Source organism: Natrix helvetica, assembly GCF_964273705.1.
Source record: "Natrix helvetica genome assembly, chromosome: 6".
Classification (NCBI taxonomy): domain Eukaryota; kingdom Metazoa; phylum Chordata; class Lepidosauria; order Squamata; family Natricidae; genus Natrix; species Natrix helvetica.
The window spans coordinates 85239945-85301282 of NC_138553.1; the positions used below are offsets into that span (position 1 = coordinate 85239945).

Consider the following 61338-nt stretch of genomic DNA (forward strand, 5'->3'; position numbering starts at 1 on the left):
AGGTCTATTTTTAGACAAGAAATAATACTGTTGCCATTTTCAATGCAATAATAAAATAAATTAGAAACATAAATGAAATAGCTGGCAGTCTCACTAATCCAGACTATTAATCAGCTATTGATTATGTGTTATATTTTTCAGGCAGATAACAAAGGCTGCCCCAGTCTTGGGTAGACGCATATGAGGAATGACATCATCTGGCTGATTATATGAAATTTCTTAGTGAGCATTTATTGACTATGGAGTCTGTTAACAGTTGATGCTTTTGTTTAATGATCAAATATTGCTTTTATCATTCCTGTGCTTTCCTTTTTTGATGGCTGTGGTAATGCTGGCATTTTAATGAAAAGAAAACACTCTTAGTGAGGGTTGAACAGCTTGAGAATATATACAATCATGTAGCTTTTGAAAACTCCCTGAATGACTGGCAATGTTGTTCCACCAGCTCAAGGTCTCCCTGTAGAGCTGGCAGAAAGTAAGATTCGGTCTTCTCACCACTAAACCCAATGGAGAAGATGAAGTTGGCTCTCCTTTCTATGCAAGGATGGGCCATGGTTGTATCTGGATGGGTTATTATGGTTGGGTTGCTCCAAACAGCTCAGGGGGCCCAGAGGACGGTGTTCATGTGATCTTGGGGAATTTTGCGAAATTGTAAAACTGGGGCTTATGAGATCATATTGGCTTCACGGATTTCACCATTCTGCTTCATTCAGTTAAATCAGTGGTTCTCAACCTGTGGGTCGAATGACCCTTTCACAGGGGTCCCCTAAGACCATCGCAAAACACATATTTTCAAAAAATATATAGAAAACATAAAAACTAATTTTTGGTTGGGAGTGACCACAACATGAGGAACTGTATTAAAGGGTCGCGGCATTAGGAAGGTTGAGACCCACTGAGTTAAATGAAAAGAAGTGGAAGAGATGAAATGGATGTTGCATTAAGTGCAAGGATAAATGGGTGTTATTCATATTGCAGATTGAAGGGATGATCTGAATAGAGATTTGTACCAACACATTGGCCAGAATTGGAGAAAGATCTCACATCACATTATGCAACATAGAACAGAATAGGAGAGTTGGAAGGGACCTTGGAGGTCTTCTAGTCCAACCCTCTGCACAAGGAGGAGACCCAATATCATTTCAGAGAAATGGCTGCACAGTCCCTTCTTAAAAGCCTCCAGTGTTGGAGCACCCACAACCTCTTGAAAGCAAGAGATTGGTTGATTAATTTGGGATTATAGAATAACAGAGCTGGAAGGGACCTCAGAGGCCTTCTAGTCCAACCTCCTTTGCTCAAGCAGGAGACCCTGCACCATTTCAGACAAGTGTCTGTCCAGTCCCTTCTTAAAAACCTCCAATGTTGGAGCACCCACAACTTCTGGAGGCAACTTCTGTTCCACTGATTGATTATTCCCATTGGAAGAAAATTACAACTGACAACAAGATGGATGGATGGATATTTTTAGTTCTAGAATAGTTAATTTTATATGTTTCTGAGATTACTATAGAAATGAAAGTTTTCATGTCTGGTTTCTCTTTTGTGTGTTGTACTTTGCAATATGGTAATACAATGGTTGAAGGCGAAAAAGGAATCAGACTGGTTTTTCATGTTGTGATAACAAGGAAACAAGAAACCCACTTAGAGAGCAGAGATCTCCAACCTTGGCAGCTAAAGTCCACAAGTCTTAAAGTTGCCAAGGTTGGAGACCCCCTGAGTGTGGGGATGTGTTTGGCAGGCTAGAGGAAGGGAAGACAGCGTCCTTATCAATGACCAAAAGGGGACACTTCCTTTCGTTTTATTCTTTCAGCAACATGTCTCATTGGGTCAACTCATTAATGGTCCTTTGATCAAGGAGGAGAATTTATCCCTGAATAAACAAAGAACCGTCCCAGGTTACATGTCTAGCTGTAAATTGTTTCACTTCTTCCATCCAGAATTTTGAAACCATAAATAAATATGGAGAGAAACCAGAATTAAAAGGTTATTCTGTCGCAATAATCTTTCTCCCATCCAACGTTTCTCAAGCTAGCAAACTCTGAGTGGTTTACCCCCACCCCCACCCCAAAAAAAGGTCTCAGATCTAAATATTTACTCCAACATGACAACATTGTACGTTAGCCCCAGAAGTCTTTCCTTTGCTTGGAATTAGTTGGAGAAACAAAGAGGACCAAGAGAGGCATAAATTCCTGGTTTTGCTGATCTGTGAGGTTTCATTGTCTTAAAGTTTTCTTTGCTTTCCTTCAACATTAATTTTGTCAGCAAGCAGCAGAAATTGCTTTTTTTTTTCATTGCTACCAGATAAATTTTACTATTCTCTTTTGTGAAGGAAAAAAAATCACTTTTTTTCCCTCAATAGGACTTGGCTGAACTCAGTAAATGATGCAGCACCAGGAAAGAAGCTGTTAGGATCCATCCTATAAAACTGACGTGTGGCATGGTATGTTGTATCCTTCTGTTCTTTTACAGAACAATAATTGGCTGTAAACTAAGGCAATGACAGGCGTACAAGAAGGCTGAATTTCATCTAATCGGGGTTTACATAAAACTTCCTTCTTGTCTCCAGTTTTCTATAATTTCTGCACCAAAATATTAGTGAAACCAGAATCTGTTGCAATATTCATATGTCCACAAGATGGTAGCAAAGGGATAGAGCTGCTCTTTGCTGCCATCTCTGTATTCTTGCAGTTCTGATCTTGTTTTCTTAAGAGATACATTAGAAAAGGGATGATTATTCCTTTTTCATTGTAGACAATGATCATCATTTCAGAGCTAGTCTGACAGGATAACAACACTGACAGAGTGTTTGTTATATTACTCTATGCCCATTGCTTTAACCACCACTATTTTCAGTCAACTCAAGACAGGGGGAAAATAGTTCCTTGTGATTTATGTCTTAAATGGCCCAGAAATGAGAAAATAGACTGTCCCAATGTCTCTTCTGAACATGTTACGGAATTACAGTGTAAGGCTTTGGAATTTATCTTCCCAGATGTTGCAGATCTACTACAGCTGTAATGCAATTGTGTACAATCCATAACTACTATCCAGTGTTAAGTTCATTAGGAAAAGAAATTGATAGAATCATAGAAGTGTAGAGTTAGGAAGGGCTCCAAGGATCATCTAGTCCACCCTCTGCAAAGTGAAGTAAAAGCATTTATACCATCCATGAGAGAAAGTTCAGATTTTTATTTAAAACCTTTAAGAGAGAGAGCTGGTCAAACCTTCCGATTTTGTGGTGTCCATAAATTTGATGAGCACCCAGTCAGTTTTATTGTCTGAGTCATTAATTTAAAAAAAGATTAAATGATATTGTCCCCAAGGCCAATTCCTATGGGGGCTCTGTTGCCTACTGCCTCTCACTTCATTAATTCTGGATTTTTGGGTGGCTACTAGCCAGTTGGGGGCCCTCTTAAACCACACTTTAATAGCTTGTTAATGAGAATGTCAGGTGAAGCACTGTGAAAAGCGTTGCTGAAATTCAGGGAGAGAGGGGGAGAGAGACAGAGAGAGAGAGATGCAGGGAGGGAGGGAGAGGGAGGGAGAAGGGTTAGATTAGGTAGAAGGAGAGCCAATTTGGGTAGTGGTTGAGGGATCAGGGTAGAAACTGGGAGGCTGGGAAGTCATTCCAGAGATTAACTATTCATCATTTATGGCAATCCTCTCTCCCCACCCCTTTCTCGAAAAGAGGAGAATGGGATACGTAACAAGATAATGCCATACCTTATAAAAACTAAATAAAAAGAAATTAAATTTCCCATGTGACTGGGTGGTGGTGGTGGTGGTGGTGGTGGAAATGTCTTATCATCAGGGCAAGAGATATGATGATCATAGACATTTTATCTTGAAAATCTAGTCCGCCTTCTCTCATTGAGTTTGATCCTAGGTAGAGGCAGAGGTAGGGCCTCCTGCTTGGGCAGGGGGTTGGACTGGATCAACTGCAAGGCCCCTTCCAACTCCGTTAGTCTAATCTGTTACTTCATTGCACCTATGGTAGCTGGTCAATACTAAGCTTTGGGCCATTGCAATGTTATATCAGGATTGCTTCGATGGTGTCCACTAATGGCAATTATAATGATGATTCAGAACTGGAACTTTAGAGAGAGAAGGGAATCTCAGGCACCTGTCGGTGAAAAGCTGGAGGCAAAGCCTTCTCCTGAAGAAGCAGCCGGAGGTGAAGATCTGCTATACGTTCAGAGCATTCTCCTTCCCACCCCCCCCTCCATCGTCGTAGACAGCAGAGATTACAGAGGGAGACGTTTGATGAGATGCAGCAAGGAAGTCGCCAAGATTGAGCTCGTAAGAGCAAGACTGCTCAGGTTAGTAACATCTTGAGACCATCTGGCAGAATTAATCAAATTCATTCTAATTGTTGCTTGCAGCTGAAGACATGATAAGTATACTGTAAATAATCTGTGACTCTGGAATGCCACGTCTCGAAATCTTGGTCCATCTCCAATTCTCTCTCTCCCTCCCTCCCCCCTCTCTCCCCTCCCCCAAAGTTTCCCCTGTCTTGGATCCCACCTGCATGAAGAGCAAAATTATCCTTACTAAAATTTCTAGGAAGAAAAGATGGTAAATTACAGGCATCTGATTTGTTTTCTTTTTTTCACATTCAGTTTGAAAAGGTAGTCATTTCCCAAGCCCTTCCTTGTGCTTCTCAGAGTATTTGGGAAGGAAGTCCTTTTCTTAACTGATAGCAATGGAATGTGTCACAAAATCTAAAGCCCAGAATGAGCTGAGGCTTGCAAAATATAACAACAGCAACATGTTAGAAATGAAATGAAAGCCAAGGATGGTATAGGCCCCTCTAGGGGGAAAATTATTTAATAATGGTTAATGGTGATGAGGAGGAGAGGAGGAGAAAAAGGAGGAGGAGGAGGAGGAGGAAGAGGAGGAGAAGGAGGAGAAGGAGGAGGAGGAGGAGGAGGAGGAGGAGGAGGAGGAGGAGGAGGAGGAGGAGGAGAACCAGAAGAAGAACCAGAAGAAGAGAAGGAGGAGGAGGAGGAGGAGGAGAGGAAAAAGAAGGAGAAGAAGAGGATGACTGTAGTTTAGAAGAGACAGGCAGAGGATAACTTGACTTATTTAAAGACATTTTCATGCCAGGTTTTCTGACAGTCAAGAAAAGAGGGCAATTTTTGATGGGTGATCTGAGTTCACCGGAAGCTTCCACCTTAAGGCCCTTAGGGGACCTTTTCCCAGGAGGAAGACCCTTTCAAAGCAGAAATTCAGAGAGGCCGGGTTGAGGCAGGCAGCAAATTGGACACTGCCATTTGATGCAATAGGAGTAATGACAACTGTTAACATCACAAATGAGCCCCTCAAAAACATTCAGCATCCATCAGAGGAGTCAAAAAAGGTAAGATGGCTGCTGTACAGGGAGTCCTCAACTTACAACAGTTGCTTAATGACCATTTGAGGCTACAACGGCACTGAAAACAGTGACTTATGACCATTTTTCACACTTATAGCAGCATCCCTATGGTCACGTGATCAAAATTCAGATGCTTGGCAACTGACTCGTATTTATGGCGGTCGCTGTGTCCCTTGGTGATCCCCTTTTATGACCCCCTTCTGACAAGCAAACCAGGTTCGCTTAACGTCCATGTTACTCACTTCACAACTACGCTGGTTCACTTAACAACTGGGCAAGAAATAGCAGCAAAATGGGGAAAAACTCACTGAACAAACTTCTTCCTTAGCAACCTACAATAGGGGCTCAGTTGTGGTCGTGCATCATTGTATGGTCAAAGCCCCATGTTCAAAGTCACAGGGACATGTCATAGGACCGTTCTGACTTTATTTGCTACTCTTTTTAGAGCCCTCTATCAGGTGCTAAGTTTTTAGACATTCCCCCCTTCCGTTAAAACAATTCATAACAATTCAATTCTGGAATTCATTTCCCCCCCCCCCTTCTTTCGATGTTCTTTAAAATCTCCAAGCATTCAGAAAAGAACAAAATGAGGGAAACCTCTAACACAGGGGTGTCCAAACTTGGGAACTTTAAGACTTGTGGACTTCAACTTGAAGTTCACATGTCTTAAAGTTCCCAAGTCTGGACACCCCGGCTCTAACACAACAGCTCTTCTAGTGTGACTAGAGTTTAATAGGGGACGTTTGCAATGCTAATTAACCTTTGGCCACAATTGGCAGCATGCATAATTGTTTATACTGGGCTGGGTGGAGGGAGAACTGGGGCAGGGGAAAAGTTTAATTAATACTGTCAGGCTGAAACCTCTGCAGCATCTGGAAGAGACTTTGTGGACTCCAGTGTCAAAGGGTGTCAAAAGAACAGGCGGGAAGTGTCACTTAGCTACTCTGGACTTACTCTCCGTTGGGAGATTTGCACTAAGCTGATTATGACTGGAAGCAGAAGACCGATCCCAGCATCCCATCAAGCCGCCTGAGGACTTGCCTGTTCGCTGGAGTTTTGGGTCCAGATGGGTGTCCTGCTTCCATGCAACCAGCTCCCAGTTTGACACTTAATCAGGAAAAAAAAAAGGAATATGAACTTTCTGGCAGAGAACATTTTAGTCCTACAGATAAAATAGTTTATTTTAAAGTTGAATGGTGGCTAAAGGAGCCCTGGTGGTGCAGTGGTTAGAATGCAGTATTGCAGGCTGACTCTGCCGACTGTCAGCAGTTCGATTCTGACTGACTCAAGGCTGACTCAGCCTTCCATCCTCCCGAGATAGGTAAAACGAGGACCCAGATGGTTGGGGCAATAGACTGACTCTGTAAACTGCTTAGAGAGCACTATGAAGCAGTGTAGAAGTCTAAATGCTATTGCGAATAGTTCCCCTTGGGAGTTGTTTTTAAAAACAGGTATTTGCATTTATTTGAACTTTGCTTGGCATAAAATTGGGGAAATCCTTAGCTTCTGGCATTTAATTATATCAGAATTTAAAATATTTATTGTAACGGAGACCCCTGGATGATGAAAATGATTAAATATTCCTTAGCTGGCCTTTCATCTTTAGCTTACCTATTGTCTTCCAGCTGTTTTAAATTCCACTGTTCATTTGATGTTTGATATAATAAATTGTTTTTTTTTAAAAAAAAGAATTTTATTGGTTTTTAAACATTTATGGGAAAAGGTAAAGGGGTGGATAGAAAATTTTGGCAGCTCCCACACTAGTGGTAGAGATCCCTCCAAATCTCACAATTTTTACAATATTAAAAGCAAGACATAAAAGATAAGCTTCGGGCTGTCCGCTCTTTCGCCGAATGGGCTCCGGGAGGACGGAGTTTATCCAAGGAAGAGCGGCTGAATGCTGGTGGTGGGGGAGCCACTCTGATCTCCTTAATCGTCATTAAAGGATAAGCAGCAGACTACTGTAAATTCAACTTATTTGAAACTGAATATTAGAGGGGGGTGTTTCTTCTCTTTACCCCCCCCCCTCGGATTAAGCAGCATTTGAACTATCTCTTTCTATATTGGAATGGAGAGAGAACAAAGGCTGACTCATCACTTGAACTAACTATGTGAGAAAGATCGCTATCACAATTTCAAGAGATGATTGCTGAGCTGTCTTTTTTTAAAAAACCTTATGGAAACCTCCGTTCTTCTCCCTGTGAAAGGAGGAGCTAAGATGGCTCCCTTCCGTCTTTGTTTTTGCACTTACAAATGAAGTCTGCCTTTTGAAACTACCTTCAAAAAAAAAACCCTCTGGTATTGTTTTATTACCATCTCTGAGGGAGACCGGGACCTCTCCTGTTACGTGGTCTACCTGGACTACCGGTGAGAGAGAATTAACTCTTTGCTTTTGGATTTTCCTGCCTCCTTGGACCGGCACAGCTGCACAATCCGCTGACGCCATTTTCTTTGTAAAAGACTTATATACATCTCTGAACTTAGACGAATGGGGCCTAAGAAACCACCAACGGGCAAGTCATTTTCAGCTCCTCCGTCTGTCACCTCCAGTCCAAGCATGCAGCAAATGAAAATTACCTCATTGTTACAACAAGAAGGGTCTGGAGAGAGCCCGAAAGAGCTATCTGTTACCCAAATGTTTCAAGAAATTATGAGGGGTCAAAATGAGTTGAAAAAAGTGGTGACAGATCTTAAAGATGAACTCAGAGGTGTTCAACATCATATTTCAGAAAACAAACAGAGAATTATGGTGTTGGAGAAGGGGACGGCTGGGCTAGGGGAGGAGGTTAAAGCAGTCTGGAAGGGAAATGTAGAATTGGAAAACTTCATGGCAAAAATAGAATTTGAAAGAATGTCCTTTTTTCTCAGATTCCAGAACCTACCAGAGACAGAAAATGAAGATCTTAAGGATATTACGAGTACAATTTTAGCAGAATATATTAAGAAAGACAAAGAACAGTTGTGGTGGGATATGGACCTGGTTTGTAGGATTAATTCAGCATATGCTAGAAGTTATAATGTTCCAAGGGAGGTACATGCTAAATTTCTCAGGAGGACCACAAGGGATGAGGTGCTTGGGGCCCAAAGGGAGGGACCACTAAAATATAAAGATGAAGAAATCACCATTCTTAAACAGATTCCAAAAAAGATAAGAGAAAGAAGGAGGAAGTATTCCTCCTTATCAAAGAAATTATACAATAAAGGAGTTTGGTTTAGATGATTATTGCCAGAGGGAATGTTGATCCTTTGGGAGGGAAATAGGATTAGAATTAATACAGTGCAGGAGCCTGAAGCCTTCATTAAAAAACATTTCTCTCTCCTAGAGGACAAACACAGGGAAGGTAGTGAAAAGGGTAGCAAGGTAAAAGATATGAAGGGGGGGGGGCTGTGGCTCCACCTGGGGACAGCGAGGAAGGAGCAATATCGAAAAGGCTCAGGTCACAAAAATAAAAGTATTTGAAATATTCGTAATTGTTGATATACTAGAAAGTGACAAAGGAAAAATCATTGAACACATGGTTGGTACAATGTAGAATAAGATTCTGTTTTTTGCTTATCTTTGATATAATAAATTGTTAATAATAATTAGTTGATTGTCTAAAGATGAATTATTTTACTCCATAGTAGGGTGTTGAAGGATGGAATCAAAAAGTCAAGGTGAAGGCCCCAACAACCATGTGCTCAGAGCTACTCTCTGGTTATTGTCTTCCTTCTGTGCTGACTCCCAGTGCCAGAATGTCTTCACTGCTGTGTCTCCACCGGCTTTTTCCTTGCTGTTTTTGGTAGTCTTTGTTTAATCAGAAACAAACCTCTAATTTAACGCTTTTCGGCTGATTTTTTTTAATGCTAGATTTAGCTTCTTTTTTCTTTTATATACTTAACAATGGAACATCTTTCTATTCAGCAACAAACTTTTCCTTTCTTGTTGCATTGTTCTCTATTTTTAAATTATAAGCCCTGGATTTGATAGAAATGCAGATTTCAGTAAAATGTAGGTTAGAAAGGAGCTTTCTGCATCTTTGTTGTGAATGTGGGTATTTACACACATACCACACAACAAACCAGATGGGACTTAAAACGAAATCAAGGCTTAGTTATGGATGACCCATAAGGTTCTCTTCAATTGAGACCAATTAAGTCCAATTAATCACTCAAGCTCCATTTTAAATTAGATAAAATTAGGATCAGCATGGTTCAGTGCACTTTCAATTATGTCCCTTGTAGCTACTCGCTAGTGAACAGAGTGACAACGTAGCTTCATTGTTATTGTCAGTATTTGCTTTGGGTGCAATCTTAAACAATTTGATACCGATTCCACTTTCTTATACACTTCCCTAGTTTGTACACAATGTCTACTATGGAACCAAAGAGTTGGGAACACAGGGCCATTTTTCTGATGCAAAATGTTGTGTAGGTATTGTGGTCACCATGCAAAGGACCTTCATGAATCCACACTTCTTTTGCTTCTAAGTGTACTTTTCTTGCAACTGCTGATACTTTTCAATAAAATCGGAAAAGGTGCCATCGGATTCCTTCTGTTGATTGTTTTTGTTGCAACTGTAAATTAACACTGGACGTTTCTAAGAAGATATTGGATAACCTTTTGTCTGAAGTTTTGTAGGGTTTCCTGCCTAGGCAGGGGGTTGGACTAGAAGACCTCCAAGGTCCCTTCCAACTCTGTTATTCTATTCTATTCTATTCTATTCTATTCTAATTCTACTCTATTCTATTCTGTTCTGTCTCTCCTCCTATAAAACATGTCCAGTTTCTCAAGTGCCAATCTTGCTTTTTTCTTTACAACATTTGGGCTGATGCCGACATGTCTTCTGTCGCATTTGATTTTGATTTTTATTATTATTATTATTACAGCTAGTCCTTGACTTACAACAATTTGCTTAGTGGCCGTTCAAAGTTACAACAGCACTGAAAAAAGTGACTTATGACCGTTTTTCACACTTATGACCACTGCAGCATCCCTGTAAGTCATGTGATCATAATTTGGATGCTTGGCAACTGACTCATACTTATGACGGTCATGGAGTCCCCAGGGTTGTGTGATTCCCCCTCTGCGACCTTCTGACAAGCCATTTTGTCAATTGTAGTCATAAGTCAAGGACTACCTATGTTCTTAAATAGTAAGGGCTTTTATGAAGAATTAACCCATATCTAATAGATCTTAGAGTAGGGATAACCACAGCTCTCTTCAGTTGGGCTATTACTCATGGGGAGATATTTCCTCATGGCAACAATTTTAACCAGGTTTCAGTTGCCTGATCTGATGGAGCCCAACAGGCAGGTCCAAGGTGTAGGAAGCAATATTCTTGGGGGGGAAAAAACTACAATTTGTTCTACAACAAGGTCATGGTACAAATTGTACATTTGGGATGGATGATAGATGAAATAATAATAATCGAAGTAGAACGACCGTAGCAAAAGAAAGCAAGGATAGTCCCAATAGTCACAGGCGCCTTGGGGGCAATCCCAAAACATCTGGAGCACCACTGGAACACCATCGACATTGACAAACTCACCATCAGTCAATTGCAAAAGGCAAGGTTACTTGGAACAGCTGATATTTTGTGACCATCTCTGTAACCCCATTCAACAACAACAATTCAAGGTCGTCAGGAAGGACTCGATAGGTTGATAAAAACGCCAAATCCATGTGGTTGCTATGAAACCAACCATGATCATAGTAATAATTCCACCATAACTGAACAATTTTGGCTTTAAATTGTTCTACTTGCTATTTTACAAAATTACAGTCCTCAGTTTCCACCTTCTCTTTCTTTCACCAGTGTGGTTAAAATGCATCCTGTGCTTGTTGCATTGATGCTCGGATGCCGTCTGAGAAAATTATGTGTTAAGGGTTGTGGAAGTGTAGCTGCAACTAAGGAAACGATGTTTTGCGGGAGAGCCACAAAATAAAGAATTAGCCTGCAAGTCTGCAGATGCGTTAAAAGCCTCCAGTTCCATTTTCAGTTCAGCAATGGGCTTTGTATATCTCTCTCTTTCTCTCTCTGGTCTTGTGTCCCAGCCAGGATTCCTGTTTACTGACCCCCTCCTGGGAGATTCCCTTCACTGTCTCTCTGCTGCTGGTTCCTCCCTGTCTGAGCCCAAAATGCTGTAATTAAAGGCTCACATTCCTCTCCACTGTTTTTAGTTTGTTGACAATAAACTGTAAGCGGACCAGGTCCAGAATTCTGGGGAGCCTATATTTTAAAAAACCCAGCGGAAGGAAGGGACCCAGCTGATAAGAATTGCTGGCCTGCCGTTGCTATTCTTATGGTCAGGGAAGAATGCAACTTACTGACCTTTCAAAATGAAATTGAATTATCTGTCCTTTTCCAAACACAGCGGGGATGACATGGATATTGCAAAGTTATTGTGTTGTACCACCGCAACTAATCTGCCTTGCAGGCACTCTGTGTTGGACGATGAGCTCACCAGGCACCGTGCGCCTCTGAGAGAACGAGTGCGGTTGGGCTGAACCAGCCACAATGTTCTCTTTTGCTGATCCTGTTAAGATGCGAGAGGTGCGTCCTGCAGAGTTTCTCAATTGTTGGTTTTTGCACAGCTCCCATCATTCGTGCACTGTGTTTACTTCTAAACCCACACTTGGCTTCCAAGCCTCTGCTGGATCAGGGCAAGAGCCATACAATGCAAAATTTGGTTTGCCTGACTTTAACTGAAACCTCTAAACAGCAAGCAAAGGTTCTTTCCTCACCAGAATTGTGTTTAGAAGAAAAATTAAGTCATCTTTGCAATTGCTTAAATGAGTATTTTTCAAGCCATCTTGAAGACTTTGATTGCCAGAGTTCTCCAACCAGCATACACTTCACACATCTCACAATTGCAGTAGCCATGGTCCTAATCCACATGCAAACTAAACAGGTTCTGGTAAGGCTCAATGTTGCCCTCAATTCTCTGGCAACCGTGCGTACGCAGGGCAGAATACGAATTTTGTTTATCTGCAAATACAAGTCACTAGTAGCTCTTTTGTGCGGTGTTGAGGTGACATTGAAGGCCACTGCTCAAAAAGAAGGTGAGGCTTGTTAGAAATCAGGGTACAAACTGATGGAACGGCAGCTGAACCAATGGGAATATTGATGTGGTTCAGTTAGGGCAAATCTCTCCCAAAGGTGCTTTTTTCAGGAGGCAGCTGGGCTGTCTTATTTTTTCTTTGAAGAGGTTTCGCTTCTCATCCAAGAAGCTTCTTCAGCTCTGACAGGATGGTGGGGAATGGAAGGGCTGAAAAAGCTTCTTGGATGAGAAGTGAAATGTCTTGAAAAGAAAAAAAAAATCAAGAAAGTCCAGTTGCCCCCCTGAAAAAAGCACCTTTGGGACAACCATGACCTGGATGGCGGAGAATCTCTACAGACTTTCAGCTATATGAATATATGAAACCTCCTACTTCCTGCCTAAAATGCCAAGCACATGGAGAAGAAAAGGGGCGGTTAGGGAGGCCTCATTCTAATTCCTCTCGACAGTTTTCGCCATGTCCCTCTCCTTTTTCTTTCAGATGGGCCTTTCAAGGGATTAAGTTTCAGGAGCTGTGCTCCTCTAATTCTTATTATTGTCCTTTCCTTCCTTATAACTTTCTTGGTTCCTTTGGACATTGCCAGTGGAGTCCACAGGGAGAAGAGGGTCAAAAAAATTCAAGATGGCCACCATAACCATTCAGTCGAAGCTCCGCCCCATGTGATGCATGTAATAAGGGGCGGGGTTACAGTCACATGGTTCTGGCAGCCATATTAGCTTTTTTGACCCCTGCTCTGAGCTCACTGTTGGATGTTACCATCATCCATATTTGGTAGGATGAATTAAATTCCTGCAAGGCATGTGGAAGGGTGAGGGGAAGTATACACTTTTTAAAAAATGTACATGTGACAAACTGCTTTCATATCACTGCCAAGAAAACAGCATGAGTTCAAGTCAATGAAAGCTGTACTTTGCCCCCCATTCTGTTTATTTTTTACATATTGATGTGTTGTTTATTTGCATTCTTCAAAAGAATGCCCTTTGGGGTCAAAAATCCCATTTTCTTTATTATTATTTTGTAAATTATTTATCTGCAAGGAAAACAAAACCAATATTTTCACTCTTTTGCTGTCAACCTTTCTTAAGTTCACACACTGGTTACTATTAACTTTGTTTTCTTTTTCACATTTCAAATTTTTTGTCTCATGAGCTTTTTAAAAAGACTTTCTAAGTAAGCTAAGAACATCCACCTATCTTAAATTGTTAGTCTTTAAGCCTCCTGTTTTCATTCATTTTCTGTCTGTCTTGCTATCGATGGCATAGGTAGCTAATGACAATGAGGTTAAAATCTGATCACGATGCTATTTGTACCAGTGATGCAATCCTAAAGATTGGCACAAGGATGAAAGTGGCATTATTTGTATAATGATGATGTCATCATAACAGAATAACAGAGTTGGAAGGGACCTTGGAGGTCATCTAGCCCAACCCTCTGCTCAAGCAGGAAACCCTATGTCATTCCAGACAAACAGTTGCCCAATCTCTTCATGAAAACCTCCAGTATTGGAGCAGCCAAATTTCTCGAGGCAAGCAGTTCCACTGGTTGATTGTTCTCACGGTTAGCATAAGCCACGCATAGGTCACTACTGATTCTGCCAGAGGCTCATGCTGTCATAGTACATGAACTACTGCAGTGAAATTGTTAGGATGACATTCTTCCCTCCCTTCTCCTTTTTAAAGACTTTTAGCAAATGTTTCCTTCCATAAAGAATTACAGAAACGGTTCAATAATCTCTGACGCATAGACGCATAGACACATAGGCATATATCTAGCTTCTAGATACCAGTGGGCTGCCAGACTCCTGAATGCAATGTAATGTTATGGTTATGTTATGCACATGTATGTATGCAGGTTCGTGTGTCTGTTAGGATGATTTATTGGGTTAGGGGTTTTATTTCTTTGCTTATGAGTTATTGAGATGTATTTTATGTTTGTGGGGGATGCACTAAGAGTGGCTCATCCAATCTCATTGTACACAGGCGGTGCATTGACAAGAAAGGCTTGAACTGAATTGAATCAAATTGGATCTATGGCTTTCTGGTCAGAATCTTAGATTTCTCAAGTTCTATTTAAAAGTACAATAGCCAAAAATGCCAAAGATGTGTAAGGCTAAAATATATTTACTAAAAGTCAAAGAGCACAACTGAAAAATAAAACGAGACCAGCATTACATATAAAGAAAATCTGAGGGAAATAGTTAGAATGGGCATGCCACTGTTTGTGAAGATGTCAAAGTGATGGGCAGAGTCTGCCTTTCAGTGTCTTGCTATCTTTCCATTATATCCACAAGTCCCATAAAAGCCACATTTTCCTTTGCAGATGTGCTGTATAAATGAACAGTAACTTTGTCATGAAGAATTTCTCACCATGGGGTTGTGGCTTTTTTCTCTCCAGTGCACACAGCCACAAACAGATTGGTTTCCAACATGTTTCATATTTTATGACAATAGTGAGATATATTTTCAATGCTTTGCATTTATTTAATGTGGGGGTTGCCTAACTTTCCCAGGCTTCCTTTAAGTTTCAGTCTGCATTCGGTGGTGCACAACTGGAGACTTTGCAGTTTAAATATATGACACAGCTACGAACATTTAAGCACAGCTAAGAGAATACTTATTGAATTAGTTATTGCTACTTATTTATGGATTACTCACCTATTGCTAGCATATCAGTCATACTGTAACCGAGCTGTATCTCAATCCTATGGGAAATCAGGTAGAAATAATTCAGTATGTCAAAATTCATGAGGCTGCAATGGAGCAGTTTAAATATTGCTCAGATTGCTACATTTTTAACTTTCCCATATTTTTCCTTGAAATTGCTATATTCTTAACTTCATAAATATTTTTTTCCTGAAATTGCTATATTCTTACCTTTCCCATATTTTTCCTTAAAATTGCTATTTTCTTAACTTTTCCACATTTTTCCTTGAAATTGCTACATTCTTAACTTTGCCATAAATATTTGTTTCTTTTGCAGGAAACTTTTTTAAAAAGTAACTAAATTCATTTAAAAGAATGGATGCTTTATGGAGCAAAGCCAGCTGCTCCCCTCCCTGTCTCCATGGCAACTTCCTAGGGAATGAGTCATGCGCCCTTCTCGCTCACAGCGTTGCCAGACCTGCCTCTCCATCTCCACCCACTGCTGAAAGCCTGGACTCTGATTGGCTGCCTGCAAACTGAAGAAGCACTCAGATTGGCTGAGCGATTTCCCTCCTTTTCCAAAAGGGCGGGAAAGCTTAAAATCCCACCTGAGGGGAAAAAGCGGGCGGTGCCTTTTTGCCCGTTGAAGATGGTGGAAGAGTAAAAAGACTCACCCTCGTGGTGTCACCCTATAGCCCCATTGGCCCACTTAGCCTTAGGCAGCGTGGTGGCCTCTTGCTCTCTGGGGTCATTGTTCTCCTTAGACCTAGTAGGGTGAGGAGCCGGTCCTTAGTCCCAAAGGTGCTTTTTCAGGGACTTCCTTGTCTTTTTTTTTCTTTGAAGACTCTCCCAAGAAGCTTCTACAGCTTTGTCCGAATTTAAATCCTTCCATTCCCCACCATCCAGTCAGAGCATCGGCAGGTAGGATGGTCACAATATCCAAGAGCGCGATAAATGATTGTGATTGATACTAAAACTGTATACGGAGATATTGAATAATGGAAGCATGAAGGATGGAACTTTGATTTAACTAAGGAAATACGAACAACAAAATAGGCTGAAAACACGTCTTTGAATATTATAGCGATATGAAGGGGGGGGGGAGTTAAAATAGGGATAGAAAATAGTGGTCCCCCCCCCCACTATTCATATAATTATATATGAATATGTTAAGATATACAAAAGGATAGAAAGATGGATCAGAAAAGAAAGGGTGATAATAAAAGACATGTATGAATAATATGAAATAATGGAAATGAAATGTAATATTTAGGAATAATAAGACTATGTTTATATGTATTGAAATGTATGTTACCCAGTAACCACACCAGTCACACATTGATATGTATAAAGAATATAAAAAATAAAAAATTGATTGAAAAAAAATACCCAAGAACGCAGGTGCCATAATAAAAAGGTGCCTCCCACCTTGTGCAAATAAACACAACAACACACAAAGGAAGCGGGTAGCAACATAAACACAAAATCAAGATGTGCTCTGGTCCAACCTATAGGCAATGATTTGCTGGCCTGGGAGAGCTTTTGAGCCCTCATGCAGGAGGACTTTCTCCCTTTCATCTCTTCCTGGACCATCCTTACCCATCATCCTGGGTTCCTGGCTGCAGAGCAGCATTGGCACCACTACAAGCAGCCCACAACCCCAGCTGCTCTGCAACCTCAGGAAACCAGGTTTTTCTCCCATGTCCTGCTGCAAACACCCTTTCGCAGGCAAGACAAGTTCCAATATTTTTTCTCCTTTCTTTTGTTTTGTTTCCGTTGGAGAAGCCGAGACCTGCTTCCCAGTTTTCAGCTTCACTCAGCCAGCAGAAAATTCCTACCTCGCTCTTTATCTTATTCTGTGATTTTATTTTTGGACTGCATGTCGTTAAATCTTGTCATGCAAGGTTTTTTGGTGTTAACCTGTGGTTGGGACTGTGCATTTTAATGGCAAACTGCACAGAGGCTTCCTTTAATGGGAAGCTGCAGAGAAATGTTCCCAATCAATAAAATAAAATAAAATTATAAAAGGCAGCAGGTGCCTGAAATCAGTTGTGATCACCTGGTGGCAAAACAGAGAGGAAGCTGCCTGGTTCATGACGTGTTAGGAACGATTTGCAACTTGAAGGACGTGTGATAGAAAAGGGCCCATGCAAGGTTAAGGAAGAAGAAAAAAACCTCTTGAAGTCCCAGGTCTTAAAGAATGGATATATTTAGCATAAAGGGTTTTCTTTGCTCTAGAATTTCTTGGTGATGAAGTGAAACCACTTATAGGTTCAAGTTCTTAATCTTGAATATGATAGTAAGGGAAGAAATGGAGAAAAATTGGGGGGAAATTTTGATACTGACTGGTGAGTAAAGAGCTGGCTTGATAATAGGATTATAATTCTGACGATCTGAATTATGGACACGTGTGTGTTAATTTTATTACAACAATAAAAATTGTTGATAAATAATTAAAAATATTTGGGGGTTTGTATGATTGCAGACTAAACTGACATTTTCCCCTCTGAATTAATCTAATCTTTCCCCCCTCATGTTCCAAGCCATTAATAATACTCTTTTGGAGAACTGCATAGGGCTGAAAAATTGTGATTTCATGCCAATAATTTGTTTTGATCGCAGGAACAAGCTGCAGTCTTATGAACCAAACACAGCAGGACGGATATAGTAAATATTTATGAAGCATACTATATTTCATATAAGCAGCATTATCCAGCACACATTCTATTGATGACTAATGTCATGTTTATATTATTAAAGAAAAACTCTTTGCCATGAGTTTGAAGCGGAAGGAAGTGCTGGTTTTAACGGCAAAGGAAGGATGCAGAAAGGAAAAATGCCATGATTTCAGTCCATCAAATCCAACATAGCAGAGATTGGTGTATAAATGCCCTGAATCTGGGAATCGAAATTCAAAAAACATCTTAATGTTGCCAAGTTTTAAAACTCATAGGTTCATCTGTACCTCTCAAAAGGACACAGACATTTCCAGGGTCCCTGGAAACAATCCTATGGCGGAGCTGCATGGACAGTTACTCCGTAGTGCAATCCTTTTATGTGCCTAATAGCAGCAGAGTAGAGATGGAAAGTGGCATTCCAGGTGACTTTCTTCTACTCTGAACCATATTTTGATGAATGGGGAAGATTTATTTCACAACCAGCATGTGTTTGTGCTGAGCAAGGCCAAAGAGGTTGCATTAGGCAGTACCACACTTGTGAGTCTGCGCTCTGTGTGTGTGCGTGTGTGTGTGTGTCATGGCGTGGTCCAACACTTGCCAGCTCACCACTGATAGGATCCTTAGTGACAGAGGAAACTGACAGTCCAAGCTGGAGAAGTGGGCTTAAAATAGGGAAGGGAATAAGAAAAGATCCCTCAACCAATCTTCATTACCCAGTGTGCATTTAACAAGATCGGCAATATTTAAAGAGGTGGCCTCCCTTATCAAACTTAGGAGTCAAAATGAGTTTCAGTTATGCAGAAGGCACCACTTTGTTAGCCGAAGGGAAAGGATCGAAAGAGAACCTGTGGGATATAAAGCTGGGAAGTGGATCATCAGAAAGTTAAATATTAAGAAGGGAAAGGTAATGCCCAGCTGCATCATTGATATTGACACAGGTACCCATGAAGAAATGAAGGTGAGCAATCCAGTGGAAGAGAGAGAAAGAGAGAGAGAGACAGACAGACACTTTGGAGGAAGGGCAACGTTAAGTGCAGGATAACTAAGGCTAAGGATATGACCACAAATATAGTGGAAATAATGCAGTCTCTTGCTCTAAGCATTAAAAAAGAGCCAGAAAAGGAAGACAACTGCTTTCAAATTACTGATGAATCTACAAGGCAACACACAATGGCATCGTCATGTGCCATTTTCTTTCCTTACTTAATGCTAAACACTTAAGTAGCCCTGATCTACTTAATGGCCATTTTGTAGAGGGAGAGAGAAATCACCTTTTTCCTCCAAGCTTTTTGCTTTAATAATAAAACCGTTCTCCCTACACAGTTATGGGATAAAGGAAAATAAGAAACTTTTACCAGTATGAATGGATGAGTTTAAAGGGATGAGAGGAAAGTGATTTAAAAACAACAGCAATAGGAAAGCTAAGGAAAAAATGAGTTTTTCTCTTCCCCGTGTGAAGTGGTTTCAGTCCAGATGGGACCAGCATGTTTACAATTAAGTAAATATATAATCAAAACTTGCATTTGTAGAACGGCAGACAATTTACAAGTGCCTAGTTAATCTCAGAATGATATACAAAGAATTTATGATAATGAATTTATTTCTTTAGTGTCCCACATGGAGGATGCAATATGCCTTTATTTCAAAATTGAAAAGCTAGAGAGAAGGGGAAAGGGCTGACTGTCAACATCTGACACAGGGACAAAATTGCATTTTAAAAAAAGTTTAAAAGGGGACTCCTGTGAGCAAGTTTGAAATACATTTGTCCCCCTTTCGCAAAAATCCCCCAGCCTACAATTCAGATATCTCGAAAAAATAACTGGGGGAATTTTGAGCTGGGTCCCTTGTAAAGCCTCCCCTGCTATGTCGCTATTTTATCCTTCTTGTGCACCAAAGACTATTTTGCAATATTTTGCATACTCCTCCCAAATAGCCTGAGCACAAATGTTGTGTGGAGTCCAGAGAGGAATGTGTTGTTTTTAAAATTAAATTTGCTGGAAAGTTCCTCAAGAAAAAGCAGTAGTGACTTTTGGCTATTCCGAGAAAACTGGGGGAGTAGATTTACGAACCTCACTTCCCAGGGCAACTGATTGGTACGATTGCTGCCTTTGGACAAGGCTGCATATAAGTGTTGACCTATAAGACTTACAGCTTATCATTGTAATCAGATTTGGGTGTGTGTTTGTTTTTTGCACAGTATGCAAACACAGGAGAAGAAAGCACAACCAGACTGATGCAATTAAAGTCCTTCCCAGTAATTGTCCAAGTAGTTTATTCATCTGGAAAGTCCACAATAACTTGGATGATGTACAATGTTTGCTTATTTTCAGTCAGGTGAAATAGTGCAGCTTGTTTTATTAAGGTCTCAATTCATGCCAAAGGGGTGAGATACTCCGAAAAGCTACATGCTAATTGCAGCCCTCATCAACGTCAAGTAATCCAATGGTTTCGGAGTCCCTTACTCATCAACTACAGGGTGAGTTGTTTATAGGAGAAGAAGGAGAAAGAGAAAGAAGGGGGAGGAGGAAAAAAGAAAAGAAAGAAAAGGAGAAAATTGACAAGGAGGAGAAGATAGGCAAAGAGAATAAGAAAGAAAAGGAGAAGAAAAACGAAGAAGAAAGAGGAGGAAGAGGAGGAGATATTTTTAGAAATCTGTATGGTGGCTGTTTCCTGAAACACACTGGAGAAATCCTGAAAGAGTTATTTGGTAGTGGAAAAAAAAGAGAGAAAAGCCAGGATCCTCATTTAATTCAGAGTCAGAATTTTAAGACCAGAAAAAGATAAATGTGAATTTTCTTACCTTGAATTCACTGGCAGTAAAATGTCCAATGGTGTTTTTTCCACAAACTTGATTGCAAAATCGGCCCCATCTCTAATAAGGACACCTACCAAATGAAGATGTTCTTGATATAATTTGAGATGTCCAGGGCCTTGAAACATTCTAAGCCAGTTTAGACCTGGTTAATTCATGGATGAAAGACCACCATGAAATTGAGGGCTGTAGCCTAGGTGGAGATATCATCCCAGTCTTGAAATATATGATAAATTCCATAATTTGAACAAACTTTTGGAGAACTGATCTTTGGAGAGGGAGTTGCTGATATTTCGTTAGGTCTTTGGATGCAATTTCTAGTTAAGCTTGTTGCCAAGTGCGGGAAACCAGGAATCCAGGCAATTCAAATGAATTGATGTACAGATTTATTGTATGCTGCTCTCTACAAGAATCCGAGCTACTAATGTTGGTAGATAAGAGTCAACGGAGTTCATGATAGACTGGAGTTAGGTCTCTTGTGGGACTTGAGGCTGATGGTGCATTTGACCCCTCCCTCAGACTCAACCTGGGCCTCTCCTTGCTTTCAGCTGAAATTACTTAGCAAACCACCAAGGATACAACTTTATGATACAGTATATTTGCAGATGGTCATTATCTTTTCCACGTTGCTCTTCATATTGTTTCGTCGCCACTGTCAGTGTATAAAAGGAGTGCCTGTGCCACTTTTATCACAACCATTGGTCAAGGGTCAGCGCTCCATCATTGCCATCCCTGGTGAATGCCAAGAGAATTGCCAGATTTTGTAGCTGCAGAACAAACCTGAGAATTAAGCCAGAGTTTGCAAGAGGCACCAGCTGCCATTTCCCTTCCTTCTGGCGGGTGTAATCAAGCAAATGCTATTTTTACAGAAATACCCACTTGCAAAATTCCAGCCAGTTTAATCCTCTCCTGGAAAAACAAGTCTCCCATCTTGAATGTGTCTTAGGTGTAGAGAGTTTAAGCTGGAAAAAGAGCAATTCGCTGCCCCAGAAACCGAGGTATGTCGATGAAATATTAAGCAGAAATATTAAGGTAATTCTGCTTTTCATTGCAAGGGTAACACCAACTGCGATCCATTTTTTCCCCTGATGCATTCTTGCTTATTTTTTTATCACTCTGAGGGGAAAAAAGAAAGAAGTGTAGACAGTTTGCAGTTCCACCCTTCCTCAAATATTTTCCAGCTCTGGCAGTTGTTACTGAGCAGAGCCATTTATGAAAAACAGATAAGTCAGTAGACTCCATCAAGCGTTGAATTCCACCGTTTTCCGTGGAGCAGCCCCGTCCCAGAGCTTCCAGCGGAGCTGATTCGAATGAGGTTTGATGCAATCTTTGTTCAGGTTGTCAGCCAGAGCTGGGCTGAATTTACAATTACAAAACTTCTCCCTGCCAAAACTCCTTCACCGGTGCTGGGAGAATTAGCAACTCCCACTTATCTCATTCTGATGCCCTTCTGATACCACACTGGTAGTCCTCAACTTACAAATCATTCACTGAGTGACCATTCAAAGCATCCCCGGTGGCGCAGTGGTTAGAGTGCAGTACTGCAGGTCCTTCTGCCGACAGCCGGCTGCCTGCAATTTGGCAGTTTGAATCTCACCAGGCTCAAGGTTGACTCAGCCTTCCATCCTTCGGAGGTGGGTAAAATGAGGAACCAGATTGTTGGGGAGCAATGTGATGACTCTGTGAACCACTTAGAGAGGGCTGAAAAGAACTGTGAAGCAGTATATAAGTCTAAAAGCTATTGCTATTATTCAATTTTTCCTTCCTTCCTTCCTTCCTTCCTTCCTTCCTTCCTTCCTTCCTTCCTTCCTTCCTTCCTTTCCTCCTTCCTTCCATGGTGCACAGTGGTTAGAAGGTAGTATTGCAGGCTAATTCTGCCCACTGCCAGGAGTTCGATTCTGACCATCTCAAGGTTGACTCAGCCTTCCATGCTTCCGAGGATCCGGATTATCGGGGCAAGAGGCTGACTTTGTAAACTGCTTAGAGGGCTGTAAAGCACTGTGAAGCAGTAGATAAGTGCCGGTAGATTAGCCATCCTTAGAAGGACGGAACTGAGGAATTAGCCTTGGAGCGACGTCTTGTCGCCTGTGACTTGAGGCAGCTCTTATTAGTGACTTTGCTTTTCCTTTACCTCAGTCCTGATCCCACCTTCGTCGCCAGTGTTCTGCAGGGAGAACGAGGCAGGCAGGAACTGAGGCAAGGCAGGTTGAAGCTAACACAACCTTCATTAACAGTTTAACACGGCAAAATGCAAGGCAAACCTCGACCCGGGAAACAGCAGCATTTGACAGCTGTCAGCCCTTTTCATACTAGAGCTGAACCAATAGAAAGGCTGCATTCTCCCGCCAGATGGCTGCTTGCGTCTCAACCAATCAGGGGCCGGCAATGATAGTCAATGGCGTCGTAGCCTCGAGGACATAACAGATATGGTTAGCTTAAGGTTAGGGTTAGGGTGTCACATGAATAAAAAAAACCTGTCTTCAGCATGTAATCCACGGTTCTATTGACTGTTAGCATGTTGTGCAAATATAATTACTGTCCTGGCATCATGAAGCCACAGCCGTCCCAGCTATCCATGTGAACTTTGGGTCGAGAGTCGTTCAGCCAGCGTGAAATTTGCTGAAAATGTTGTGGGCCGCACTTCTGAGGAACAGTGAGGTTTGGGAGGGCCAAGTTTCTGCAGTTGTTAAAGACACTAGTTAGAAACCAAGAGATTCTGAACTTTAGTATTGTTTTAGATTGGGTGACCCTGACCCTGCAATTCTCTCCTGGGCTTTAGGAAGAAAAGAAGGCAAGCCACTTCCCAAAATGTCAGGGAGTAGTCCAGATGGAGGAGGGAGGGAGGGAGGGAGGGAGGGAGGGAGGAAGGAAGGAAGGAGGGAGGGAGGGAGGGAGGGAGGGAGGGAAGGAAGGAAGGAAGGAAGGAAGGAAGGAAGGAAGGAAGGAAGGAAGGAAGGAAGGATAGGACTAACTTCCTGTTCAATTAAAAGGCAATAGTCTCTGTTTCAACCGTCCCATTGGCTGGCTTTGTAATCAGAGCCAACATTTGTATGGATGGTCCCTATCCATATTTCATTTCTTTCATCTGATTTCCACCTGGCCCGGGTGCTCTGAGGTGGCGGTGGCCTCCTTAAGCAGGTCCTGGCAGCTGAAATAAGGGTGCAAAGCTTCAGTCGGGTGTTTTTTCTCAACTCTTCTTCAAGGGAAGCAGCTTTCAAAGCTGTTTCAGAAAGCAGCATGGCAGCCGACTTCAAAACCCCCAACACTCAGCATTGTTTCCAAAGCCTCGTCTGACTGATGTGGAGGCTTCTGTTAGGCATAAGCAGAGTTCTTCCTCCTTGCAACTCTGATCAAGGCTTCAAAGGGATGCAGTTTGACAAAGAGAATCCATCCGCCTCCACGGGATTATTTGAATTTTGTCACTCAGACCTGCTAGTTCATCACCCTTGATATCCAGCCAGGATATGAAGAAATTCCCTGGGCTCCTGATAAGAAGATGTGGCCATTTGGAAGCAGGCCCATGGCAGGAACAAATTCCATTCAGACGGATCTTTCCTGCAAATAAATAAATGTAGACCTGCTTTTTTTAAAAAGTGAGATGGCTGGAGTTCTTAGCCTTTTCTTTATTTAATAGCAAAAATGTGACATTGAAGGCTACACATTTCTTTCTTCAGAGTCTTATTAACTCATGAAAGCTAAAACGAGAAGAAGAGCTCAAAACCAATCGCTGTCAAAATTGATCTCTGCTAGAAATGGAGACTTATTTATTTTTTAAGACGGTGTGCCAAATCCTTCCATCCGTTGCTTGAAGGGGATGGCCAGATAAAGAATTAGGTGTAATTCAAAAGCTGCACTCTTTTAGGTCACTAAAAGGTTTTTTAGGGACCCATTTAAAAATCCTTTCAATGATTCTGGCAAGTAGTTTGGACTGAAAAATAGAAGAATATTTTACTGGCACTGGATAAGGCTGGCGACAGATGCTCCAGTTTGACATTATTGAATTAAATTCCACATTCTAATAGATTAGAAGACTCATGGAACAAGCATGCAAATGATCAAAGCAGATAATGTTACCCACTTCTTCCCCCTCTTTTTCAATATATGAAATCAATGGGCTTTGTGTGTCATGGTGGTAATATGCATAAATAAACACACTCTCTTTAGCTTAATGAGACTTTCTGCAAAGTCATCTGGTTATAAGAATAACTGTGGGATCATTTCCATAACTTAACCATGAAAAATCAGTCTATGCACCCTGTACATGAAACATTAGTGTCTTCTAAGATATTTCAATAGATATGGAAGATTCATATTATTTTGCCTGACAATAAAACTCATAACACATGGGCTGACATTAGCTACAGTATATTCCCGGTGCTTTAAGTACCATGTAGCTTTTCCATGGGTGCATATGTAGGATTGAGATATCTAGAAATACCTTCTTTTTTTCTTCCCAGGAAAAAAAAAACAATTTATTAACGCTCTTTTAATTTAGGAGGGAATTTATTTTTCTGAAAATAAAAGTCTTGTTATCTTTAGCTTTCTCTTAGTGATAGCATCCTAATCTGATTGGTTGCCCTGCATTATGATATCATTGTGTTCTCTGTGTGATCCCTGATGCGCACCTTAGTGGAACATCTGGAAAGGAAGCAGAAGCGCATAGAAATCAGAAAGAAAAATGGGAAAACAGCTGCATGGAGAAAGAACGGAAGATTCAAACCCTGTTTTGCAAAGAATGTCCCCAGTCAATCTAAATCACACTTGCAGCTCAGATATGACTCCTGGGTCATATAATATTTCTGCACCTCCACTGAAAGGTTTGCATTTAAGAAAAATCTATTGGCAGTCGTGTTAAGCATGCCAGTAACGTCCAACGTCTAGGACTTAAAGTTTTCTCATCTAGGGCCATGTGTTTTCCCCATGTCCTAAATGAAGAGCCGAAGTGTAACGTAAACATCGCTTTGCAGAAACAACAGCTTTAATGCAATCTGACATAGGAGCATTTTTATTGCAGATGTTAGTCATATTTAATTTCAAATGCTTTTTCACTGGGTATATCTAGCATCATGCTAGAAAAGGCTGCCATTCATTATGTGGACAGAATGAAAAATAGTCTGCCTTTATACTAATCAAGAGAGACTTGACAACGTGCAAAAAATTATCACTTTACTGCAGCATTCTTATATACTGTTGTCATTGGGCCTTTGTGAGGAGCTGAGCCAATAGTTGTGCAAATAGAATGTAAGATGGATGGAGATTTCATTCAACAGGCCAAGCTTCTTATAGGTTTTATGGGCGAGATCTTTGATTTCTCCTAGGAGGGTATCTACTAGGCTGCTATCCTTGCTTGAGGATAGCTTTATCCTCTCCTATTTCCCCCAATAACACTTTTCTGTTTTCAATATGGGAGATTCTATTCTATCCCCTTCAATGAGCATACATGTATCTACAGAGCTGAAGAGCTAGACGACCTGCTAACTCATATATTATTTGATTGCTGTCTATATAAAGGGGTAAGAGATAAGTTCCTTGATTCATACATTAAATGTATGGCCCAGTGGGAGGCCCATAATAAAACAAAATATACCTCATGTGTGGCCAGAATCTGAAAACAACATTGAATACAGCATAATTTCTGAACTAAAAATGGTCCAACTGAGATCGGCATACGTGGACCTGATTGGGGTAGATTGCAAGAGTGGTACAGAAATATAACTTTATGTTATTTTATTCTATTTTGCATATTTATGTATTAAACTATTATATTTTACCCCATAATTATTGTATTTTACCCTATTCTTATTTTAAATTGTTTTATAGGATTTATTGGTAATACGTGTTGAACCTTGTACCTTGATTTGGCCTATAGGCTAATCATTAAAGCTAAGCTAATCCATTTCCCCACAATAACATTTTTCTGTTTTGAAGGATGTTGTTCAAACAGCTGCATCTGGGATGTGTATGCATGGCTCAATTTCTCAGTAGGGAGAGCTGCCTCTTCTTGGAATGGAAATCTTTCAATCCAGAAGAAGTGTTGGAGAAGTGAATACTTTTCAAAATTTTGGGGGTTAAATAACTGTTTAATGAAGAAAGAGGAGACTTTAGGCCCTCTGTCAACATTAGAGAGTTGGTCCCCATGACCAAGGAAACCTTTAATCGTGTCAAGAGTAGCCACCATCTCAAGTCAGACTAAGAAATACAAGGTGATAAAAGACCTCCTAGATTTGGTGACAGCAAATCCAGGTGGACATCACCTTTGTAATTTGGGAGTTTGTGGGAATCTGCCATCCAGTGTTCCAGGAAGAAAACCCTGAAAAGATCAGTCTGCAACTGTGAGGACGATAAGGCACATATTTTGTAGGAGTGGGGTGCCATGTTCCTCAATTCACTTCCTGGAAAAGATGAACTATTTCAATAGAAATAGCAACAGCTCTCTATTTCCACTGACTATATGGGTGGTCTAATTAATTCTTGGCCTTCTCCAACTCCACATTTAGCAGAAACATAGGAGGCAGAATAATTAAGCACAATTTCCTCACCATGTAAATCCACAGATTTAAATTTAAGCTTTATAATTTAAAACAAATTAGCCCAGTCAGAGCCAGGCTGATATTTAGTCACAGATTGCCAAATCTTGGCCATTCTCCTGAGGACATTGTCATAAACTGAGTCCTCAAAAGAGAAGGCTTCATTTTCCCATTGGATACAACATTGGAATTTTAGCAGTTGGGCATTGAGGATTCTGGGATGAATGCTATTTAATAGCAGCTGAACCTAGTGGGATTATAAAGTGGAGATCTGCAATAACAGAGGCCATATTGGAAGTGTAATCTTCAAGAGTCTTGGGAAACGATGCCTAAATGTTTGAATCATTAGATCATTAGATAACCGCTTTGATGTTATCTATCCGCCAGTTATGGATTTCAGCCAGGTGGGCTGCATTCCTTCCACTCCGAGTCCTATGAGCGGGAGGGGAGGAAGACTGAAGGAATTGCCAAACCAGGTAGTCCAGGCAGGAAATACAACCAGTTAAACTCATTCTATTTTATTGTAAGACCACATTAACAGAATCTTGGAAGTCTGAAGGTCTGTCATATCCTGACTCTTGAGCTCCTCACCGCTCTCACTATCCAGCTGCAGCCTCTCCTCCCTCTTATCTGATGTTCCCTAGGCAGGTTCTCCCTCATTCAGGTCATGGTTGTCCCAAAGGTGCTTTTTCAAAAGGCCACTGGACTTTCTTTCTTCTTTCCCTGAAGATCTTTCGCTTCTCATCCAAGAAGCTTCTTCAGAACTGTAGTGTCTCCCAAGGTCATTGCAACACACCATTAAACTAATTCCAAAATTACTTCCCGGCTTTCCCTCCCATAGGAATTGAGGATTTTCTTTCCAATTTCTTTTCTTTGCAACCTTTGACGGAATCCAGCACATTTTGAATCCACTCTTTCTTTTGTTGGCTGGTCCTTCCCACCACCAAATTTGGTCCCACTCTGCTTAGCAACATGCTGATGATCGGACCTGACAGGATCCCAAGCTCCTTCCCTCAATTTCCTTCAAATCTCTGGTTTGGTTGGAAAGAATTGTTAAAATTCTGGGAAAAGAGAAGGGTTTCCATGATTGTTTCCGAAGGAACAATGCATGGGTGTAGCCATGAAGTCATCAAGAATCAAGCTTGGCTCAAGCACATGGAAGAGACTGAATGTTTTGAAATTACTCTATTAAAATGATATATTGGATTTGCTTGGGACGAGCTATGGATTAGCCTGTAAAAATTGGTATAGGCTACGCATTTACTGGGCTGGAGGGGGGGCACCCCTTCCCCAAGCAATTAATTGCTTAATGAATGTCAATTGTGAAGAGCAGCAAATAAACCACGTTGGCAACGCACATGAGATTTTGTTCCTGCTTTTGGAACTCTTATGCTGTAAAATAGGGAACAAATCATCCGTTCTAGTTGAACAATTTGGATGTATATAAACAACATAAACTGGAGAGAGTCTTTGGCTCTGGACTAAAATGCAGCTTTTCAACTTTTATTTTGGACTGAAATTCTGAAGATTTGTCCGTAATAAACAAAGTTGACATGGATGGAATTTTTGTCGTGTAAAACCAAACTCCTGAAGGGTTTACGTGGTGTCAACTCACAGATGAGGCCTTTGCTAGCTGGAAAATTAGAGCGAAATATTTCTTATCAATATAGGCAAATCGATGTTATTGGCCTGCCATCCTCTTCATATTAGACGCCAACGATTCATTTGCACAAAAGAAATAGAAAGCAGGATTTTAAAGAGGAAATTTCTGGAGATGATGCAAAGTAGGCAGGTGGCAGGAAAATTTGAGGTATTTTTAAGGAAACCCTATGTATTCCTCTGCCTCAAAACAAAGGTATGTATATATCAGGGTGAAGCACTGAAGATTTTAATCTTTCATAAATTTCCAGTGAACTAAAGAGTACAAAAGGTAAGAGTAGAATACATCTATGGTTTGAAGGAAAACATCATATTTATATCTACTTAAATAGCTGCATTGTCGTAGATAATATATATCGTATGTATGTATGTATGTATGTATGTATGTATGTATGTATGTATGTATATGTGTATATGTTTATCCATGAAGTCGCAGTCAGAAAACAATATCTATATCTCTCTATATGTCTGTGTATATATGTATTATGTTTATACAGACATTTAGAGAGATATACAGATTGTTTTCTTACTGCTACTTCATGGATAAACTATGCTAGTCTTCTACCTGTCTGTTCTACATAGTGGTCATTATAAACCTTACCTTGTATATGGCAGAGAACTCTTCTTTCCTATTTAAATATATAAAATATTTCCTCTTTTCATAAAGCTCCCTTTATTTTCCTCTCCTCTCACTGCTTCTTTCAATGCCAGCAGTTGTGCTTTCAAGCAGCTCATTCTATACTCCCTAACATATCTATACTTTATGCTGTCAATTATCCACCTGCAAGTGTTGACATTTTTCTTATATCTATGATATTTGCAACTTCAGCATATCTCATTCTGTGGACCCACAGAATTGGGTCTCTGAACAGACAACAGAAAGTAGGAAGCTGACACTTTTTAGGAAAGAAAAATAAGCTTTAGCTGCATACAGAAGACTTGAAGGCTAAACAGAGAACTTTGGAGATGGGGAAGAAGTGACATGGAATTCCATTATATAATATCAATTTCTGAGCTGTATTAAACAGTTACAGGATAACAGACTTGGGAGGGACCTTTGAGGTCTTCTAATCTAACCCCCTGCTGAGGCAGGAAACCCTACACCATTTCAGGAAAATGGCCCCCCAACCTCTTCTTAAAAGCCTCCAGGGATGAAGAACCCTCAACGTCTGGAGGCAAGTTGTTCCACTGTTTAACTGCTCTAATCATCAGGGAATTTCTCCTTAGTTCCAGGTTGCTTCTCTCCATGATGAGTTGCCACCCGTTCCATTCCTTCTTCTCTTGCCTTCAGGTGCTTTGGAAAATAAGTTGACTCCCTCTTCTTAGGGGCAGCCCCTCAGATACTGGAACACTGCTATCATTCCCCTCCCCATCCCCCCATCCTTCTTTTCATTAAATTAAAGCCCTATTCAATTCCTGATTTATTTTCATGTTAACAGAATCTTGCACCTTCTTCCTTTGTTTAACCTCCCATCCCAGTTAGAGAATGCCTGGTCCTACCATGGATCAGGTAGCCAATGCTTCCTTGGGCATCTTCAGTTAAATGAGCTTTCTTTCTTCTTTTGAACCTGTCTGATGCTTAATGCTCCTCGTAGGTGATTAAGCAAGAAAACAACTCAAGTTGAAACTGAATGGGGTTTGATTGGATAGTCCAAGAAGAGGAGAGCTTGCTGAAGGAATACAATAAAATAAAATAAAATAAAAACCCAAGAATCTTGAGTTGTCATTTGCTCATTCCATCATGATACAATAGGTGGGGAAAAAATTTGGGAGCATTGCAAACGTTTTACAAGCTCTCCCTCTTCCTCCCATTCCCCCCTCCTTTTTTTAAAAAAAGCACAATTTCATAATTCATAGCTCTCCTGGGTGAACCTTGCACGATGTCCCCCCTTGCCTTTGCTCTGCTTGCTTGTGGAAGCCAACACAAAGGGCTGGTTGAAGCTTGGAAAAATGACCCTCGCTTGGTTGAACAAGAGCCCACAGAAGTCTGATCCACGCATGGTGTGCAGAGAAGTGACCCATCTCAGAGGTTACTCAAATGTTTGGAATTTGGGTAATGCCTTCTTTTTCTCCCCCATTCCGTAATTCGGTGGTCTGATTTCCTCATTGCAGAAAGGGGAGCCGTTTAGTAGATTTAAGCCGTATCAGCTGGAGAAGCCCTGAAGTCATCACCTGCTAATTGCTCTCCATGTGGAAACCATTGGAACTGAACAGGGTGCTGCTTTGCTCCTCTCCAAAGGCGAGTTGTGGAACAGAAATCGCACAATGGGCTGCTTGTGGTTCTTAAGCGAGGTGTTTGCAGCCCAGTTCAAACAGGGAATCTCTGTTCGGAAGTGTTCGGGACCCCCAAATTAGAGCGGCAAAGATAAACAACCCTCGTGCACTTCTTCATCAGTGCCTGTCATTCGGCTGTTTCAGGCTGGGAAATATATAAATGTTAGCTCAAGCCTAAATGGGCAGCAAATATTTACACTCCTTTGACGGCCTTGTGCGTTTATGGGATATAATTTCGTATCAAATCTCAATGATCTGCATGACGGGGACTTTACTGGCTGTAACCCTCCCCCCCCCAAAGAACCCCATTTAGCTCCAAATGTGTTGCATTCCGGCTACTAAGCCATATATTGTCCTATGATCCCAATGGGAGCTTCAGCAGGTTGCAATACCAGTTAGACTTAGCTGGTCCTGGAAATTAGGCAGGGCCGTTCTGAGGTTGGAAATGGAAACCACTGAGAATTCACAGACTGTTAGCTAATTGGAAAGTCTTTTAAAAAAAAGATGAAAGAAATGGCAAACCACTTTCTTAGTGCTGGTGGGAAAACTAAACCATGAGTTGAGCTGGTGAGTTTGCTGAACACAGAGTCCCTAAATCCTTTGCCAACTGGATTTTCAGCAGAATTCACAATTGTAAACATATCATATCATAATCATTTGGAATAGGTTTGTCTAAAGCTATGAACCTCAACCAACGCTGGAATGCCACCCTGAGAATCCATCGGAGAAAGGAAATAAGCAAGGGCAACAATGGAAAGGAGGGGAAGGAAAGGAAGGGCAAAGCAGAGGAAGTAAGGGAGGGGAAGTAAGAGTAGGAGAGAGAAGACGGAAGGAGTACGGATGCTGCAAAACAAGATTCAGGTATGGGGTGGGAAGAAAGTGTGTTGTCTATATATGCAAGAAGATAGTGATAAATGTTAATAGTTAATAGATAAATGTTAATAATACTTATAAGAATGTATTTGAAAGGCAAACATTAAAAACTTTATACAAAAAAACCAACCCTCAACCAATTCCCAGGGCCAGGGCACTATACAATACAATACAATAATAGAGTTGGAAGGGACCTTGGAGGTCTTCTAGTCCAACCCCCTGCCTAGGCAGGAAACTCTATACCATTTCAGACAAATAGCTATCCAACATCTTCTTAAAGACTTCCAGTGTTGGGGCATTCGCAACTTCTGGAGGCAACTTCTGTTCCACTGATTAATTGCTCTAACTGTCAGGAAGTTTCTCCTCAGTTCTAAGTTGCTTCTCTCCTTCATTAGTTTCCACCCATTGCTTTGTTCTACACTCAGGTACCTTGGAGAATAGTTTGACTCCCTCTTCTTTGTGACAACTCCTGACATATTGGAAGACTGCTATCATGTCTCCCCCTAGTCCTTCTTTTCATTAAACTAGACATACCCAGTTCCTGCAACCATTCTTCATATGTTTTAGTCTCCAGTCCCCTAATCCTCTTTGTTGCTCTTCTCTGCACTCTTTCTAGAGTCTCCACATCTTTTCTACATTGTGGTGACCAGAACTGAATGCAGTATTCCAAGTGTGGCCTTCCCAAGGCATTATAAATGGTATTAACCCTTCACGTGATCTTGATTCTATCCCTCTATTTATGCAGCCTAGAACTGTGTTGGCTTTTTTGGCAGCTGCTGCACACGGCTGGCTCCTATTTATATGGTTTAATTTAATTTAATTTTAATTTAATTTAATGCTTCTAGACCGCCCCCTCTCCCGAAAGGGACTCGGGGCGGTGTACAGTTCATACAAAATATATCAGATACAATAAAATTAAGTATGTACAATTGACACTAGGACTCCAAGGTCCCTTTCACAGTTAGTAGTACTGAGTTACTAACACTGATGGTGTTACCTAGCGTGATAATGAAACGTCTACAAACACACAGCCAAACCCAAGTCCTTTTTTTAATATCCCACTTTGAAGTGATTCACAATTTGTAGAATTTTTCAGGTTGACATGGAAATGAATTGTTGTGAAAGCAACTGCAGTGGGAGCCTTTTTGCAACCCCAGGCACATCGTGGCTATTTATTAGCAAGAGAGTTGTAGATCTTCAGTCAGCAGAGCATTCATAAAGTAGTAATTGAATCAAAAAGGTTGATGAGCTGGTTAAGTTAAAAATGATCCCAATTCATGATCGAAACTCTGCACTACCACAAATCAATTCCAGAAACAGAGATCAGACGGAAGAAGTCCTACCACACAGGGTTGAGCAATTTACAATATTTGCCTAATCAAAAAATACCGCACTCTATTTATAAGGCACAGATGCCAAGTTTCAGCTGCGGCTCCTTCTAAACTAGCGATTATGATGGATTCATGGGTGATGAATGTGGTCGGTTTCTCTTTTAATGGGATAGCCCTTAAACCAGTCCAACTGCGTATGTTTGTGGAGTACGTTTTGAGAAATAATGGCGTTTAGGATTTTCAAAAGATATCAGATTTGGTTTCTCAAACTTAATAATTTACACAGCAACAGGCCGTTGAATCATACAATGGCATGCCAAATTGTCTCCAGAATTTGAAATTACATACTTGAAAAAGGGGAACCATCTAAATGTAATCCAAGTTTCTCCTTGGGAACGGTAACTGAAGGGGTAGCAGGTGGCCATTCTGCAGCCACCCCATTGGGTGAAATGTAAGTCAAGATTAAAGATGTCAATTGCAGGATCTGAATTGACGGAACTATTTTTACGGGGATTCCAGCAAGTTGCCTCAGCTCAAAGGAGAAATGATGGGTCACCAACCATTTCAGGAGCCCCTTTTCACTCATTTTGCTAAGAACAAGGAATTTGGTGGGGTTTTTGTTGCTCTCTGAGCTTGGCTATTTTCTTGCAGACATTTCATTACCCAGCTAAGTAACATCATCAGTGCTGGAAGGGAATGGGGTTTACTCTCTATTCATATACAGTGGCTTGCCTGTCAGTTGTGATAGCTGCATTCTTGATGCTTCCTTGATTAGGCTGCTGTTGGCTGTTTGGTCGTTTGTCTCACTTGGGAGTTCTTTGATTGGGGTATTCTTTACTACTTGATAGTTGGTCTGGGCTACTAACCTTGGTGTTCATCTCCAGTTATCTGGGTGCTGATTGATGGAGAGGTAGTGTGGTCTTTTGGCTTTCTGACTGTTTATCTATTTGTTTGTCTGTCTGTTTGTCTGTTTGATTGATTTTCTAGACCACCCATCTCCCTCAAGGAGGGGTGGTGGGCTGTACATAGTGTAAGGGAGTATATTTATCTCTATGTGACTGATGATGCCCGATTTGTGTGAGTACCCAGCTTCCAGGAATTCTCCAGCAATTTTTGGACTCAGCTTGGTTTAGGATGCTCGTCGTTGCCCAGTTGAAACTATGGTGAAGTCTGCCCATGAGTTGTGCAAAGAAGGCGTTTTCATTGTGTCTTCTGACTGCTAATTGGTGCTTGTGAATGCGCTCTGTGAATCTTAGAGGCTGGTGCAGTCTTTATACTATAAGTGGTAGATCAGAGGTCCCCACCAGCAGGCCATGAAAGCAGTGAGTGAACGCACACAACTCCATTTGTGTGAGTGCAGAGAGCATGAGTCACCCCCCCCCCCGCCTGCTAGTCTGCAAAGGCAGACAGTTTGGAGACCACTGTTGTAGATGACAATGAATTCTGGAGCGGTGTCTATGTTTATGATGAGCAGGAGGCTCTCCTGGGGTGAGAAAATCACACCCAGTAGTCCATGGCATGGACTCTCAAATGAAAAGGAGTAGGGCTGCTCATGTCAGGTGTGTAAGTAAGCACTTGCCCACATGCTGCCTTCACCTGGAAGCAGACAAGATCACCTCTGGGTCTTAAGAGCATTGAGAAGATGCCTTCCTGGTGAACTTGGAAAGGTTTTGCAACTATTCTCAGAACACCGCTAAGAAAAGGTCAATGGAAAGGGAGTTTATCTTCCTGGAAGCAAAATCCATGCTGCTAGGCAGGCAGTGCACGATGGTCTCAAAGTCTTCTGATGTTACCTGTGCAAAGGAGATCGAATCCTACATCAGGAAGGTCATAAGAAACTCCACTTTGATCAATAAAACTCACTTCGAGTTGAATTCACTTAAAGAGCAAGTTCTCGGAGCGTTTGACCTGTGAATCTGAGCAGGAGATTAAAAGCCACAGTGGAAATGAAATCTCTGCTAGCAAAGGATTAAAAGGCAACCCCCCCCCAAAAAAGCAGGTTTACTGTAAATGTGGTTCAGCTTTTGTTCCTGGATGCCCTCTGACCTTCTGCAGCGCCCAGAGGGGAAAGGTCAGTACGACGCCCTCCCTCTGAAATTGTATCATGGTGCTCTTAACGTCCACTTTAATGGGCACTGAAAAGATCAAACTGGGGACTGGGAATTACCTCCTTACTCATGTGACACCTCTCACCAGGTTTTTGACCCTGGCTTTATAGCTTTCATCAAGGCCTTCAATCCACTGAAATAGAATCCTTTTTAAAATCTTCCCCTCTCTTATCTCCCCAGACAGCTTCCTGATGAGCTTTGGGTCTCGGTTAGATCACACGCGCCCCTCTCCTCCCAATGGACCCCCATAACAGCCTCCGAAATCCACAATGTCCGCAACGTCCCGCTCTTCCAATGGATGCAATTTTGCTCGCTTTGGGTGATACTCGCTTGCTCACAGAGCAACAAGAGCTAAGGAATGCAGCTCTGTCGGGCAGCCAGGGTGAGGCACCTTGCAGGAAGTTACTAACAGCTTACGAGGAGAGCAAAGCAAACAGTCTTCGTGAATATTTCTTCTTAATTTCTCTTTCGTGTTTTCAAAGTGGAGGGCAAGCATGGACGAGGAATCGGGGGGAAGAAGTACAGTTTGTAGAAGGACAAAAAGAAAGACAACTAAGAGGGAAAATCGGGAGTGGGGGAATCAGACTGATTGTTTTCTGATGGGGTGTCTAGAAAACTCCACACAAGAGGAAATGGAGAAGAATTGGGATGGAATTGAGGATTGGTCTACAGGATAGAAGCTCAGTGTATTCCCAATATTAGTTGCAGACACCACTTGCCCTTTCTTTGATTGCCTGAAAGCATTTTCAGAGAAGCTGTAAATAATTTGATTAAGTGGCACTCCAGTGGATGGGTGTCATTTAACAGGGCCTGTTGACTTTGATACTTAAGCTCTAAAGATCACAAAACCAGGCAAGGAATATCTTTATTAGGCTAATTCTCGTAAGTGAATTAGCGAACACTTTTAGGGAAGATTTAACGGTTTATCAGGCAGCTCAATCGGCTTCTGCCAATGCTGAAGGCAGGAGGAGAATCGGTTGGAATCAAGCAGCAGCAAAACTGAAAAATAAATAAATAAGAATTATTCCAAGGGTAGTTTTATCTTAGGCTGGAATTCTAGAGATTGTAATCTCGCACACATTGTTGAATGATGATAAGCTTTGAATGGCAGAATCAGGATGACTTGGAATCATGGTTTAATTTTGTCTTGCTTGAGAGCCAGGCTTCTAGACTGAGTGGGAGACTTGGGTTCAAATCCTTTCTTCCCCACTAAAGTCCTTTGGATCTATTCTTAGCAAAATATTGTCAAATGCAGGCATTTCTTCACTTACGACCACAATGGAACCCAACATTTCTGTTGTTAAGCGAGACAGTTGTTAACTGAGTTTTGCCCATTTTTACAAACTTACTTGCCAGATGTGTGAAGTTAATCACTGCAGGTAATGAGTTAGCAAACCGGTTGTTGAAGTGAATCTGGTTTCTCCAGGAACTTTGTTTGTCAGAAGGTCACAAAAGTTGATCACATGATCTTGGAACATAGCAACAGTCATAAGTATGAACCCGTGTCAGGCCTGCAGCCATCTTTTCTTCTGGATCTTTGGCCTGCCACACTTTCTATTATTTTTCCATGCAATTTCTATGGTGGGAAAATGGGAGCTGGGATTGTACAGAGTTAGATGATATGTAGCCATAACAAAATTCTTTCTAGAAAGCCAAGGTCATTCTTTGTCTCTGCATCTCTGCACCTGACCGGAACTGGATGGGTGGAAGCTGCAAGCATGGGAGTTGGAGATTGGATCATGGGATGGACTTGTGGGTGTGGGGGGGGCAAGATCTTGGACTTTCAGCTGGGTGGGGAAAACCGGGAAGCTTTCAGATTTGGATTTCCCCAGATGTGCCAATGTGGCTCTCTTCATCAATTGGAACTTTGAGGAATCCTTTGCCTTGGACTCTGATTCAATTTTAGATGCTATTTGGAACCCCGACAGGTCCATTGATTGACGAACGGAAACCCATGGGTTGTGATTCTGGTGCAGCTGACCACATGGTCCAATCTCCCACTGCCACGCTGGCAGTTCCACCTATCCATTTCCGGTCAGGTGCAGAGGTGCAGAGGCAAAGGATGACCTTGGCTTTTTAGAAATAAGTTTTGTTATGGCTACATATCATCTAGCTCTGTACAATCCCCCCCTCCCATTTTTGATGACATGGTTATGAGGATGATTCAAACGTCATAACTCATAAGTCACTTTTTTCAGTGCTGTTGTAACTTTGAATGGTCACTAAATGAACTGTTGTAAATCAAGGACTATCTAAACTCTAAAAGTTTCTAAGAAACGAAATGGAACTAGCTTTGGTTCCACCTATTACAATCTCCATTAAATGCGTCCCTCTTTGGTACCTGTGCGTGGTCAGGACGGATTCCTATCCACAGGAAAACCCTAATGAATCTGGGGGTTTTCTCATTTCCCTTTTTCAAGAACCCCCTGATTATGTCCCCTTGACCACAATCCCCTCACTCCTCCTCCCAGGCAGGGATGAATTACTCCCATTTTGAACAAAGACATTATGAACTTCTCCGGTATTAACACCCAGGCAACCCTTCCTCCCACAAAGGTTTAAATGTCAGCACAAAAACCTTACACATTTTAATCGGACATAACCTGAGTTGAAACACCCCCTCAGAGGTTCATCTGATAGCCTTGCAAAATATCAGAGCGCAGCTAGTTCAGGGTTTGATCTCATTACTCAGGCTTTTTTCTCCCCCCCCCCACCCCTTTTCTTCTTGAGAGCAGCCGAGGTCAGGTGGAGGGAAGAGGCGTAATGTTCTTCTGGAACAGGACATAATACCAGTCTGGTATTACAAAGCCTGGCCCGTACAGGCTCTTAAAACAACCCAGGCTAATGGATTGTTTTCCTTTCTGGCTCGAAGAGCTCCCCGTTCATCAGGAAACCCGACTGTACCTTACTTTCAAACGCAGGACACAGCAGACCCCAAAACCTTTGATCCATTGCCACAGCTAATCTGGGCAGACCTGCGTGATTTATGGCCATTGGCTGATGGCGAGTGGAAGGAAGCCCACCACCAACCATGGAACTTGCTTAGTGTTCGGCAATTTATCTTGGCTTTGTGTTGCCAAATTTTCTGCTCTTCTGTTGAGCTGAATAGCTTAAAAAATGCTTCCTTGTCTTTGGGTTTTTGTTCCAAATCAGAGGAGTCTTCGCTGTCTGGGTAACAACACCACAATTTTCATCCTCTACAGGACAGTAAAGTTGAAAGGGACTTGGCCCTTTTTTGGTTAACAATAACAAAAGGGTTGTGTTGCAAAATATTAGCAATTTGCTCCCAAATGAATAAGAATCAGAATACAGCTGGAAGGGACCTTGGAGGTCTTCTAGTCCAACCCCGTCTTCTAGCAGGAGACCCTATACCATTTCAAACAAGTGTCTGTCCAGTCTCTTCTTAAAGACCTCCAGTGATGGAGCATCTACAACATCTGGTGGCAAGGCGTTCCACCAGTTAATTGTCCTCACTGTTAGGAAGTTTCTCCTCAATTCCAGGTTGGTGATGACAGCATTGGACACTGGTTTTTGGGGTCACATAAGCCTACAGATCCCCCATTTTGTTTTTCAAGCTGTGAAGGAAAGATAGAAGTGGGGAGAAGGTTGCACCTTCCTGATCCTCAAAGCGAAGATCCACAGGGCTAGAGGTCTCCTCTCCTCTCATGACCATCCCAGGAGAGAGTAGAATGAGGCAAGCCATGCCCTACAGTAATACAGAGACCTACAACACAGTTGTGAAGCAGACTTCAAGACTGTCCTCTTCAGTTGCTTCCTCTACATGAACAAGGAAGGGCCACAAAACTACCAAGTTTGCTCATAAACCACGTCTCTAAATAATCTGGTATCTCAGTTAAAAGACCCCGTCTGCCCAAGATCCAGAACAACTTCTACCAGACAGAATAAAGTGGAATTATGCCAGATAACCTCTAATGTAGGACATCGGGAATTTTTCCCCCTATCTTTCTAACCGTTGGGTTTGGCAGCCCATGGAACTGATTTCAGTGGCCTCGTCTGGGACAGGTTCAATGTTTCATGGTTGCCATCCCTTCTGCTGTGTCAGGCAAGACCAAGCCAGATTGGTTTGTGGTTCATGGGATCAAGGAAGTAAGTAGTTGTCTGTCCTACTGAAGGATATATGGAATGATAAAGCTTTGCTGTCAGATGCCCTAAATCTGTTTTTCCTTGTCAGTTTTCTGTCTTGTCAGGGAAGCTGAGCTGACAGGACCTTCCCTTGAAATGTAGAAATGAAAGGAGTGCAAGATTTCAAGCCGTTCCAAGAAAGCAACTCAACATTGGCTCTCCGTTTGCTGAGGGCCTTTTCCAGCTGCTGAGTGGAATTGCCATCGACCCATCCTTGAGTCAGCAGAATACTATCCAAGCTCTCCTGTTGGTTGATCCCTCTCTTGCCTCCCTCCCCAGTCTTTGCAGGAAACAACAGCGGGTAACAAAACCTAGAGGTTTTTTCCATTTTTGGGTGGGGAGGTGGGCTGGTCTTGGACAGTGTCAGAACAAGGAAGAAAATGCTGCTTAAATATTAGTTCAGATAGTGAAGACTTAATTCTTTGGTTTAGTTTTTGGTTGAGCCTGAAATAAAGACCACGTTGTGGAACAAGGATGGAAAATAAGTATGGTTAGGGGATAACTCTGCAACAGGGTGAAAAGGCCCTGAATCTGTTTTCAGAAACTGCAATTCCAAGTGAAGAGAACTTGACAAAAGTTCTCTGTGGTTCTTTGGAAGTGGTCAGAACCGGTTTGGGTGGCCTTTTTAATATGTAAACTTATCTAAGTTGCACTTCCTGGACTAACATGTAAATCACTTCTCAGTGGTCAAAAAAGGAAAAATGGAGAGAAGATGATGCCAACCTACCATTTCCTACTACAAAAAGGAGTGGAAAATCTGCAATGTGCCCACTGGGGATGGAATAAGCAATACCCTCCTGGTAGAATGTGTTTCTTTTTCTGCATTAAATCAACCTTCTGTGCAGCCTAGGACGAGCCTTCTCTCCCCAAAGACTCCTAACCCTGTTTTTAAATAAATGTCTAATGCTCTTTGAAGAATGTTTGAATGTGTTTATAAGAAGCCCACAGAAAACCCCCTGACCATCAGAGAAAGCCAACCAACGGTAAGCAGGACTGTCTCCCTTAAAGACTACTGCACACGTACACTTGGAAACTCCGAACAAAGTTTTGAGAGCAATTAAAGTGCTTAAATAAATACTAGCAATAACATTTAATGTTTGCATAATGCATAAATGACCAGCTTGTAGTCAGCAGTTGGGGAAACGTGGAAGGGAAGAGGAGAATGTGTCTCTAGAAAGTTTTCCTGTGTTTTTGTTTATGCTAAATACTTGTTTCTCTTTTAATCCAGTCTCCAATGCAAACTCCTTTCCCTTTCCATTTAGCTATTCTAATGAGAGAGAGAGAGAGAAAGAAAGAAAGAGAGAGAGAGAGAGAGAGAGAGAGAGAGAGAGAGAGAGAGAAAGAAAGGCAGCCGTTGTGTACGCAGAGACCTCAGGTGAAGTTGGTTCTCTAGGGCCTCCTGCAACTCAAACCAACATTGTCATGGAGCCTCGTGGCCTGTGACAAGGTGAAAGGAGGTGAGTGCTCATTGGTCTGTGAAGTGCTGAGCATCTTAGCCATGACCACATCAACAAGCATATTGTCAACCAAGTGGCTAGATCACACCCCTGGCAGAGAAATGGGTTAGGGAAAGAAGGAAAGCCTACTGTGGAAGTCCCCAAACAATCGACAGGATAAAAATTTACCCTTTGCTCCAGATCCCAAAGGCATCCGAGAAGCGAAATGTTTTCAAGGAAAAAAGAGCGAAGAAAGTCCAGTTGCCTTTTGGGAGAGCATCTTTGGGACAACCACGACCTGCATGACCGAGAAGCTCCATGGACATTTATTCTTTAAGAGCTAACTAGGTTTAAGTTGTATTAGCTCCTGGCTGGGGATGAGCTAAAGTAGACATTCTGAGGAGGAGGAGGAGGCCTAATGAAAGGGTTATGGGGGTCAGGTGGTGCCATGGTTAGGGGACATGGGGGAGGTCCCTTCAGGTAGGACTCAAACATTAATCTTGTCCCAGACTGTGTTTCCCTAGACTTCAAGGCTGATGAAGAGACCCCGGACAGATGGTCAAAACTCCCTCCTTAGACGAGTGTTCCAACCACACAGGAAAAGGTTTCTCATCCCAATGAAAGAAAGATAGGAGTTCTATGAATAAACTTTTGTGTATCTCTTTCCTCCAGTGGGCCCTTTGATTCTGAAGCTCTTCTGTCTTATTTTATCACCCCTGCGTTTGTAGATGAAACGGCCATTCTTTGTCCCAGGACAGGCCAAAGGTCTGTGGTTCTTACCACCTTCAAGCAATGCCTCTTTTGAGAAGTAACCACAAGCCAGCCTTGTTCGTTTTAATTAGAGAAGACCAAATTCCTGGGATCTGGAGCAAAGGGTAAACTTTTATCCTGTCGATTGCTAAGTTCACGTCCTTATTTGGTAGATGGGCCTAGCTGGAAAGGAACTTTCCACTGAATCAGAGATGGGTCACAGAAGCCCAATTGTTAGGCGTGTGGAAGAAGAAACAGAAGCAATAGCAACAAGAGAAGAGCTGCTTATAGATTGGGCCTCAATCTGCAACAGAAAAAGGCCAGGAATAATAAAGAGGATGGATACAAGCCCCCCCCCACCCCCATCATGTCCCAGATTTATCAGGTTTTAGGCTTCAGGGAGCTTAAGCTTAACCTCCATCTGGGGCAAGAACAAAATCTTGGGGAAAGTTGCCATCAATTACAGTTCTCCCTTTTTCTTCCATATTTCATTAGGCTACGTACGATAGATAAGCATCACTTTATTTGACTTTACTCTGACCGATGTGGGAACTCACTCTGTCCCACTGGAAACATAACAGCCTGTTTTCATGCTTCCTTTCATATTTTCCAGATAAAACATTTCTGGGTGGACATATGTGGCTGAGTTTATTGAGAAAAAAAGTCCAGCAGGGTGAGGCTATTTGCAGACAGCAGGAACGCTTCCAAGCTGCTATGAGAGACAGAATCGGTGATGAAACCAAATGCATTTTGGGTGAATTCTTTTAACTTGCTTTACTGAGCTGTATTCACACATAGAATAACAGAGATGGAAGGGACCTTGGAGGTCTTCTAGTCCAACCCACTGCTCGAGTGGGAGACCCTATACCATTTCAGACAAGTGCCTTTCCAGTCTCTACTTAATATTCTCCAGTGATGGAGCCCCCACAACCTCTGGAGACAAGCTGCTCCACTGGTTGATTGTCCTCACTCTTAGGAACTTTCTCCTTAGTTCCAGGTTGCTTCTCTCCTTGGTTAGTTTCCATCTATCACTTCTTGTGCTGCCTTCAGGTGCTTTGAAACCAGTTTGATGCCCATCGTCTTTGTTGGAGCCCCTCAAATACTGGAAGGCTGCCATCACATCTCCCCCAGTCCTTCTTTCATTGAACAAGGCATACACAATTCATGCAACTGTTCTTTATGTTTTAGCCTCCTGTCCCTTAATTGTTCTTTGCTTAATATTCTCTGCTTCTTCTGCTCAGAATTTCGAATAGGCAGAAATGAAGATAATCATCGGGCCAATTTTCAAATTGCTTTTGAGGAATCGCGAGTGGAAATGCTGTGAGTCTGGAACCAGCCCACAGCAATGCATGTTTAACCCGGAATGGGGAGAAGCAGTAAGAATCACCCAGTAGTAATTAGCATTTAGCTGAAGGTTTGGAGTGGAAAGTTCATGGAGGAAACATTGCAACCAGTAACTGTTTTTGTTTAAAGAGCCTTTCCTGCCAACTCCTTTGCTTTTCTGAATGAAAACTTATAGTTATGTGGTCTGCAGTCAGCAGGCGGTTTTACCAAAATGGCGAAGATATAAACAATACAGATATTTAAGCCCAGGATGGGTAAGCTTTCCCTTCGTGCTGGGGGTGTCATCTGTTTTGCTTTAGAGGAAAAAGGACCCTCCTTCAGAGGAGGAGCTGTCAGTGGATAGTCCGACATGCACAGGACTATCTCGTTCCTCTGCTCACCTTAAGGGTAGTAAATCCTGGAGGAGAGAATGTGAAATAGCCCATCAGCAATTAGTCACTCTGGACTCCAGGTGGGGGCCCCACAGACTCCGCCTTCTCCACTGCCATGAGATGCAGTGCACCAATATTATGGGGGCCGTTCATGCACCTCTGCCTCTGTAGAGATGCATTTGGCACAGGCGGAGTTTATGGAAAGTCCTTCGGTTGGTTGCCTGTTTTGGATAATTCTGGGCATTATGGGAACAAAGCCAGCTAAATGATACAGAATAACAGAGTTGGAAGGGACCTTAGAGATCTTCTAGTCCAACCTCCTGCTCAGGTAGGAAACCCTCTACCATTTTAGCTCAAGTGATCATCCAATCTCTTCTTGAAAACCTCCAGTGATGGAGATCCCACAACCTCTGGAGAGAAGCCTTTCCACTCATGAATTGTTATCGCCACCCACTTCTCCTTAATTCTAAGGTTGCTTCTCACCTGGATTAGTGTCCATCCATTGCTTCTTCTCCTGCCTTCAGGTGCTTTGGAGAACAGGTTGAGCCCCTCTTCTTTGGGGCAGCCCCTGAGATATTGGAACACTGCTATCATGTCACCCCTGGTCCTTCTTTCCATAACAATAGAGTCTAGTAGTGTAATGTCTAGTGACTAGACATACCCAATTCCAGCAACTGTTTTTCATAGTCTCAACGTGTGTGTGTGTGCGCGTGTGTGCGTGTGTGTGTTACATTTGGATAGTAGACAACCAGAGCAGCTAAAGTTGTAGGAGAGACTGAGCAATTAAAAGAAGCTAACCCAAGAGGGCAACCGTCTATCCTTGCTGTAGCCTTGACGGGCGTGTCGTGTCGGGTGAAGTCACCCAAAGTCAGGTATGACTAAGGAGAGATTTAACATGTTTATGTAAAGAAACACAACACAGTCGCTTCTTTACAGACGTGCTGAGCAAAAGGTAGATCTTTTTCCCGGGCTTTAGGAGAAAAAGCATCACTCCTTCTGGGTCTGAAATAGATGATAGTTTATCACTGAGCTATAGGTCCACCCTGGCATCTCAGGGTCTGGGGGTCGGAAATCCTGTTTACTACACCACTGTTACATAAAAGGGTCACGTTTAACCCCCTAGTTGGGAGAAGGAGTAAGAATCATCCAATACAGGGGTCTCCAACCTTGGTAACTTTAAGGCTTCTGGACTTAGCAACTCCCAGAGTTCTAACCCAATTCTAACCCTAACCCAGAACTCTGGGAGTTGAAGTCCAGAAGCCTTAAAGTTGCCAAGGTTGGAGACCCTGATCCAATAGGAGTGATAAGTTCATAGTCAATACTTTTTGTTTTCTCTAAAGTGAAAAGGAAACGTCTATGTTTGAATGCTAAACGCATCGCCCATTTCCCTTCTCTTCCTCCTGGCTTAAAACAGGAATCAACATCTATTGGATTTTGCCTCCTATTCCTTTTCTTCCTCTTCCCAATTCAAGAATATTCACCCCACAGGATTTCCCCCCTTATATCTGACTTACCTTCACCTCTTGGAAACTTGCCAAACTGTAGCCTAAGGAGCCAAGGGCATCATTGCGTTGCGTGATGAACAGTGAGCATCTATGCGGGGAAATATTATAAACATGCAATAATTATTTGTCAGGGCAATGTCCCTTTTGTTGCTGATGAAGTTCAAATACAGTAAAATAACACAGACAAAATCTTTCTGCCTTTTAAAAAAGTAACCAAGAATAAATCAGCCACATTGTGAGCAGCTGTTGATATATAAATTGGTCTGGATTCCAGGCAATGTTTGGGACAGGAGCAGCACCTTAAACGGTATTAGTGAAACTTACAGCCAAATCCTGTAATGCCAACTCTGGTGTAAGCTCCATAGATTTCAGTGGGACTCCATCCTATTGTGGAGTTGCAGTGAACAGAGTGACGGATCAAATGTAAACTAATGGATGGCTTCACTTGCTAATATTTATTTTATTTTTATTTATTTACTTAAAAGATGTATATGGGCAGTCACCGTAAGCAACTCTGAATGGCTTAAGACAAACACAGATGTGATGATATAAATGCCAGAAATAGGATTGGAATGCTATTGTGTACCCTTCTTGCTAGATTATTATTTTGCTGCCCCCAGCAAAAATTTTCTACTTAAAAAGTCTTTATATATCTAAGATAATAAGAGAAAGAAGATTCAGGATGATTTTATTGGCTTAATTCTACCAAGGCTCTAAGTCCTAGATAGTTCTCCTAGAGATCTGTCTGCCTGCCTGCCTGCCTGCCTGCCTGCCTGCCTACCTACCTACCTACCTGTCTGTCTCTTCAAACTTCTCAGGGCATCTTTGGTGAATAATGTTTCCAACGCCTTCGAAAGGAGGAGTCTGGTGGATTGGCTTCCCATGGAGACCTTCTCTTGACTGCCTCTCAAAGAGAAGAAAGGGTTGAGATGAATATCAGCCAGCCATGGATGAAGCTCTTTGCCAGAGGTCCCAAAATGCTTTTACTGTTCCCTCAGCCTCCCCACATCTGTCATATAATATGGCTGACTTTTTCTCAGCGCTCCAGTTTGGGCAGCCCAGATGGTGTGTTAAATGCCTTTGGAAGGCACCATGAGTTTATGAAAACATGGAGGAAAAGGCTTTTGGCTTTACAACTCTTTGGATATGTTTTTCCAACTGCTCAGGTTCAAGATAAAGAACAGGAATGCAAGCAAGATTCACTTGAGTGACTAATTTGGGGCTATGCAAAATATCCCACTTCACCTTATTCATTTGCATCCAGAGGCCTCCAAAAAAAGCAGAAAAGCAGGTATGAAGCAAAGTCATTTTCATGAATGGGGAAGAGAAAGTTAAAAGTCAAATTTTTGATTCAACTTTCATTTTAATGCTGCTGATTTTAGTTTTAATTTTAATTGTATTAATGTTTACAGTTCTATCTTACATTTGATGAGTTTTTTAAAAAATTATTGTAAGTGGCTTTAAGTGTTTATACAAAGAGAGAGATGTGATGTCTGCTTAGTAAGAAAAATAAAGTAAAAGTATACATGCCATCACTTTTCAAGACTGCTAAATATTTGCAGGAGCAAAAAGAAAGGGAGAAAATGAAGAAGAAAGAAGGAAGGAAGGGAGAAAGGAAAGAAGGGGGAAAGTGAAAGAGAAAGAGAAAAAAAGTAAGTAAGAAAGAAAGAAACTAAAAGAAAGCTCCTGAGGTTTGGGGTATGACTTGTAAGCAAATAAAAACAACCTTTTTTTTCTCTTTCCACCTCTTTAAATCCATTCAAAAACAATGAAAACTTTGACTTTGAAGGAGGGATTTCATTTCTAGGAAATTGTCAAAATGGTTGAGATAACCTTAGAAGTTTGATACTAAAATTGTGGTTTTAATCATGTATGTATGCATTTTATACAATCTTAAGCTCCTAACCACTTTCTTTGTTATTTACATTAGATTTGCATACCTTTCCGGCTTCTAAACTTAACTTCCATATCATCCAGACCCAATAAACTCCATTTTCCCTGTATCAGCGGAGAGGAATTCTGGAGATTGGCCCCAATTGGCTCAGGTTAGTAAGAAACCTGTCAAACGCTGCCTGTAGTATGAAGCCTGAGAAAACATGGCCCTCCTTCCTTGCCTGAAAACGCCTTCAGTCAGGCTTTAGAATAATGTTTATTTCTTTGGGTTATCTGATAAACATTCAGATTTGGTTTATTTGGTACATTTCTATTGGTACGATGGCATTAACGATTGCATTATGGATCGGTCTGGTTTTGAAGCTGGACTGAAAAAAGACTTTACTAGTTATCAAGAAAGAAAGAAAAAATGAGCAGCAGAACCACTGGTGTTGCTTATCCTGTGATCCTGTCCCTGGGTGGATCCGATTTTGCTGAATCACCTCATGGGATTCCAAGAGAGAGAGAGAGAGAGACCCTTTGGGCACAAATGCAAGATTGATGCTGCTGAGCATATTTTGGTGCACCCCCCCCCCTGTTTTCAAGGTGAATGTACTCATCATTAGATTGGCAGAATTGAAAGGGACCTTGTAAGTCATCTAGTCCAAGCCCCCTGCCCAAGCATGACACCCGACACCATTTCTGACAGATGGCAGTCCAGTCTCTTCTTGAAAGCCTCCAGGGATGAAACTCCCACAACTTCTGAAGGCAACTTTTGTTCCATTGGTTGATTGATCTCACTGTCAGAACATTTCTCCTTATTTCCAGGTTGAATCTTTCCTTGATCAGTTTCCATCCATTCTTCCTTCTCTGGCCTTCAGGTGCTTTGGAGAATAGCTTGACTCCCTCCTCAAATATTGGAAGACTGTTATCTTGTCACCCCTGGTCCTTCTCTTCACTAGACTAGCCATGCCCAGTTCCTGAAACCATTCATTGTATGTTTGAGCCTCCAGTCTCCTAATCATCCTGGTTGCTCTTCTCTGCCCTCTTTCTAGACTCTCAATATCTTTTGTATAGCGTGGCGACCAAAACTGGATGCAGTATTCTATCTTCCGTGAATGTTTCAATTGATCTGTCTGGACATTTGAGAAAATACTCTCTTCAGCATGAAAGTGAGCACACCTCTTAGATCCAGGTTTCTTAAACCAGAGGTAATTACCTCCAAGGGGGTTATTGGACATATCCTGAGGATAATGGAGCAATTTGTAATTGCTCTCTTGTGGGTGGAAGGTACGGTTCAGGACTTCCCCTGCTGAGACAGGGGAATGTTTTGCAGGGGGTGTTTTGCGGGGGGGGGGGGGGGTGACATTTTGCAAAAGTGTGGAAAGGAATAGTTGGGTCAAACAGTTTTACGGCCCTCTCTCTTAGAGGAAGTTTGCACCAGTTTTATCAATGGGTGCTCTCAATTTCAATCACATCTTATGGACAATAGAAAGAAAAGAAATTATATTTGCTAGAGCAAACAAGTGAGTCTAAAGACTTCCTCGAGTGAAGCCTGGTTCTTGTTGTGGTCATAGATGCCACCATGTAGGCAGCTGGACAACAATGGAAGGGTTTTCTTCCATTGTTTACTTTTCAACCAAGCCTACAACTGTACCTTCCTTTGGACATCCATCAAAGGTGCCCTGGGGAGAGTTAATAATTTCTCCAAAAACACGGTGACCAGAGAGCTTCTATTTGCCTTCAACGGAAAAGTTGGCTTGCTATTGATTGTCCTCCTTTCCCCCCCCCCCGCTTCCAGAAGGGTTGAATCACACATGGGCCTCCTGGAGAGGACCCGTTTCATTTGGGAGGTCCTGTCAGCATTCAGCGTGACTTATGGAGGCTCAGAAGTGGCCCAGCTTTGTTTCACAATGTTTGCTGCGTTGATTAGGGGCTCCCTGGTTCTTTTGTGTGTATTGTGTGGTGTTTCTCATCTGGTTGACAGAAGAAGAAGCCTCCGTTCCATTGGCAAGGGACAGGGGATCGTTCTCCATGTGTTTTGCTGTTGCCGTTGTTGTTGTTGTTGTTGTTGTTGTTGTTGTTGCTTTGAGTGGTTTGTTAATTAGGACCACTCCGTATAATCCGAAGAGAAACAGAGTGTTTTTTCTCCTCTCCAAAGCTTTCTAAGCAAGCAGTCAGGGTGGCACAGCAAAACATTTGACATCACACACCAAGGTTCAGCCTGAAGACCCACAACTTCAGCCAGACGCTGTGTCTTGCTTCCAAACGAGCTGGATGGGGAAGAGGCAACTTGGTCTCCTGCAGGGGAAAAGACCATCCCTGAGGCATCTGGCAGTTGGCTGTGACTTCCTTGGAGGTCCAGACAAGTGTTTGCTTTCCCCCCTTTCCCCCCTTTCCATGAAAGGCCAAGAGACAGCTTCCACCCTGCTCAAAAGTTCCAAAGTAGACAGCCAGAAAAAGTAGAGAGAGCCCTCCACTGTCCTGGGGCAAAGCTCTTTCTGCCTGCAAGCGTTGGATCGCAGGGTTGGTCCCCCACATGCAAAGCTCCATGGAACGAGAAGGACAGGACACCAGCCAGAAGGGGAGAAGGACCCCTCTGCCCCTCCCAGGCTAGTTTCCCACCAATCAGCATCTTGGAAAGGCTGCCAGGGAGGCAGCCACTGGCTTCACATTCTGTCTGTACAGTTTTTGATTTTAAAAAGGTGAAAGCAAAAGACATTGAAAGAAAAAAAGGAAAGGAAGGGAAGGGAAAAGAAAAGAAAATGGAAGGAAGGACGATAGGGAGAAAAAAGGAAGGGAGAGTGGGAAGGAAGGAAGGAAGAAGAAAGAGGAAGAAGGAAGGAGGGAAAAGAGGGAAGAAGGAAGGAAGAAAGGAAGGATGGAAGGAGAAAGAGGAAGGGAGGGGGGAGGGAGAAAGAATCCAAAGAAATATATTTCTCTTGGATACTAGCCATATTTGTATCCATATACACACCATAATAAGCATATAAATGAGAAGGTGAAAAGATCCTGCTGGTGTGATTTTGAAGTCTGTGCCAGCTCTATGAGCCTTTGACTGCTGTACAATTGAAGCTGCCCTCTTGGCCCCTTGGACCTCCATCCACGGACACCCCAGGGCTTCTGCCAACTTCACACTGCCAAGGGGTGTGGCTTTCCTCATTTCAGGGCAACTGCACAGGGCTTGAGTCCTGCTTCCAAGATTCGACCTTGCTCTCGACTAGGGTGCAAAACAATGAAACAGAGATTTTTATTATTATTATAAATTACAATATATAAACACAGGTTCTTGCTGTCCCATACCTTCCGTATGGAAGAAAAATGAATACCGATGGAGGGAGAAAATTTGGATTAGGAAACGTTGTGGATTTTCTGTGCTTTTAGTTTAAGCTCAGCAGACAGTAGTTGTGGACTCTGCAGGAGTTCAGCTCAGCCCCCCCCCCCGGGGGGATTTTTTTAAAAAAACCTGTTTTAATGGTCCTGTTTCAAATGGAGGAGGGGGTGTCACCTGTCTTCCCTGCCTTTTCTCTCGGACAGTTTTCTCTCTGGCAATTATTTCCTCGGGATGAGACTAAGTCAGGGCTGTCAGGGCTTCCGAGTGGATTGTCCTGGGGCTTTGGAGACCCTGATTCCTGGCTGGCTTGGCTGGTCTGGGGGTCTTCAACGCAATCAGCTGCAGGCCCCGAGGCAGAAGCTCAGCTGAGTCTTCCAGCCACTCACATCGACCCAAACCTTTGGGGTGACTTCTTTGCCAGGAGTGGAGGAAACAGGCGATACCATATCAGAGCTGCTTGACGGGAAGGAATAATTTAAGTCAACAGATGGTTTGCTCCAGTAAGTCAAGCTGCAACAGAACAAAATCACACTTCACTAATGAACGGAGAGATAAGGCCCACATTTCCTCCAACATCTTCTAACGAAGTCCCCTAATTTAGATCAGACTCAGAGTTCTAAATGAATATTTTTCATTTTAAGCCTTCAAGGCCTAAAAACCAAACTTAAAGCTCTTTTTTAAAAAAGTTTTTAAAAGTTTGGTTCCCTAGTGTTTTTAAGGTAGCATCAAAGTTAATCTCAACTCTCAATGGCTTTGAGGAGAAATCAGTCTGGTTTTCTTGATGATCTCCTAGGGAAGCACTAATCACACCCGCTTAAGTGAATAATCAAAACTCAGAGCAAGAGAGTAGAGGGGTGAATAAAAATTAATGAAATAAATATAAGTCCATCCCCCTGTTTGGAAGGCTGAGAGAGAATGACTCATATGAAGACCACCTATGAAGTTTGGGATTTAAGTACCCCATGAATTGAAGTCCTCCTTCCACACAATGGAACCACTATGCGCTTCAGTTATCGCCAACAGTTTTTACAAAACTTGACAACACATGGTGAACTCAGTTGGCATGCACGATGCACGTTCCAAATTTTTACAATGACTCAATTCATGATTCAGAGTGAATTTCCTAAAACAGGCATACTTTGAGAACAGTATATGTAACTTGTAAATGACTATTAAATCTAAATTCTGGATTTAGCAAAATCAAGGGAGAAAAAAGTTGCCCTTTTTAAGGAATTAAATGCTGGGAAAAGTTTTGTAGGGAATTGGAGCCCCTTGAATTACAATCTTGGGTGACAGAAGGAATCCCTACACCTTTGAGTAAATGTTCTCCATGTTAAAATCATTTTGAGCAGTTAAGTCCTGTTCATTAATATTCCGAATAATGTAGAGGTAGGGATTTCCCAGTAACAGATGAAAGTGGGATTAGAATTAATATATCAAAGGCCATCCTACTTTTCACATTCAGTCTTTGTCATCCTATAAAGGCAGCACATTTGGTAGCATTAATGGAGATTTTAATAAAACAATTACCTTACACTGACAACTAATATTTCTTTGCTGAAATGCTACATCTTGCAATGTATTAGGAGAGCGGGGCGCCAGCGTTTCTCCTGGGCAGCTTCAGTTTCAAGATGAATTGCAGGTATCCTTACAAAGGATTACGGAGATATCGTTTCTGTACCATCCCTTTGATCAAAATTCATTTGAACAAGTTGAAATGTTTGGTTGTCTACAATTCTAGAAGGGAGGAAACCAAACCCTTTTATGTTATGCAGTCCTCTTGTAACTCTTCCCTGGAACAAGTCTCATAAAGGCCAACCTACAAGATGGATTCAAAGAGCCAAAAAGTTACTGCCAGCAAGAGTCCACCTGTTGATTGGGTCCCGTCGCCTCAACTTTCAGACTTGGGTATCCAACTATGACTTGAATTAAGACCCAGTAAATCTCAATTTTCTAATCTGCCTCTCTATTTAATGAATGCCAACCGCAGAGCTCTGGCACCCTCGTGTTTTTGAAAAGCTCTTTCTGCGTAACATCTGACAGAAAAGCGAGAATAATTGCCCCTTTTGTTAGAAGCCTTCACTCGCTTTGATCCAAGAGCTTCTCATTGCCAACCGCCTCCCCAGAAGCCTTGGCCAGTCCTGCCAGGCACCCTCTGGGGGGAAACGCAGCATTGTGTAAGTGGGAGAAAAGGCCAGCTTGGCAAAGGCCAGCTTTTAATCATTATTCAGTGCCTGTGAGCTTTTTCTGAAAACATGTTCTTCGTTTCCATTTGGGAAGTCAGGATTCTGGTTGGAAAGAAAGCTGTTGGTTTTTGAAAGGTTTAACCCTGGAAGGAGAACTTCATTAACCTGGCACCCAACAGAACCCCCATGCAAGGAATATAGTTTCACCCCAGGAAAGAAAAGAGAAATCCTGATGCCGTCTCCCTTTTCATCCCTCCAGGCCACCACAAACTCCCCCAGCTTCTTCTCCATCCTGTGGAGCCCTCGTGGGAAGGGGCGCCACAAAGGGAGAGAAGACTCCAGGAACATCATCTATACAAAGTTAGTATACAAAGATGGTTTAGAAATGGAGCCATCCGAGTTATGAGAAGGGGAATCCCTAGGGAAGGGGGCTCCTAGCAATGTGGCGTTTGGCAATTGCAATAGGATTGACTCTTGTCATTTTCCTCCTTTATTTCCCCAAGTTTTTCCAGCTTCCTAAGAGTTAGACGCTTCTGTCATTAGAATGATGGACCAGAAGGACCCAAAATATAAATGCAGGATCCATAAATGTTGCGTCTTTTTCAGATATGTCCACCAAGTAACCCTAATGTCACCTGGCTCTTACCGAATTATTATTTTTTTAAAAAAAATGTTGCAGTTTGTTGGATCATGATTCACTTCTGTGTCAAAAATATGTTCTTTGTTATCTGGCTCAGTTCAGTATTTCTTCTTTCGGTGACTGCAATTACCATGCACCAGAAGATTAATTTGACTCCTGTTTGGTCATGAAAAAAACCGTAATTCTGTAGCTCCCCAGGCTAAAAGAGAGTCAGTTTGCAATGGAATCTCAGAATGTTGTGCTTACTGGTAAATACGGGAGATAAGAAAACTCCTGGGAAGAAGAAGAAGAAGAATGAGAAATGTGGGGTTTGGTTTCCTTTCTCCGGAAGGCAACTTCGCTTACGCAGCTGCTAAAAGGCAACCAAACATAGAAAATAGGATGTTTGCAGGGGATTCCTGTAAAGGTGGATTAATTATGGCTTCCCAACCTGCTGCTAGGACTGTATTCTTAAAACAGAAACAGAAAGGGATTAGGGGATTCTATAAGGCAAAGAACTCAGAGCTGATCAGGGTAAAGGAGTTTTCTTAACAGGCACTGAATCGTAAATTAGAGAAAGGTTGTAGTTTCTTTAAGATCCAGAAGAAGGCCATGGCTCACGTCTTTTGAGACTTTGCTAAAACTAACAACAACAACAACAACAACAACAACAACAACAACAACAACAACATGAGCATGTTCAAAGGTGATCAGTGATCAGGCCGGAGTCATTCTTAGAATAGGAAAGACCATTGCAAGAATCCAGATTTTTTTAAAAAAACCTCCCTAGCCAAAGAGAGACCAGAATTTCTCTGGGGCATTGATCTGCTCTTCCAATTAAGAACTTTTCTCTAACATTCAGATGATATCTGGGTTCCGGTAACCTAAACCTCTTATTTTCTGCCTTGCCCTCTGCCGTGATAAGAGTGTGCAATTCTTCACTGTCACAGTGGCTCAAGTATTTGAGGAATGCCATCTGCATCCAGCCAGCCAGCCAGCCAGCCTTTGATTAGCTGAACATTTCCGTCTCTTTCAACCTGCCTTGATAAGATGTTGATTCCTGGTCCTTCTCATTTCCCTTCACTTAAGCTGTTGCCATTTGTCTAAATTCTTCTTAAAGCCCATGGACTCATGACTGGAACCAACATTTGAGTTCTATCCCGTATTCTGTGTTGGCCAGGAATCCTTCCCTTCCCTTTCTTCTTCCTTTCCCTTCCCTCTCCTCTCCTTTCCCTTCCCTTCCCTTCCCTTCCTTTCTCTTCCCTTCCCTTCCCTTTCTCCTTCCCTTCCCTTCCCTCTCCTCTCCCTTCCCTTCCCTTCTTTTCCTTTCCCTTCCCTTCCTTTCTCTTCCCTTCCCTTCTCTTTTTCCCTTTCTCCTTCCCTTCCCTTTCTCCTTCCCCTCCCTTCCCTTTCTCCTTCCCTTCCCTTCTCTTTCTCCTTCCCTTCCCTTCTCATCCCTTCCCTTCCCTTCTCTTTCTCCTTCCCTTCCCTCTCCTCTCCCTTCCCTTCCCTTCCTTTCTCTTCCCTTCCCTTTCTTCTTCCCTTCCCTTTCTCCTTCCCTTCCCTTCCTTTCTCATCCCTTCCCTTCCTCGTTCTCCTTCCCCTCCCTTCCCTTTCTCCTTCCCTTCCCTTTCTCCTTCCCTTCCCTTCTCATCCCTTCCCTTCCCTTCCTCTTTCCCCTTCCCTTCCCTTCCCTTTCTCCTTCCCTTCCCTTCTCATCCCTTCCCTTCCCTTCCTCTTTCCCCTTCCCTCAATGCTTCTCATCTTTTACAAAACCAGCTTCAGTGGTTCTCACAGCAACAGCAGCAGCATTTTATAGAATTTACAACAATATTTCTATTTTTAACTTAAGGCATGGATTTAATTTGGAATGCATCTGCTCAAGCCAAGAAATTGCCTCGCTTCCATTGTACAGATGCTTAATGAATTTCTCGAGTTTTCAACCCTGATTTTAATGAAGGAGGGAGGGATTAGTTGGCCAAGTAAGGAACGGGATCAGGGTCACCCAAAGGCTACAATTATCTGAGAAGCAGTGAAGCTTTGGAGGTGCTGGTTTGGAGGACAACGGATGACATTTTTTTCAATCTGTCTCTCAATATAAAAGGGAAATAATCCACCTGCCAACTCCCCAATATTAGCTCAGCTTATTCTGAGTAAACTGGAATAAACAAAGTTGTGCTTTGCCAAGTTTATTAGCAGTCAACAGACTGAAAATTTATTCCTTGTATATTGCACAGCAACAGGTGCAACTCAAGCACTCACACACACACACAGAGAGCTCCTTGCAGAACAAAAACCCAAAGCCCTTATCAGCCTCCTCTGAGACTATACATTAAAGGCTGAGCACATTCTTTGCATGTTGAAAGTCCAATATTTTATACAGCAGATATTCTGCCTCCCCTTTAGAGCATGAAATATGGCTAAGCGAAATGAAGAATGCTTTCATTGCTTGCATTAGCACACAAAGTTGGGAGCTGTGATATTTGAAGGGATGCATCTTTCTGCATTGTCTGACCTGATCCAAGGAGTTTTTGCAGAGAGTTTGTAGGCTCTTTTGCTGCTATGCTGCAAACTTTGGGATTGTATTTGATCGAGACCCTGATGAGCAAGACAGAATTGATTTTGATTTCCCTGAAGAAGAGCCACTGGGGTATGAACCAAGCCCACCCCACTTCTGAGCTTCCACAAAGCTCACATCTGACTTGTTTTCTGGAGCTTGGGTGGGCCACTCTGGGAAACAAGGCAACAACGCAGGGAGAAAGTGGGTGAGAAGACAAGAGGAGAGGGATATGATATTCAAACATCAACAGGTCTGCCTTAAAACTAGAATGAACTTTGCCATTGGACCAAAGTTGGCTTTTTAATTCCACTGGCTTATTGTGCATCTAAGCCAACCTGCCTTGAAGCTCCCTTGAAGGTCCTTGCAAGCTTTTCTCTGGAACGAAGGCTGAGATGATAACATCCCAGTTCATTGACTCAGCTTTCATTTACTGTATTTTTCAGACTATAAGACACACCATTATTAGACGTACCAAGATTATGAAGGGGTAAGTAAGAAAAAAAACGTTTTTGTCCTCTCCAACCCCCAGGAACATTCTGCAGGCTTCAGCAGGGCTGGGGGAAGGCAAAAACGCCCCCGTTTTTGTGAAAGGTGTGTGGAAAACAGGCCATTTTTTGCAAAAACGGAGGCATTTTTTGTCCCTTCCCCCAGCCCTGCTGAAGCCTGCAGAGTGCTGCTGGGGGCTGGGAGAAGGCAAAAACGCCTCTTTTTTTGCAAAAACCAGCCCGTTTTTTACCCATGTTTCACAAAAGTGTGGGGCAGGGGCAGGGCTTCGGGAGGCCAGAAATGGCTGCATTCAGTGTATAAGACGCACCAACATTTCCATGCTCTTTTGGGGGGGTGGGGAAGGTGCGTTTCATACTCTGAAAAATACGGTAAGTCTTGGAGCCTCATAGTATCACAAGACTCCAGGCACAGCCTGAAAAGGGATGCCTGACCCCTGGCGTGTGGACAGGCCCAATGCTGACACATCCGGCCACCTTCCCCCGATTGCCTGATCCCTGGAATCCATGTGGTTCTTCTGGAGATGGAGCTCCAGTTTCTTCCAGACATTCGGCAGCTAAGTTAAGAACGGGAGGGGGGGGAAAATTCTCCCTTTTCCATCTGCCTGACTTTCATCGCATCACATTTATTCTGTCCGCCTTCCAGGTTGTTTCAGGGCTGAAGGGTGGATGGATGGGGCCGATTTCAACATTTCGTAGGCTGCCCTTCACCATGCATTTTGATGTGGTTGCACTGCCAAGTATCACCTTGCACAAAAATCAAGAATTGTGTGAAGTCCAGCTTGGAGATCTGGTGTAATCAGCTCTTCAATCCAGCTGAGGCTGCTGCCCTGTCCCGTTTTCTTTCCAAATTCATCAAGATCAAACTCCTGAGCCATCCCCACATAAAGACGGTCGGAGAACTGATCCAGCTTCGGGATTCTTTCCAATTTTTCCCTACAGCCAACAAGCTACCCAATACATCTCTATCCAACACACCCAACTGTGCTTTGATTTCCCACTGACGTTTCGTCTACACAGGATCCAGCAAAGGCGGTTTGGTTTCCATTTGCTCCAGAGCTAGGAAGCGTGAAGGTTCCTGGGGAAACATCCGCTACTCTTACAGACAGGCTTCAAAATTCTTTGAAATTGCTACCAAACCTGAGCCAAGTTCTCCACATTCCTTGTAATTGCTGCTTTAGGCAATCAAGCAGCGACTGCAGTGAGGATGTGTGGGCCTGGTGCAATTGGCAATTGCCCCAAATGTGTGTATGTGGTGTGAATGCTCACACATGTGTTTTCAGAAAACAAGAATGCCAAAAACGTAGCAATAGGAAGACCCCTCCTCAAAATTTCACCCAACATGCCAAGGTTGAGAAGGGGAGATGGTTGCATCCCAGGTCATAGGAAGATATGGATTTCCTTGGCAGGAGCATGGGATATTTTATTTGGTCAAGTGTAGGCTGTAAAAAAAAAAAAAACCTTTTCCTTGCCTCAGTCTGCCAGGGCAGTCTCTCTTAGTATCCTGTCCAAAATCCTGACCTAAAGTGAGACAAGGTACATTAGCATCCATTCAAACACTCCAAAACAGATTATTTTTGCATTGTTCTTGTTGGTATTTCTACAATAAGAACATGTATTCCAAACTTCAGAATCCTTCAGGGGTAATAATCAAGTACAATGTAAAACAGAAAATGCACACGCACAAAACCTGTATGGGGGAAGAGCTTAATGGGGAACAGGAAAGAGGTTTATGCCAAAGACTCTGCACTTGGATCACTAGCTTAAGATAGCAAGAAATAGCAATAGACCTTTAGGCTTATACACAGCTCCATGTGGCTTTTACAGCCCCCTCTAAGGGGTTTACAGAGTCAGCCCCTTGCCCGCAACCATCCGGGTCCTCCTTTTACTGGCCTCGGAAGGATGGAAGGCTGAGTCAACTTTGAGGATTGAACTGCTGGCAGTGGGCAGAATTAGCCTGCAATACCACAATCTAACCACTGGGCCACCAGCAAGGAGAATGAGAAAGGGAATAAGAGAGGCATTTCCTTCCGAGTGAGTGTGCATGGGACCACAGACACAAGCAGCAGGGTTGCTCTGCAGAAGGAAAACTGAAGCGTTTGCAATATGTAACCACGACAAACTCTGGAAGTAATTGTCTAGAAACCATCTGATACTTTCCAAACTTTTGGTTGTGTATTTTTTCCCCCTTTTCGTTATAGGATGCATTATTTGTTTGTTTGTTCTGAAATCTGAACCGTAAAAGTTTGTGGGGCAAACATGGACCTTGTAATTTGCAAACAGAATATAGAGAATAGCATAAAATAGCAGAGTTGGAAGGGACGTTGGAGGTCTTCTAGTCCAACCCCCTGCTCAAGCAGGAGACCCTCTACCATTTCAGACAAACGGCTCTTCAGTCTCTTCTTAAAAGCCTCCAGCGATGGATCTTTAACATTCATTGAGTTTTGAAGAGTGGCCCAAAACAATATGGAAGCAGATGTAACTTTTATAGTGACTATCAGAAAAAGGAAGGAAGAAGAAGAAACATGGCATGATATCCATATAGTTAGACTCGTGTTTCAAAATGCTTCCACCTGTTGAACACTGCTGAATGGATGGGCAATTGAACACCATACCATGGCTCTTCTGAGGAGATCTCCGTAACCTTTTTCATCCTGTCTCTCCATCGTATTTATTGTCCTCTCATTCTGTGTTCTTCAGTCTCATCAAGCAGCAGAGTTTCTCAAGTCCATACTTCTAAGTAGATGAACTTCTGTTTGTTGATAATCCCCTCAGCTGAGCTGTCAGCCTCCATGTGGCTCATAAGTGATTGGCTTGTTCTTCATGTCATCCATAACTGTCTCCACAGCCATAATTCAAAGGCATCTATTCTCTTTTGTTTCTGATGAGAGAGAGAGGGAGGGAGGGAGGGAGAGGGAGGGAGAGACAGAGACAGAGAGAGAGAGAGGGAGGGAGAACTATAAAGAGAAGGGATATTTGATATTCCTATTTGATTTGCAAAGTCAGCAATCAGATGATTCTGATCCATTCTTCAGCTAACCATCTCAACGTATTGCTCTTTGGAGGGAGAGCTGATCTTACATTTCTTTATCTTCCTGATCACTCGCCATACCAAGCCACGAATAAGATGGGTTTTAGCTTTCGTCAGTTGGACTACAGGGCTACTTTGCTGAAGCTAAATAACCTTCAGGGCCTTAAGACACAATGGCCTTTGTTTCCCTTTCCAGCAAGTCCTCATTCTCAAGTAATACTATCCCTCGAGTTTTTTTCTAAGCAGCCAAGCTATCAATCGGCAGGCCTGTCAGCTCCGCTTGGCAAGGAGGAGCCATTTTATTGCCTGGGGTTTGCCAAAACACGGAGAAATCAATATAGTTTTGCTTAGATAAGTGACATTGCACTACATCTAATAAAAGAATCAAAGGCCACCTGACATTCTGTTACAATGAGCAGAGCTGTGTGTTCGCTAGAAAAAAGGAAAAAGAATTCACGGAGGTGTGTTCGGATAGTTTTCAAATCTGAGACAAGATTCTGCAACCGGATTGCCAGAATGGATGGTCTGAACAAACTTTACAGGCATCCAGGAGAACTTCCTTTCATCGGTTTGGTGGGAGCCCATGTTGGTCACGTGGAGGGAGATATGCGCCTGCTCCTTCGTTCTATAGAAGCCAGAATTATTCTTTTTATAAACAGTTATGTAGACCTGGATACTGTGCGTAGACAGATGGGAATGCACGATTCCATTGTTTGCCTTTCAAATAAAAGCAAGGAAAAGAGAAGGATAACAGAGTCACTGACCTTTCTGGAAAACTCTGTTATAATTATTGCTCTACGGCATCAAATCTAGCCACAGCTACCACCAAGTCTGTCAGATATTAGCATATATCGAGATAAGTCTCCCCTCTGGTCCGCTACTACAGCGAGAAACAGGTATCCCTCTGATTGGTCGAGGGGCGTACCCGATCCCTATAAAAGGGGAACCCTCCGACCGCAGAGCAAGCTGGATCACTACTACTACTAATAAAGAGCTGTTAAGTCACTTCGTGTCCGCAGTCTGTCTCTCGTTGCCCTGATCTAACAAAGTCCTTTCCCCCAGGTGATGTCATCTCAAACATAAGCAAACACCGCCTTTAGATTTTGTTGAGAAGCTTGCCAAAGCTGAAGAGGGAACCAAGACAGGCAATTCCTCCTTTGAAGGTGAATGTTTGCAGCTCAGGGTTGACCCGAGAGGCCCTCGGTGCTCTCTGAGCGTGGAGGTTTTCTTGCAGACATTTTGTGACCCAAGTAGGTAACACCATCAGTGCTGAAAGGGTTTGCAGGGAGTGTTTTATGTTCACAGTTAAGGAAAACATTGTTCCAAAACACCCCATGTTTTCTCCTAAGACTTATAAATAGTTGCTCTTGTCAGGAGTTCGTGAGCTGTCAAAAAATTCAAGATGGCAGCCGCCATCATGTAGGTGAAGCTCCAGGCGGAACCATCACAGCCGTCATCTTGATGTTTTTGACCTCTGCGGGACCTGGAACTGACCAGCTGTGGACCTCAGGGGCCTTTCTTCCATGGGGGCCACGAAAGGAGCCTCCCTGAAGAATGGGTGCTGTTCACACATTCAGAGTGCCCTGGGCAGGAGCTTATGGCTGTCAATGCAGAAGCACCCAAAGTGTGGTGTGGAACTCACTTCCATCTTCAGGGGGTCGATGGGAAGGACGTTTAGACCCAGCGCAGAGGCTTTGGCTTGAAGTAGCAACCATCGGACTCCAGCCGTGCGTGGATGGTCTTTCTTACCTAGAACATAACGTGTGAAAGGGGGCTCAGATCCTCCGCTTTAGCTTGATGGATGGAATCTTCTTCCAAATTCTTCTCTCCACCTTCAGAATTAGCTTTATTTGTTTTATAATGGAATGTGGCCGGTAGGAAGACCTGACTTGTCTATGGATCAGGTCTGGGACTGGCTTATAGAAAGAAGTCCAGGATTTCTCAAAAGATCATTAACTTCAAATGAGGGTAAATACAGGATAATCTCCCAGGATAATAATGTTGCTAGAATTAATCTCTTTTTCAATTTTGAAACACACAGCCGTGCCAGGAAAATAAAATTCAGCACTTAGAGACAACAGTTGACGAATCCAAAGGACCTTGAGTAGACCAGATACCATTAACAGAGGTTGGACAAAGGGAAACCCTGCAACTCACAGGCTTTCCAACAATATCTACTCTTCCCCATCAAAACGAAACATGGCTGGCTCATCTAATCCCATTATAATACAATGAGCAGCTATACTGATTTTGAATCAATATCCAAACCTTCAGCTGCCATAGATGTAGGATGCCAATGGATAGTTTAACAGGAATGCAGATGGTTTTCATGAAGCTGAACCCAATAAATCCAAACTAGATTGC

At 42.4% G+C, this 61338-nt stretch overlaps 1 long non-coding RNA gene across 1 annotated transcript; it reads right to left on the reverse strand.

The window, feature by feature from the left end:
- Positions 1-36215: 36215 nt before the first annotated feature.
- Positions 36216-50058, reverse strand: LOC309394288. Its single transcript, XR_014175717.1, has 3 exons — positions 49719-50058; positions 44879-44957; positions 36216-36319 (listed from the first exon to the last, which is right to left on the reverse strand). It is a non-coding gene; the product is annotated as an uncharacterized lncRNA (long non-coding RNA).
- Between the last annotated feature and the right edge of the window lie 11280 nt (positions 50059-61338).